This window comes from Magnolia sinica, chromosome 11, assembly GCF_029962835.1.
Source record: "Magnolia sinica isolate HGM2019 chromosome 11, MsV1, whole genome shotgun sequence".
Taxonomy (NCBI): Eukaryota; Viridiplantae; Streptophyta; class Magnoliopsida; order Magnoliales; family Magnoliaceae; genus Magnolia; species Magnolia sinica.
The window spans coordinates 8,085,857-8,157,945 of NC_080583.1; the positions used below are offsets into that span (position 1 = coordinate 8,085,857).

Genomic DNA, 72,089 nt, shown 5'->3' on the forward strand with positions numbered 1-72,089 from the left:
CAAGACTCCTCCATTCATTCGGTACATTCCATCCGCAATAGAGCTCCATAAATTAATGGGCCGGATCTTGTACAAGTACACAACTTTTAACTATATCTAACCCTTGATAGCTACCAATTCAAGAAGTTTGCAAACCCCACATGCACGACCCACACATGCCAATATGGCATGCATTGAAGATCCGACTTCTCCATCAGGTGGGCCAGGCCGCACTGTTTAAATATATAGATAAAAAATCAGGCTGTTTTGCTCCTAAGTTGGCCCAATGTGCAAAACAAATGGCTGGGTAGTAGAAAAATAAAAATAATATATAAAAACTCGTGTGTGGCCCACCTGACAGAAAGCTCGAATAGCATGTGAGCATAGCAAACCACCTTGAGAATTTATAAGAAAATCTTCCACACAAGTAAAATTTTATTAAGAGACTAACACCTTTCAAACACACAACAATCCATAGTAGAACTGAGTCTAATAAGAGTACATGAAGCAAAGCAACACAAACCATCACAAGACCAACACTCCTGTAACTACTAAAACAACTCTCCCAAACCATAACAAGACCAAACACTCCTTAACTCCACTAAAACACTCCATCTCAAAGTAAACTACCTATAGATCCAGACATGGTCCGATGTACAAGAAGAAGGGGTGGAGAGAGAGAGAGAGAGAGAGAGAGAGAGAGAGAGAGAGAAGAACTGGGGCCCAAGATTGGTAGCTGGGATCTTCCAAATACCAATATTCTGGACAGTTTTTGGGAGATGGTCCATCCGAACATGGCCTGAAAGGCAGTACTCTAAACCAACGGTTATCAACCGAAATTCATACGATTCTTGAGATCATCATACACCTCCAGAAGGTTACCAATCTCATTGAACAAAGAAGAAGAAGAAGAAGATGATGCTGATGGCAGTAACGAGAAGACACTGAATTCCACCTACTACCGACCCCATACGCCAAGAGAAAAGCGCAGAGCAGTGGTGAGACCAGCCATATTGGTTAGGTGCTCCGGGGATTGGTGTAACAGAGGTTGTAGATGATCCTCTGAAGACTATCGAAGATGAATTGATAGCGGCTCGGTTTGCACGTCCTGATGTGGCTGCATAGATAAAAATCATACTCAAGATGAATTTGCTCAACCAATCCGACTCAAATACATGAGATTATTCCCAACCTGACCCGAATTTGATCAACACAAGCCCAACCCAATTTCAAATCGATTGGGGTTTTCCTACCCCAATCCCAACTCAAGCTGGTTTCAGGCCAGGGTATCTTCAGGTGGGGCCCACCCGATGATTAGGCCATCATGTGTTTAAAGACAGTGCTGGCCTATCCGAGATTGGAATAGGAGGCATCCTAGCAGTGGACCCCAGCTGATGATCTTGGGCCAGGGCATCCTGATGGTGGGGCCCACTAAATGATCGGATCAGGCTGGGTGTTAGGCCGGGGCATGCTCATGGTGGGAAGCACCTGATGAGCAGAAGGACTCACACATGTGCCAACTTCGGCACGTGATTTAAAGTCAACTCACCCAATCAATGGAGTCGAGCTCGAGTCAAGGCCAGATCAACCCAAATAGTCCGAGTCAAGATCATCATCATCATCATCATATATATATATTATATTATATTACAGAGTGACGAAAACAATGGTGGAAGAAATGCTCACCGATTGCGGTAGTCGTCGCAACAGGTTCCGAACTCGGTTGGCGGGCCACATAGTGGGCCCCATCTCTGCCGCCTCGTCCTGAGCCTCCACCATCGCCGCCATTCCCTCTAGGATTCGCCGAGTGGCGCGTGGCCGGATCACGGAATGATCGACCCCGGCCCGAATTCTGCACATGTGCGGCCGCCGTCGGCGCGGCTGGCTGGGGCCCACCGGTTTCTCGACGCTGGCGATTCTGGCCTGAATTCTGCCTGAAATTACGCGTCTGATGTGGGTATTCTGATTGGTGTCTGCCGCTCCCTCTAGAGCCTCTGGAAGCGTGATTCTGCGTTTGAACGAAGAAACTACTGTTCTCCGCGATGTACTGAAGCAAAAGATACTGGAAATGTATGCAAGCACCTATAAGAAAGAAAGAGATGAACTATTTAATATAGGGAAGGAGAGAATGGGAATTTACAAGAATTTTCTTTCCCGCCGAGTGGTCCGTGGCCGCGTCACGGAACGATCGATCCCGGTCCGAATTCTGCATATGGGCGGCTGCCATCTGCGCGCCGGTCTGGAGCCCACCGGCTTGCCGAAACTGGCGATTCTGGCCTGAATTCATCCGGAAATTACGATTATGGCCTGTATCCCTCCCTCTGGAAACGTAATTCTCCATTGGAAGGAAGAAACTACTATTCTCCGCGATGTACTGAACAAAAGATGCTGGAAATGAATGTAAGCACCTGTAAGAGAGATGAGAGATGAACATCTTTTTATATATATAAAGAGAAGGAGAGAGTGGGAATTTCCATGATTAAAAAAAATAAAAAAATTTCCCAGAACTGCCCTCTTGCTCTTCCAGAAGATTCTAATGGTGATCTGGGCTCTGAACTCATCCAGCGTCGTAATTCCCAAACTGGACGCGGTTTGGCTGATGCCATCAAAGCACTGTGGTCCCATCATGATGTATGTATTTGATCCGTGCTGTCCATCTATTTTGTAAGCTCATTTTAAGTGTGTGAATTAAAATAACGAGGCAGATCTAAAGTTCAAGTGGACCGCATCACACGGAACGGTAGGGATTGAAGGTATAGAGTTTTGAATAAATCTATTATTTGTATTTTCCCTTCATCACCTCATTAATAGGTTGCTACTAAAATTGAGAGAACGTATTGCTTAGATTATATCAAAAGCGCTGAGCAGGCACGGAGCCGAGTCCCAGCCTCAGCCAACACGATGCGGCATTAACCGTGGACAGTGCACCTCTGTGTTGGATCACCTTTATGTATTGTATATCTACACCTTTATGGATTTTTTGGGCACAAGCCAAAAAAAATAAAGGACCACACAATATGAAAAAAGTAGTGGTCGAATGCCCGCCATTGAAAGCTCTGTAGTGCCTGCCATAATGTTTATTTGCCAAGTTTATTTGCCATCCAACTTATTGATAAGGTTATAGGACCCTTGAACACAGTTGAAAATTTCTCTATTTTCCATCCAACTTGTTGATAAGGTAGTTGTACTCTAGTTTTTATCTCTTCTCATGAGAGTTAATGAGAGAGGGACATGTAATTTTACGAGAGCTGTGTGGTGTATTTAAAATATACGAAATTATTTGATGCAGATTTTGCTGTGATAGAAGTGGCATCTATTAAGTGATGCCACATCATTCACACAATAAGAGTGGTCGAATGGAACATGATCGAGTTGATAAGGAAGCCTGGAATAGTTATAAGATAGGCGGCAAGCTTAGAAAGAGATCTCTAGAAAATCAATACCGCTGAAATGATTATAGCAACTATCATAACATGGGAGCATCCAGATAAATAGTTAATTTAAGGCCATAAATAATAAGAAATTCAATAAAAGTAAGGGTCTAATATCAACCAAACCAAATCAAATATATCACTCTACAACCTTATGCTCTTTTGCATTATCGGTCATTTACATTCTTCATTGTAATCGGTAGTAATAATTGAGTAACTACTAACTTTTATAGTAATTTGAATCGACACTTATATGATTCAATCGAGTATTAAGCAAATTCTCCATTTAGAAAGTTGCTCTGCAGTTGTTCTCTGTAGCTGAGGTTAAGAATTTCTTTTATATTTTATTTATATTGAAAAAGTCTTTTCATAAAAAAGGCAAATGTACAACTCATCTTTAAATGATGAACCTCAGGCTATAATAATCACATAATTATCTTTAAAAATTATTGTATGAGTGGCTGAATAGACTACTAATCTTATTCAATCTCTATCACATATGTCACATATGATCAATTCCGACACATGTGCATATCTTAGCACTTGGGTTGTAGTTGTTCGGTTTGAATTGAGCCGTACATTCAACTCAATTCCAGCATACTCCCATGAATTATGTGACCAAATATGAAATAGTAAGGCAACAAAAGTCAAGGTGACCTACACGAAGAGAATGGAGGGAAGAAAACAAACAAACATGTACAAAACTTTTCTAGCCTATGATAAGTTTTTAATGGTTGATCACAACATTTTCCAATGGTTCCACCTGATATTTGGATCCTCTTCAATTTTGGGCATATTCACTAAAATGCGCTAAAAAAATAGATGGACAACATCAATATTTAACACATACATCAAAGTGGGCCCTGCGATGTTGGGTGAGGACAGGCCACACCTAATCCACACTAACTGCCGGGTAGGCTGATCGACTATTTGTTGATTTGTTGATCTTCATTTGATGGAGGTGGCATTGGGGCCCACACTCCACTTAAGGCACCAAGCTACTTGGGTGGGCCTCTCGTCTACTCACATTCCATTCTTCCTCTCTCATTGGTGCTGATCCAATTTCTATGGTGTTGATGAGTGGGACCCACATTGTAAGGCCTCTTGTCTAGCTGACTCAAATCTTAGATGGACCACGTCACTGGAAACAGCGGTGATTGAATCTCCACCATTAAAAATTTCATTGATTCCACTGGAATATTTATTTGCCTTCCAACCTATTGATAAGGTCACAAACACCTTAGATGAAGAGACCACACAAATATCATCTTAATCAAAAGCTTTGGTGGCTCATGAGAAGTTTTTAATGGTTAATTATTAATATGTCCTGTATTATAGTCCATCTGGGATTTGGAACTGCTTCATTTTTTTATTTTTTATTTGATAATATCCTAAAGTGAGCTTTCAATATAAATGGACAGCATGGATATAGTCATATACATCACAGTAGGCCCCACAGTCAGGGTCCATGGATCTGCAGTCTCACCTAATCCCTCCTGCTCAAGAAATGGTCCTAAATATGATGCAGATCCAAATCTCAGATGGAGTACACAGTATGGTGGATTGAATTGCAACCATTAAAAACTTCATCCAGGTCTGTTTAACCTTGTCAACAGGTTGGATGGCAAATAAGCATTATAGTGGGCCTTAGAAAGTTTTAATAGTGGGTATTTAATGACCACTGTTTCCTGTGGTGTGGCCCACTTAAGATTTGAATCTCCTTCATTTTTTGGACCATGTCCTAAAATTAGCTGAAAATACTGATTGATGGCATGGATATACCACAATACATTAAGGTGGGCCAGATGGTCAGGGCGAGACCCACTGACGTGGGAACCCCTACTATCCAGACACTTCACGAATCAGGATCATGCAATTCATCGGTAGATGAAATAATTGTGGCTTTAGACGCTGCCTTTTACCCAGCGTGAATTGGTGACGTCCTAAAACCTTACGTTACGAAATTGGACTTCGGGATGAAATTTCCCACGTTGTTTTTGCAAAAGTGAGTAGAAAGTTGTTTAAAGCAGGGGTTTTTCTGTATTTTTGAATTAGTCCGTACTAATAAAGTCTACTTTCGTGCTTAAGTTTTTTTTTTTACGTCCAACTAAAAAAGGTGGGTAGTACATTGAGTCAATACGACACAAAAGCCCTCGGTAGATTGGGAAGGATACATATGGTAGGGTAAATATGAGAAATCCTAACTGGTAGAGTCATCTCTCCTTGTACACATGGCAGTGTAATATGAAAATCGGTCCATCCATCAATCCAGTCCTCGCATGGATGGCTTATATTTTAAAAAATATAAAATAAAATTGAGAGCCATCGATCAGAAGGACAATAAAGCCCAATAGGTGTGGCTTTTGAAACGTAGACCATCCATGATATGGCTCAAAGGATGGATGGACACGATTGATGCATAATCCTGCTATGTGTACGTTGTGTGGATGGTTGATTCATGTTATGGTTCTCTTCCAACATGGAAAAGAAAGTTTGAGAGAGTATTTTCAGGATCAACGGATAGGATTTCTTTTGAACAGTTTGAGAGAGTATTTTCAAGATCAACGGATAGGATTGCTTTTGATATTGTATGGTTACTTTAGGAAGGAAATGAGGGAGAAGTTGATGGCGTGTGACTTAAAATGCTGTGACACTCGATTGCATTTACTAAAAGCTAGGCTTCTAACTAACGAGGGCGTTTACGTAATTCTAAGTAACACTCATTACAACCGTCCATTTTCGGTAGCGTTCTCGCTAAGTAACAAAAGGATGGTGTTGATTTTACCAGCTCACAGCATACGACACGAATCCTCTGCTACAGCACGTGTATTGGAAGCAGGTACAACGCCGGAGCTCTGTGGGGTCCACCATATTTTTATTTAAAATCCACTCCGTCCATCAGATAAATACCCTAATTTTCAGTGCACATCTGAAATCTTGGACTGATCTGAAACTCAGGTGAGCAACATTGCGAGGAATCATATCAAATTATAACCAAAGCTGAGTTTTCGATTAGTCTGATTTTTGAAATAATTGCTTTATCCAGGTGACTTTTTTTTTTTAATACCTGATGAACGGTTTAGATAGGATGGAAAACCGGAGTGAACCTCAGGAAAATTATGGTTGGCTTTGTATTTCAATTATATCCTGTGCTGTGGCCGAATTGATTCGTGTATAGGGAAGATACTTCCCCACAAGGCTTAAAATCGAGGGGCTGCCCATGAAGAACGAAGTGGATTATACGTATACTCACAAAAAGGTGGGCCACATGCAGCTGTGGTATTATACCCTCCACGATACAACACGATCCAACTAATACCACATTCATCATCAAACGAAGAGTAAAGAGAAGGTCGTGGCTTTTTTACATAAATACTTCATTTAGCTTCTGAAATCTTTTTCAAATTTCCGAGACGAAGATGTTCTTGTTAAATTTTTTATACTTGTACTATCTTTTACCACTATTCTTTGGTTAACTTTTCTTCTACCGTTATATTCCTATAATTATTCATGCTACCAGATCACTCTTAGGCATTTTTTTTTGGGTGTTTTTTGACAACTCTCTCGTAGTCTTTCATGTTTTTCAACTATTCTCTACGGTAGAAACTCCCACTTAAGAATATATATATATATATATATATATATATATATATATATATATATATATATATATATATATATATATAAAATTTTATTTTAATCCTTATGTACACAATGGTTGTTTGAGAAGAAAATAAGAAAAGATGAGATTAAAAAATATTACAAATGTTTTACTTTTCGAAGATGGTTTCTTCTTATTTTTTAAAAAGATTTTGCTTAGATAGATCTTTCTCCAAAAAGTGTATTGAATTATAAAAAAAAAAAAAAAAAACATAACCAGAACTATACTTTCCTGCAAAAATTTTATTTAAATGGTTTGCCGTGAAAGAAACTAATATAAAAAAAAAATGAGAAATATCAAAACTTTATTTTTAGAAGATGGATTCTTCTTCTTACTTAAAAAGATTAAGCTGAGTTGAATAGATCTTTTGTCAAGAGTTGAGTATTGGTATTGTTTTTAAAAGGTTAAAAAGTGTCTAAATTAGATTATTTTAATCTTATTTGAAAGGTTGTCGAATTATCCTTCTAACAAGCTTAAGATCGCATTGATCCCACCTATAAGAGAGTTATGACATTTTTTAAGATTGCGTGAAGCTAAAAATGAACATAAACATTATCATAAACTTTGGGCCCATTTTAAAAAGATCAAATAATGTCTAAATGAGGTGATTTTAATCCCATTTAAAAGCTCATCAAACTATCTTTCTAACGAGCTTAAGATTATCCTAATCTTATCTGTAATGAGGGAGTTATGACCATTTTCATGGAATCACACAATCCTGTTAGAACTGCGATCCACAGTGTTAGAACTGCGATCCACGCATGTTAGAACTGTAATTTATAGTGTTAGAACCACAATCCATATAGTATTAGAACCACCATCCATGCAATGTTAGAAACACAAAATATGTATGATGGTTGGCCAATATCAAATGTAGGGTCCGCATGATGGATAGTCTACATCAAAGGTGGGCTCCACATCATGGGTGGTGGATATTAAAGGTGGGTCATACATGATGGACAAAAATGTTGATGGTGGGCCCCACATTATAAAGAGGAGGAAGAGAGAGAGAGAGAGAGAGAGAGAGAGAGAGAGAGAGAGAGAGAGAGAGAGAAGATACAGGCATATAGGTATATCATCCTCAACTATATATATATATATATATATATATATATATGCACCATGTCTAAACCGTGTCCCATGTTGGGCCAGCTAACATGGGCTTGGCCGAATATAACTCACTTATTCAACTACTTTACAATGCCTATGCAATTGACACTCATTTCAACATCCCCTTAAGATGGATCATATATATCAAATAGGCACAACTTATTACAAAAATAAAAGTGACGCAAGGAAGGATGTGAGGTTGAGCACCGTCTTTCTCAAGAGGATAACTATTTCGAATCCACGGAACTTCTCTAGACTCCTCGTAGAGACTTCTTGAATCCACGAGGAAAGAAAGCAAGAAAATATAAATAAATTCTAATAAATTCGAAATTAATTGATGAATGATAAATAAAAAATGAGTTCATAACCCTTTAAATAGGGATACCAAGCAATGGGAGAGAAATCAGAATCAAACTACAACTAAAACTCCTAGAATTCGCGACTTACGATAAATAGTAAACTTATTATTTGTAGACGGTTGTGATGTCTACTAGTGCGCAAGGTTTTCGGCCAAAAATAGTAAGTGTCCTATTTGGCTTCACCAAACCGTTCTCCTAATTTTTCTAAGCTCCTTTGCGTTGGGCATAACTCCTAAAGCCCAACGGATGAAGAGTTATAATCAAACTAAAACTTACTATTTATAGTAAAAACAGAATTAAAATATGGAAACGACCATCGATCTGGCAGTATTTCGCAAATCCGGCTTGCGTAACCCGGCATAGTGGGTTTGGTTGGCTAAAGTAGCTCGTTCTACCCCAAAATCATATATTTTATGTCCGATAACTCATTCTAGAATTTGAGATATGCCTGATTTAAGGTCTGACGGTCCAGATCACTTCTGTCGTCGACCGGGCCTTTTTTGAACCATCTTGACCATGTAACTATCCGCGACCCTATCTACATCAAAAAGCTATAAGAAAATAACAAGGACTTAGTGAAGATGTGTAACATGCGGCCCAATCAGTTAGTGTCCTGAGGCATCCACGTGGGAACTGCTGCAGGACCGTTCGATCAAACCGCTCGTGTGAGGGATACCACCAATGAATTAACCCGAGTTATTCCATTAATGCGGTCGAGTTTGAATATGCTTTGACCGAATGCGGGCCGTAAAGCTGGTTCGCCTGATTGTACTTGGCAACTGCCTGTGCAGGCCGTGCAACGGCCAGGGAAGGGTAGGAAAATCTAAAACTTGGGGAGGCCGTGAACTTCGCTGGGCTTATGGTCCGACACGAATTACGGACCCAGAGAGCTCCCGGAAATGAAATATTCATACTATCCAGTCGGTACTTGCCAAACACGACTCACCCATGTTTAAAATTTTAAATCAATGGTCCTCTTGATTGAAACAGGGAAATGAGACATTTTAGCCATCAGATTTCTTTTAAATTTACATCGAAGGCTGAAAACATTTCTCTACACTCATGCACAAAATCTAAACCTTGATCGTGGAACAGTGACCGTTGATCGCAAATCGACCTCTTGCAATAAAACCCCGCATCCGTTTGCCTTCAAACTTTACAAATCCCTTCATCGGGCCGTGGGGCACCTATCCTTTCATGGCCGGGGGGCCATCAGGGCAACCCCAACAGCTAAAAGGGGTCCCACAAGGCCATTTGAAGGGATCAATAGACCCATTGCGATAAAACCTCACATCTGTTTGCCTTCAAACTTTGTACGACCCTTCATCGGACCATGGGACATCTATCCTACAAATTTCATGACTAGGGGGCCATTAAGGCAGCCCCAACAGTCAGAACTGGGGCCCACAGGGGCATTTGAGGGAAAATAATATAACTCAAGGCCATTTGGCCCAAATCTAGGGAATAAAACCCTCTAACTCTCTCTCTCACTCACTCCTACAACAAGCTCCAACAACAAAAGAGAGAGAAGAGAGAGAAGAGAGAGAGAAGAGAAAAAGAAAAGAGGAAGAAGAGAGAGAAGGAGAGTGTAGTAGGAGTTGGGGCCCAAGGGATTGGAACCTTGGAGAATCTCCTTCCTCTTCCCCAAAGAATCTTCCATCCACAACCACAAAAGAAAATTCCACCTTATTGGGAGGTAATCACCCATTCTCTTTACGAAATTTATTTTATTAAGATAGACCCTTGCATGTGCCCTAACATGCAGATGCATTTGACTCAGGACCTTACCAAATCGACTTGTGAGTTCGGCACCCCTAGGTCGATTCTGCAAGCTCTCAGCGATCCATAGGTGCGGACCATTATCCTTAGGTGGCCAAGTACCAATTCTATGATAAATTTAATGATAGTAAATGCTAGATTGATGTGCATGTGCAATTTAGAGGAAAACCTAATTGGAATCTTGTTTGATAAGTCTACCTAACATGCATGCGCTGATAAATTGACGTTGGATTAGTCTTCAAATTATTTGGACCTGAAAACTATGCTGTATGTTCATTCTTGCATCTTATTTCCTACATATTCTTCCTTGCTGCATGCATGATTGTATTTTCTTGCAGTATGGTTGACTTGTGATCTTCTTGTCTCTTAGGCAATCCGACACCGCATGCACACACGTCTAATTTCTGCTGTTAAGAGTAGTTTGCATTCATTTTAACATCTTGAAATTTATTCCTCGATTTATTATATGTTTATTTCCATCTGTACTTGAGGATGAATTTTATCTTCTTAGAAATGTTATTGAATATAACACATTATCTAGGTTGGTCAGGAATCTGCGGTTTGTAAGGGTGGTCCCATTGGTTGGGCCGTCCCGTGATTAGACTGACTGATTTGGGTGGACGCGAATGTATGATAGTAGTAGGACTACATGGGTTACTTGCACCCGATGTCGTGCGTTATGTGCTCGCCTGAATTTGGACGGTTTAGTCCACCGACTGACCAGTCATGTTTGTTAATTATGTTTGCTCACACCTGTTTAGAACTTGGAATACCCCACGCCCACAGACGCCCACTGACAACAGCTAGAATCGATCCACAGACTCGTGAGCCGGGCATGTGGAATGGGACAATATGTCCGATCTGTCGGCCTATGCTGAGGTGATGAGCCTCCCCGCAGTGACCTCGAGCGATCCCTATTCTTAGCACTCCTCACGTGCTTTCATCGGGGGTGAGGAACCCGATGGGATTAAGGATCGCGGGGCCCTGACTCGTAAGTCATGGACCTTGGCCTCACAAATGGATAAGGGCAATGATATCGTCGGGGTGTACCAGTTTTCCCAAATCAGTTGGATGAACGAAATTAACTAAGCACTCGGCTAACATGTCCATGATCGCATCGTACTAGTTAGATTGGCGACTCGACAGTTGAGGTTGTAATGAGGAAGTGTTGGTCATATGTGAACGTTAGACGAAGTCGCTTGAGGGAGTGTTGTTGGTGAGGTCATGCATCATACCATAATTCATGCATATGCATTAACAAAGATTAGTTAGAGATTTATGAATGTGTGTTTTTCATTAAATTCATCACAGAATTGTTATTTAATGTAACTTATGTCTAATGACACTCATTGAGTTAGCTACTCACTCCCACTCTTGGACGGTGTTTTAAAACACCAATCAGACATTTCATTAGATGCAGGTGAGGTGGAGCTCGACGAGCCGAGCAGGGTGAACATAGACGAGGAAGAGGAGATTTCCTACTTCCATCTTATGGGTGGATCCCCATAGACTGTGCGGGTTGATTATGGGCTGTTGAGCAAGGAGATCGAGCACACCATTTCTTTTAGACATTTCACATGTGTATTTTACCGGGCAACACCTTGTGCGACCGATTTGATATTTCCTGTAGACTCGTATTCTCTAGCTGCTTTTATTTAAGTAGATTAGTTGTGGTTGTGTTTATATTCCAGTCAATTCTTTTATTGCTCATTTTAATTGAATTATATGCAAAATTACTACAATTAGGATATAAGTGACACTCGGAAACTTAGAAGTTGAGTGTTACTCGACTCCCAAATTTCAGGGCGTTACAAGTTAGTATCAGAGCAATGGTTTGGAATCAATTAGGTCGTGGACCGTAAACTCACTATAACACATCCACTGACGTAGGATAGAGCGCAATAGTGATACTGAAACAATAGGACCTACCCCAGGTATTCTGAACCGTCGAGTCTTAGATGGAAGATCTAACTTTCGGAGGGTTTAGATTGAGGAGAGAGAGAGAGAGAGAGAGAGAGAGAGAGAGAGAGAGCACGATGATACTGGGATCAGACCTGGGAGCCTTACACGTTTCAGCCCATCCTTGGGTAAGGGCTCGAGAACTTAACGGCAAGACTCGATTTAACCAAATAAGTAATTCAAGTAGCCCAGTCCACCCAATCCCTAAGTCTCAACTCCTCCTTTCAACCCACCTCCTTTAAAAATCTCACCTTCCACTGTTTTATTCTTTTAATTTTTCTGGTACTTTTCATGTTGAACACAACTCTGAAGCTCAGGGGATGAAGAGCTATAATTAAACTAAAATTTACTATAAATAGTAAAAATATAAATAAAATGAATTTTCGACAATTAACTTGATGGAATCTTGTGAAATAACCAGCTTATTTGGAAAGAGTAGCTTCTCCTACCCCAAATTCATATATGGCACTTCCTGGGGGGTGTTACTCATGCCCTGGAGGCCGGAAATCACGTGGCCCATGCCCGAGGGGTGTTGCCCATGCTCGGGAGGCCAGAGGCCTGCGTGGCCCACTCCCGGGGGGTGTTGCCCACAACCGGGGGACTAGTGTCACGCGTGGGCCACGCCCGAGGCGCCCGATTGGTGGCCCCTTTTGAAGTTCAAATGCAAGTGGGGCCCATTTTCTTTGCTATTTTAAAACCCTATAACCCCTTTTCCCCTCTTTCATTACACTTCATTCCTCCCAAACCCATAAAAATCCTCTTCCTCTCCAAACCCTTGAATCCTTTCCTCAAACCCATTTCTCCTTCTTCACATCCACTCTCTCCCAAACCCCCACCTTCAATAACCCACCTCTTCTTCCTCACATCCAAACCATCCTACGACATTCAACATCAAACCCATCCTCCAACATTCAATCCCCAAAACCACCTTCCAACAATCAATCATCTCCTTTCTCCTATTTACATTGCCCCATCCCAACTACCCCTACACCACCACTCCACTCCTTATCTCTAACCTCTAAGAAACCTATCTCTAGCCGAAGAAGATGGCTCTCCTTGCAACCATTACCTCCATCTTTTCCATTCCCATGTTTCTCTCTCTCATGGAGGAGGAAGTAGGACCGAGCCATGAGAGCTGGAGTAAGAAGAAGGCCAACCCACGTGAAGGGCCAAGCCAAAAAAGGTGAAGCAAGTGCAATGCCAATCCAAGAGGAAGATCAAACCCCGAGGTCCGATCCAAGAGAAGAAATGATCCCCAAAGGGAGCTTGCAATACAAGTTGCCCAACCACCCATTGAAGATTTGGGAAACTTCCGCGTGCGCAAGGTTGCCTTCAAGGCCTCCATGTAGGAACATTTGTTCAATAAATACGACCTACTCAACCGACTTGTAGAAAAGGGATGGGGTCTCATGTTCAACGGAAGCCTACTGGCTGAAGTAGGGCAAGCTAGAACATTTTATACCTGAATTAGAAATCCCCAATACACACCTTTGGGTTTTGATATCATAGTGGGTGGACAGAACATCCACTTTGGAGTGGAAGCCTTCTCCCAAATACTTGGAGTGCCTTTGGGAGAAGTACAGATCAACGAAAGGAATGTGAAACACATCGAGGTCGTGATGAGCGTGCAAGCTTTTTGTGTGGCCATACGGCCTAGTGGAAGCAGGATGTCGGCTTGTATGCATCAGCCATGACCCCAAAATACCGTTTACTCCACTGCATTTGTACTCACAATGTGTATCCGAGGCTGGAAAACCACACTGAGTGCACCCACTATATGATAGAATTCCTCTACTAAGTGGGTCGTGGAGCAGATGTGTGCATCCCCAACATAGTTCTCCATCACATTGTTAAGGCCGCCAGGGCGACTCGAAAGGACATAGGCCTTCCTTTCGGTCACCTAGTTTGTCAGTTGGCCCACCAACATGGGATGAGCGGATCAAATGAAAACCCCGTACCAACAAAATTACTGGGCGATGAGACACTAAATCATATGGGAATGGGCCCCAAGCAACGACAGGCCCATATTGAAGAATTTGGGGATGCAGATGAAGAAGAAGAGGAAGATGATGGAAGTGATGAGGATGGAGATGAGGAGGAAGCTGAGGAAGTCGACGAAGGGCCGCTCACCGCTCCAGACATATGCGAGCGCTTGGATGCACTCGATGCTAGGATGGCTAGGATCGAAGAAAATCAAGCGAGACAGGAGAAGTGGAATAGGAAACTGTATCGTGCTATAAAGGCCATGATTTGCTACAATCAAGGGGAGGGAGCGCTCCGATCTTCGTCTGACCTGGAAGAATAGTAGCCTAGCTTTGCTGATAATTAGTTGTTTGCTTGAAATAGTTATAATTACTCCCTTGTTGTTGAATGATGTTGGAACTTTTTGTTTTGATTAGGCTGTACCTTATGTTTGGAATATCTAATGACTCATGTAATCCTTGTGTAAGTGATGTGGCTGACTATGGTAAATGGCAATTTGAATCTAATGTGAATGTATGGAGTTGCTTAGAAATTTCTCTTATTGCCTCAAGAATCCCTTTGAATGGTTGGTCATTGATATTTATGGATGAAGCTTCTAGGCATGAAATTGTGCTCGACTCTTATAATAATATTGTTCTAGTGCCTAACCCCTTAAGGGACATCCTTCTAGGAAATGAGTTCAGGAGGAGAGGGTCATTTTGTCTGCCTACCTTATGGCGGCCTAGTCGAGAGGGATCACTTCTCTCCCGATGATCAACGAGGCCACCAAGGGGCAGCCTACCGACAATGCGGGTAGTATTACCCAAGAATTGGCCCCGAAAGTCTAGCCAATTCAAGCCACGACATTCGCACCCCAGAAAGCCCCAACTACGGATACAATAGGGCAGATGTTACTTCTTATGCAGCAGCAGCAACAACTGTTAGCCACCCTAATGGGGACCATGGCCCACAACATGGTTATGAAACCACCGGAGCAGCCCGCCATTGCCACTGTTGCGGTCGCCATAAGCAATTTATTTGAGCGGTTCCAGAGATTTAGGCCACCTACCTTCGTCGGCATCCATCGCCTAGAGGAAGCCAAGTATTGGCTGAACCGAGTCACTAAGTTGCTTAGACCTCTCCATTGCTCTGAAGCCCAGAGTGTCGAGCTGATCTCATACCTCTTCCAGAAAGAGGCTGATTTATGGTGGGAGAGCGTACTTAAGACCACCCCTGCAGACTACGTATGGATGTGGAAAGCATTTGAGACCCACTTCTACTAAAAATACTTCCCACAGATGTACCGTAATGAGAGGGAGAATGAGTTCCTTCACCTCCAACAAGGAGGGATGTTTGTGGCGCAGTATGAGAACCGTTTTGCTGAATTGTCACGCTACGCTCCATTGATAGTAGCAAATGAGGAGACCAAGATGCGGTGCTTTACTGAGGGCCTTAGGAGCAGCATACGCTCCAAGATGTGTTGCGCAAATATCAGGACGTATGCCGAATTAGTAGAGATGTCCCTTCGGTCAGAACAAGATGAAGAGCGAATCTCTTGAACATGACTACAGCTGGCCCCACAGAATAGGATGGAGGGACAGTCCTCATCCTTCACCAGGAAAAGGTTGTGCTCGAGCTCTCCTCCCAGGCCTGCAGCCCGTCCGGCTCCTTTTGCACAGCCAGCGTATGCAACTACTGCAAGAGAGTAGGCCATTTTGAGCCTTTTAATTTTTCAAGGATGAGGGACCTCGGTTACATGCCCCCTCAGCACATCAATAGACCCCCGCAGCAAGCCTTGCAGATTCCTCCTTTGTAGGCGATTGGACCTGGCCAGTAGTCCCATCGCCCCTACACCTCAAGTTAGGCCGCCGCAACGGCCTATGCAGTGACCCAATCTTCCGTAACAAGCTCGAGTTCATGCATTGGCGATAGAAGGCCAGGATGTAGTCACACCCACTCCTATGGCCTTCGAGGTGACAGCCCATATACAAAGTACTCCCATATTCCTCTTTGTGGACACCAGGTCGTATACCTCTCTTATATCACATGTAACCGTCAAACGTTTAGAGCTACGCCCCACCCCCATCGTAGGACTGAAGATCATTGCTGCCACTGAGACCTTCTTAGAAGCAACAAAGATATGTTGTGACTGCCCCATAGACTTGGGAAGCAATGTGGTACTCGTGGACCTGATAACGACCAAGATTTTCCATTATGACATTATCCTAGGCATGAACTGGTTGACTATAATGAAGGCAGAAATCGACTGTGACACTCTATTGGTGAAGATATGCGAGGGCGAAGGTGCGTCCTTCACATTCCCAGTCCAGGTAAACCACGCACATAGAATTTTGTGTTATGCTTCATTGGAAGAGGGTTATGATGGACCCTCGCTAACAACCACCCCCGTGGTCCAAGATTTCGTAGATGTGTTCAAACCCATACCTGGGCTTCCTCCTCGACGGGAAATAGACTTCACAATCGATTTGACTCTTAGTACCACACCCATCTCCTTGCTGACTTACCGCATGCCCCCATGTGAGATGGAAGAGCTTAGAACTCAAATTGACAACTTGTTAGAGTCGGGCTTTATTTGACTCAGTGCCTCGCCATGGGGAGCCCTGGTCCTGTTTGTGAACAAGAAGGATGGCACCTTGCGATTGTGCATAGATTATAGGAAGCTAAACCAGGTAACGGTTTGGAACAAATACCTGTTGCCTAGGATCGACGACTTGTTCGACCAACTGAGAGGTGCTCGATACTTCTCAAAGATTAATTTACAATCGGGGTACCACCAGTTGCGAGTTAGGAAGGAGGATGTGTAGAAAACGGCCTTTAGAACCTGTTTCGGGCACTACGAGTTCCTAGTCATGTCGTTTGGACTCACTAATGCTCCAGCGGTATCATGGATCTCATGAACAAAGTCTTCAAGCCTTTCTTATACAGGTTTGTCATTATATTTATTGACGACATACTGGTATACTCGAAGAGTCGCGAAGAGCATGAGGAACACTTGCAAGCGGTCCTCAAAACGCTTAAGTAGAATCAATTGCATGCGTGGTTTCGAAAATGCGACTTCTGAAAGGAAGAGGTCAAATTTCTGGGTCATGTGGTGTTCAAATAAGGCATTTCTATGGACCTCGCCAAGGTGGCAGCCGTATAAGGTTAGAGGCAATCGGGCTCAGTTATAGAAGTAAGAAATTTTCTTGGTCTTATAGGCTACTATCGAAGGTTCATTAAGGATTTTTCAAAAATAGCCTGGTTATTATCTCAGCTTACGCGAAAGGACATTAAGTTCATCTGGAAAGAGAAGGTACAGGCGGCTTTCCAAGAGTTGAAGGATAAACTGACATCGGCATCGGTACTCATGTTACCTGAGCAAGGAGTTAAGTACACCATCTATACTGACACCTCCCGAGTGGGCTTGGGTTGCGTACTCATGCAGAAGGGCAAGGCAATTGCATACGCCTCCCAACAACTAAGGAAGCATGAGGAGAACTATCCTACCCATGACCTCGAACTAGCAGCGGTTGTCTTTGCATTGAAGATATGGAGACACTATCTCTATGGAGAGGAGTTTGAGCTCTTCTGTGACCATAAGAGCCTCAAGTACATCTTCACTCAAAAGGATTTGAACATGAGATAGCGTCGCTGGATGGAGAAGTTGAAGGACTTCAAGTTTGAGGTCTCTTATCACCCAAACAAGGCCAACTTGGTGGCGGATGCCTTGAGCCGCAAGAGAGTGCTTGAATTTGTGGCTCCATTGATGGTGAAAGTTGTAATATAGTAGAATTTGTACGGGACTTCAATATGAAGCTAACAATGGAAGAACCTTATGAGACCATAACCCACGTTCAGGTTCACCCATTGGTTGATAGTAAAATCATTGAACCCTAGGAAGGTGATGAGTTGCTAAAAAGGATGAAAGGAAGAATGGGAAACGATGCAGAATTCTAGTGGAGAGTCGGTTCTGCTGGAGGGTTGCGGTATCGAGGCTGTCTTTATGTCCCAAATCTTCATGGACTACGGGAAGAAGTCCTAAATGCCGCCCACAACTCTAAACTAGCAATCACCTGGGAAGCACCAAGATGTAGCGGGACCTAAAGCGAAACTATTGGTGAGACGACATGAAGGGGGAAATAGCGGATTATGTATCTCGATGTCTCACTTGTCAACAGGTCAAGGCCGAGCACCGCCAATCATCGGGCCTCTTGCAACCCATACCTTTGGCTGAATGGAAATGGAATTTTATATCCATGGACTTTATCTTCGGATTGCCCAAGACAAGCAAGGGACATGACTCAATATGGGTGATTGTGGACCGGTTAACGAAATCAGCCCATTTCCTTCCAATATGGGCCTCTAGCTCCACCGACAACTTGGCCAAAATGTATATCAAAGAGATAATACGACTTCATGGCGTCCCTCAAGAAATCGTGTCGGACCGAGATGCCCGATTCACGTCGATTTTCTGGACACGCATCTAGGAAGCTATGGGAGTGAAGCTAAAATTTAGTACCACCTTCTACCCGCAGAAAGATGGGCAAACAGAATGGGTAAACTAAATATTGGAAGACATGTTGCGAGCTTGCGTGCTGAATTTTCAAGAGAGCTGGGATGATTGCCTCCCTTACACTGAATTTGCCTATAATAATAGCTTCTAAGTTAGCATCGGCATGACGCCATATGAAGCTCTGTATGGGCGCCCGTGTCGAGCTCCACTGTCACGCCCCAAACTCGAAAATCGGACTCACATGAATCCCGATCATCGAATTCGGTGCCGACAACCTCCATAGTACCCCATTCTCAGCTCCTAGAGCTCATACGCCAGGTTTCGATCCTAGGGTGCTACAAGGAGGATTTTTCAACGTACATTTATCTCGTAAGAAGCATAACCATAAGTTTACCCAAATCACAAAAGCAACATCATCATTATATATCTACTAATATAAACATTTAATACAATGTTGAAAGGGAAATACATATGTCAAATAAAATCAAAGCTCCAGAAGTCCGCTGTACTCTCCAAGCTCAACGTTGATGCGACCTAACACCACCTACACACATCTATCATGCATAAGCTTATAGAAAGCTTAGAGGGTGGTGTAAGTGTGTGCACAAGATAAGTGTCAAGTATTCAATACAATGTCATAATCATACAATGTCAGAAATACTATTAAGATTATATGATTCAGAGTAAGCGGAAATATACTGGTAAGTCCATGAGTGATATCAGCCGTACCAAGGCTATGCGATGCAAAAACATAAACCAATATCACATACTAAGGAAGCAATGTAGATCAGCTATGCAATGTGGAGACATAATAAGATAAATATCAGACACCGAGGATGCAATGCAAAACGCAATCCTGGCGAGTCCACGAATGTCATCAACCTCATCTAGTCCATATAAATGAAGAAACATAGCAACCCAGAATACCATATGCCGCGGATGTAATGCAATAAGTAGTACGAATGAAATGACCAAGCTGGAGTGTGAAGTCGGGATGATAGTATGTAGTATCGCAGGCTACGGGGTCCATCACAAGGGACTTCTATCCAAACCAGTCTCATACTTAAATTTGGATAGTCAGACTCAATATGGTAAACTCCTGATCTCAGGTTAGTCGCGCGCCCTAACCGAAATCCTGGCCATTACGAAGATACACATAACAAATAGTTACGCACCACCAGCCCTAGTGTACAGTGAATGAATGAATGAATGAGTAAAATGCTGAGTATGCAACTCCTGCTCCACAAATTAGTACTGTACATCTCTAGGATCATCACCGGGGTCTAGTACACTCCAAACCAGATTGTTGCCCCATCGCGCGTAACTAGGTGAGTGGAAGAGACCTCACTATATGCCTGGCCAATAGTCAGCCAATACCAACCCGACACGTGATAGCAGACCCATTATGAGCTGATCAAACTCAGCCAAGTTTTACTTATTACAAATCGGGCGGATAAGGCCACACCCCCTCCCAAAAGACTATAACACAGTGGCAGACGCGGCCTACTGGTATTTGACACTCGGGCGCTCATGTATCTACTCGGTCTAAACGTTGGGGCGTCTTCTAGCCATAGAGGTTTATGGACTTTCACTCACGGACATCCAAAGTGCCCAGATACTCGAACCAAATATTTTCAGTGTCCCATCTAGCCATCCGCGACATGCCTGTGGAGGCTACAACCCTGATGTCGCTAGGGTGTACAATAATCATAACACACAATGCATGAGTCATACAATCCAGTCATGCATCAATCTTATGCATATCGTGCGCTCATGTGAGACAATCTCTGCCTATCAGGGAGTCTCATAATAACCTACCCAATGACATATGCAATGGTTAATCACATCTTATAATAAACATGCAGATGATGCGTATGGGCATGTACATGATGTTATGCTGTCACATACTCATAATCGGTATCGACAATCGGCACTGATAATCGACACCGATAATCAGCCTCGATAATCGACCTATACAATCGGCCTGATAATCGGCCTCGACAATCGGTCTCGGCAATCGGAATCGACCTCGATAATCAGAATTGGTCTCGATAATCAGCCACGACAATCAGAATCGGCCTAACAAAGGGCCTAAGGGAAGGTCACAATGTGGACATTTAACCATCATTGCCCATCAATGTGGACTTTTAACCATCATTGCTCCTAAGGGGTGGCCCACATAGAGCCAAACATATAGTGGGCCCATGGCCCCACACAATACACATCACTATGAGCCTCACTCATGGGCCGCATATACATCACAATGGGCCTCAGCATATGGGCCATAAATACATCATATCAAGCCTTGCCCATGGGCCTCGAATACATCATAATGGGCCACAACCCATGGGCTTTAATACACAATGGGTGGGCCCTACACATGGGCCTAATATACATCACAGGTGGGCCTTACACATGGGCCTCATATACATCAAGTGGGCTGCATCAATGGGCCGCGCTAATGGGCCTCATACACATTAAGTGGACCGCATTAATGGGCCTCATCTTATGGGCTACAAAAATATCACATTGGGCTTGATATACAACTCAATGGGCCACGCCAAAAAGGAGCCATAAATACACAACAGGTGGGCTCCATCACATGGGCCTCAAATATGTCACACGGGCTACGTCATATGGGCCGAAAATACATCTCAATGGGCCTCAAATACATCACAATGGGCCTCATTACACGGGCCACACATACATCATATGGGTCGCATCAATGGGCCGCACCAATGGGCCTCATTACATGGACAGCTCGGATTAAACACGTACATCACCTGGGGGCCACATGAATGGATGATGTGAATATACAACATATATATCACGGTGGGTCCCACTATGATGTGGGTGAGAGCTTGGATTACATCTAAAATCATTTCAATAGTGGTAGGTGCAATATGTGTATCACTATACACTATCATTCTATTGGGCACAAGGCGCACCAGTGATGATTAGCACCGCCCAAACATTGCCCCTGTAAATCAGCCTCTTATTCATTGTCCAGCACCATCCAAACACTTTGGACGGTGTGAATATGAAACATACATGGAGGTGGGATCCGCAGTATTGCCGAAATACTGTCCAGCACCGTCCAAGCATTTTGGATGGTGTGGATATGATGTCACGCCTTAGACTCGAAAATCGAGCTCACAAAATTTTTGATCACCGAATCAGGTGCCAACAGCCTCTGTAGTACCCCATTCTCGGCTTCCAGCGCACATACGCTAGATTCCAATCCTGGGATCCTACAAGGAGGATTTTGCAATGTACATTTATCTCATAAGAAGCATAACCATAAGTTTACCCAAATCACAACGGCAACATCATCATCACATATCCACTAATATAAATATTTGAATACAATGCTGAAAGGAAAATACATATATCGAAAATCAAAGCTCCAGAGGTCCGCTGCATGCTCCAAACTCAACACTGCTGCAACGCCACCTGCATGCATCTATCGTGCATAAGCTTATAGAAAGCTTAGAGGATGGTGAAAGTGTGTGCACAAGATAAGTGTCAAGTATCCAATACAATGCCATAATCATACAGTATCAGAAATACTGATAAGATCATGAATCATACTATATCAGAGTAAGCGAAAATACTGACAGATTCATGAGTCAATCAATATCAGATTACGTAATACAGATCAGCTATGCAAATGAGGAGTCATAAAGAGCCAAATATTAGATGTCGAGGGTATAATACAATATGTAAATCCTGTTGAGTCCGTCTAGGCCATATAAGTGTAGAAACATAACAAATCCCAAAATATTAAATGTTGCGGATGTAATGCAATATGCGATGCGAATAAAATGACCAGGCTAGAGTGTGAAGTCGGGATGATAGTACGTAGTATCGCAGGCTACGGGGTCCATCACAAGGGACTTCTATCCAAACTAGTCTCATACCTAAATTTGGATAGTCAGACTCAATGTGGTAAACTCCTGATCTCAGGTTAGTTATACGCCTCAACCGAAATCCTGGCCATTGCGAAGGCACACGTAACAAATGGTTGCACACCATTAGCCCGAGTGGATAGTGAATGAATAAATGAGTATGCAACTCCTGCCCAATAAGTCCACATATTAGTACTGTTCATCTTTGGGATAATCACCGGAGTCTAGTACACTCTACATGCAAATCGTCGCCCACTGACATTGTAAGTGGAAGAGACCTCATTATCCGCCTAACCAATAGTCAGCCAATATCTACTCGGCACGTCAATAGCGGACCATTCATGAGCTGGTCAAACTCAGCCTAGCTATGCACCCTACGCTCGGGTAGGTGAGATTACACTCCCTCCCAACCGACCACGACACAGTGGGAGACGCGGCCTCTTGGTATTCGACACTAGGGCGCTCATGTATCTACTCGGTCTCGACGTTGGGGCGTCTCCTGGCCTCGGAGGTTTAGGGACTTTCACCCATGGACATCCAAAGTACCCAGATGCTCGAAGTAAACATTTTTGGTATCCCATCTGGTCATCCACGGCATGCCTGTGGAGGTCACGGCCCTTATGTCGCTAGGGCGTACAATAATCACAATCACACAATACAAGATGCATGAGTCATGTAGTCCAATCATGCATAAATCCTGCGCATATCGTACGCTCATGTCGGATAACTCCACCTATCAGGGAGTCTCATAAACCATCTGTACTATGGCATATGCAAGGGTCAATTACATCTCACAATAAACTTGTAGATGATGCGTATGGGCATGTATCATGATGCTATGCTGTCACATACTCATAATCGGTATCAATAACCGACATCAACAATTGGCCTTGACAATGTGGACATTTAACCAACATTTCCCCAAGGAATGGTACACATAAAGCCAAACATACAATGGGCCCACGACCTCACACAAAGGCTTAATATACAACATAATGGGCCTTACTCAAGGGCCATATATACACAACAGGTGGGCCCTGTTCATGGGCCTAATACATATCACAATGGGCCTTGCCCATAGGCCACTAATACATCACAATGGGCTTTGCCCATGGGCCTCAAATACATGACATGTGGCCCCTACACATGGGTCTTGAATATATCAAATGGGTCATGCATCATGGGCCTAATACATATCACAATGGGCCTCAACTACGGGTCGCATGTACATCGACAATCGGTCTTGGCAATCAAAATTAGCCTTGACAATCGAAGTCAGCCTCAAAAATTAGAATCGACACTTGGAATCGGCCTTGATACTCGGCCTCGACAATCGGAATCGACATATACAATCGGCCTCGACAAATCGAAATCGGCTTATACAATTGGCCTTGACAAATCAGAATCGGCCTTAATATTCAGCCTCGACAATCGGAATCGGCCTCAACAAATTAGAATCGGCCTATACAATCGGCTTCGATAATTCAGAATCGGCCTCGACAATCAGAATCGGCCTCGACAAATCGGAATCGACCTCGATACTTAGCCTCGACAATCGAAATCGGCCTCGACAAATTGGACTCGGCCTATACAATTGGCCTTGACAAATCAAAATCGGCCTTAATACTCGGCCTCGACAATCGAAATCGACCTATACAATCAACCTCGACAAATCAGAATCGACCTCGACAAATTGGAATCGGCCTATACAATCAGCCTCGACAAATCGGAATCGGCCTATACAATCGGCCTCGACAAATCGGAATCGGCCACTATACTCGGCCTCGACAATCAGAATCAACCTCAACATATCAGAATTGGCCTATACAATCAGCCTCGACAAATCGGAATCAGCCTTGATACTCGTCCTCGACAATTAGAATCAGCCTATATAATCGGCCTCAACAAATTGGAATCGGCCTATTTAGCCTATCAAAGGGCCCTGGGGAAAGTTACAATGCGGACATTTAACCAACATTATTCTTATAATGTGGATGTCAAACCATCATTGCTCCCAAGGCATAGCCTGCCATAAACATCATTACATAAAATGGTAGAATTACACATTACAATGGACCTTATATACATCCCATTGGGCCTCGACCCATGGACCTTATATATATCAAATGGGCCGCATCCCATGGGCCTCATACATATCAAGGTGTCCTCAACAACGGGCCTCATACATCACATCCAGGTGCGCCTTAACAACGGGCCTCATATATCACATCGGGCCTAATCAAATGGGCTGAAACAATGGGCCGAATCAACTAGGCCAAGTCAAATGGGCCAAGTTGAATGGGCCAATTTAGATGGGCTGAACATAATCTTATTTTAGAAATCAATATATATATATATATATATATATATATATATATATGTATAAAAATGAATCATATCGAAAGATTAACTGGACCATACCATATCTAACCGTAGTGATAATGTTTTCTACGGTTAAATTCCAGTGGGCCCCATCATAGGGTTTATTTCTCATCCAGTCTATTCATAAGGTCACAAAGACCTAGATTTAGGGGAAAAACAATTATCATAATGGTCCAAGCTTTGAAGCCCAAGGGTTTAATGGTGGACGTTCAAACCCACTGCTTTCTATAATGTGGTCCACCTAAGCCTAGATCTGTCTTATTTTTATTCTGAAGTTGTAGGACGAGCTTGCCAAATGGTTGGACGGTATGGATACAACACATGCACCATGGTGGGCCCCATCGTCCAAACAGTGGACGGTGTGGATAAAACAATTACATCAAGTGGGTGGGTCCCACCTGCCAGTGGTGTAGATGGTGTGGATAAACACACACATCATGGTGAGTTCCACCGTCTAGTGGTGTGGACAGTGTGGATAAAACACATACACCATGGTGACTGGACGGTGTGGATAAAACACATACACCATGGTGACTGGATGGTGTAGAATACAATACATACATCAGTGGGTCCCACGTGGGGCCCGCCATAATGTTTATCTACCATCCAATTTGTTGGTAAGGTCATATAGACCCGAATTGAAGAGGGAAAATAAATTTCATAATGATCTAAAACTTCTGTTACCCAAACAAAAAGGTTTCAATGGCAATCACATTGTTCCCTGTGATGTGGGCCACTTGAGCACCACATACGGCTGATTTTGGGGTTGCCCACGGTCTCAGAAGGAGGCCTACCAAATGCATAGTGTTGATGTCAACACACATCACGGTGGGGCCCATGGCAGGGACCCACATCCCTGCCCATTCACGTATGCGGCAGCAGCAGGACGTCAACAGCAATGCCTGCTGCATAATAGTTATTTTTTTTTTTATTTTTTGGGTTTGTGTGTGGTTTTTCCTGGGCGGAGCCCGCATCAGGTGAATCCAACCCAACCACTGGATTCTAGGACTCAAGACGGACCAAACAAACCCAATATGAGATGTGTTTTGGTGGGTAGAAACATCAAGGTGGATTTCAATGGTAAGAACCACTATTTTCGACGCTATAGCCTGCTAGAAAATCGGATTGGCTTCATTTTTTGGCTCAACACCTAAAATGACTTGGGAAATAGGATGGACGGCGTGGATTAAAGCCATGCATCAAGGTGGGGCCTACACGAATAGCCCACCATAATGTTTAGAATAAAACTGATATTTTTATTTTCACTGGACGTTGGATGGTTTGGGCGTAACACATATATAAGATGGGCCTTGCTCAGGTGGGCCACCAAATGGACGAATGGTGTGGATAAGACATACATCAAGTGGGGTACATCCGGGTGGGCCACACGGCCACATCATCACATAAGAAAAAAATGAAAAAGAGAGGGAGAGAGAGAGAGAGAGAAAGAGGCACGCGTGTGATGGAGGGACCCGGCCACTATGGGCCCTCCCTTCCATACATCACAACATAAATCAAGTGGGTCCCATTACATGTAGGCCCACCGATCAAAAATCAACGATGGAGATTACCTCTCCTCCAAAATGAAAGGTCTAGATAACCTCGCTAAATCTATAAAGTAAACATCATAATGGGGTCTATGGAGATTGGCCCCATCATGGAATGATCATGAGAATCGTAGTGGACCATCGGCCACATCTAGGGTCTAAAGTGAGATCCATACCATTAATCGGTAGGCCCCACTTGGCCCATCATAAAAATATGAAATCTATGCCTATGAAACTCCCACTTTTGATATCTTCTTCCTTCTTCCACCAATGCATGTTAAAGCTCCAATGGAACACGTTTTAAGGGTTGAGATGAAACTTGGATGATGGAGATGGGAGGTAGGAAGGTGGACCACACTAGCTCTCCCATGGGAAGCTTACTTGGACGTTGGAGTTGCTTGGAGAATGAGAGAGAGAATGAGAGAGGGAGATATGATGGGAGAGAAGTGATGGGAGAGAGGGATGGTGAGTGATGAGGTGAGTGATGTGTGTACTTAAAAAGGGATGGGTAGAGAGAGAGAGGGAGTTGACTTTGGGTTACTTTTGGGTGATGAGACATGTACTTGATTGATTTGGCAAGTTATAGAGATTCTCTTGGAATTTTACAAATGTGCGACGCTTTCTTGAACTGAACACTGGCCCATATCTCTTGGCCCGAGTATCTCATCGGCGCGTAATACGCGGCGTTAGAACCGCGGCAACTGCACGGTCACAAGGGTACAAGTTTCAAGTCGAGTAGACTCTGATATACGGGATGTAACTAAGGATCACGCGCAAATGCTAATAATAGATCGCGGGTTACCAGAATTCGACCGGGAGGACCCGTAAGCCTACGGAATGGTATGAGCTAGGATACGGGTCTTACGTATGAAACATACATCACACGTGGGACCCACAGGACTTGATGACGACAAGTCACAGCAAGGTGGGGTCCCTAGATATACATCTTGATATGTATCTATATATATATATTAATTATTATAATAATTATTATTTGATATAAACTATGGTGGTCCCACGTAGGTGGACAGCATGGATAAAACACTTACATCTCGGTGGGTCCAACAGTTTAGACAGTCTGGACACAACGCATACATCAGGTGCATCCCACCATCTAGACGGTTTGAATATAACAGATACATCACGAGGGTCCAGCCGTCCCAGTCATTGGATGGTTGGAGGTAACAGATACATCATGGTTGGGCACCACCGTCCAGATAATGGACGGTGTGATGAAACACATACCTCAAGGTGAAGCCACGAGGGTGGCTCACCAGTTGGGAGACCCAATTGCTGCTGCAGCTGGTATATCATGTGAGTCCCAGAACTAGTTGACGTCACATACAACAGTACATAACTAGTGTGCGGTATACTAGCCAATCCAATCCCCTTCATAAGTGGGTCCCACGTGGGGCCCAGCATAATGTTTATTTCCCATCCTATCTGTTGATAAGGTCACATGGACCTAAATGAAGAGGAAAATAAATTTCATATTTATCCAAAACTTCTGGGACCCAAAGAAGTCTCAATGGTAGATGTTCAATCCTCGGCTGCTTCTTGTAGTGTGGACCACCTGAGTTCCTTATACGGCTAATTTTTTGGGCGACCCATTCTGTAAGTGTTATAGTTTATAGTCATGTTTGTTGTCAAATTTGTGGTGCTAAAGACACTGTTATGAACCTTGCATATATAAAGAACAAAGCTCTACTCTAGATCAACTTAGTTTGACAAGTACTGTTCACAAGTCAAGAATCTCATGAAGCTTTCAAGTTCAATCTCAACATCTCAAGAAGCTTTCAAGTTCAACCTCAAGATCTCAAGAAGCTTTCAAGTTCAATCTCAACATCTCAAGAAGCTTTCAAGTTCAACCTCAAGATCTCAAGAAGCTTTCAAGTTTAATCTTAAGATCTCAAAAAGCTCTTAAGTTTAAACGACATCAAGACTTCAAGCTCCATTACTTTCAAAGGTCGCTCGTCTCTAAAGTTTCAATGTTCTTACTTCACTATTGAGGTATGATTGACCTTAGGTTGACCTTTAGAGTAGGCCATTTCGGATACATAATTCATAAATTTTATATAAGTGAGTTTGGTCTGTTCTAAGACTAGTCCTGGACTTTATTCGACTAGTCCTAGCACTGCTTCGACCTGTCTAAATATTTCTTGGATCGGTCGTAAGTTTGTTACAAAAATTGAAAATTTTCTGTTAGGCTTCGACTAGTCTTGGGGACTGTTCGACCAGTCGTAGGAATAGTGTCGACTGCATCTTCGACCAGTCGTAGACCTACGACTCAAAGAACAGCGTTGAAATTCGGCCACCTATGACCAGTCGAAGGGATCTTACGACCAGTCGAAGGAGACCTATGACCAGTCAAAGGAAACCTACGACCAGTTGTGAAACTGCCAAATCTTATCGCGCCCGAATTTTTAAATATCTGTTGGTTTTACGACCAGTCTTAGAGGTCCTTAGACCAGTCGAAGGCGTGATTTGGTCACCTATAAATAGAGCACGAATCTCAGAATAAAACATGCAATTCAAGTCAATTTAATTCGGTCTTCTGAGAGATAAGTCGGTGCTCCATATAAGCTAAGTGTGCATATTTAATATTCTCTTTCTTTAGCTTTCTTAATTGATTTTGTTTCTTGTATTCTAATCTAATCTGAAAAGAGAAATTATTGTTTTCCTTTTTCTGGAATCAAAATCAATTAGAGCTAGCCCTTTTGTTTTAATTTAAAATCTATTAGAACCTAGAACCATTATAAAGTGAGTATTAGACATTGAACTTTGACATTCAAATCTCTACTCCGACTTGGTTCTTCTGGGCTGCTACAATGAAGGAGAAAATCAGGTATTTTACAATTTGTGTAATTTACATTGTTTGGTTTTATTTGAGGTTACGCCAGAAAAATCTCAAAATTGTTGGTTATCTGAGGAGAGCCAGAAAACTTAAAAGTGAGGGTTTTTGAATTGTGTAAGCCCTTTGAAAAAGACACAATTGTGAAGGTTTTGGGTGAACCTGTGAAAACCTATTTGATAGTGAATGCTAATATCCCATGTGTGAGGATATTAGGAGTGGAGTAGCATTCTGTGTGGCTGTTGTTTAACAGTTGGTGAACACACAGGCGAACTACTATAATTCTTTGTGTTGTAGATATGTGATTTATATTTCCTATCTTTTATCATTAAGAATTGTGGAATGTGTGTGTGAATGTGAATGTTGTAAATTTTACATTTCAAGCACAGTGGGGAATGTTGTAATAATTTAGATTTACATTTCAGCATTATATTTTTGCTATCTCTTTATCACGTTAAGCTTCGGTTTTTTTATTTGTTTTAGAAATAAGGTTGTCCTATCATAAACTTTGGTTTTTGGTGTAAGATTGTCCTTAGAACAATTTTTGTTTTTATTTCTCTATTTTAGGTTGCTTTCCATTCCTATACTGTGATTGGTGTATAGTGCTATCTATTCTTTGTTTCATATTCCGCTGTATGTAAATTTAATTTGGCATAGTCCTATTCATCCCCCCTCTAGGACATATAGCTTGGCCATTTCACATTCTTTAAAGGGACCCATTAAATGCATGATGTAAATGTTCAAAATACATCAAGGTGGGACCTGTGGTGGGGCCCACCGTCCCTGCCTGTTGGGGCGCTGGGACGCTGCTTGCTGCAGCGTCTAGAGACACTGGCAGCAACAGCGTAACCCCCCCTTGCTTCTTTTTTTTTTTTTGTTTTCTTATGGTATTTTGTAGGTGAGGCCCACATTAGAACAATCCGCACCATCTATTGGTCTCTTCGGCTCGTAATAGGTTTAACGAGTCCAATATACAATATTTTTCGGCATATGGAAACATTACAGCGGGCCCTAACAGTACATATCACTAATACCACCATCTTCTACAATATGGCCCGCCAGAGATTTGGATTAGCTTCATTTTTTGGCTCAACGCCTAAAATGAGCTGGGAAATAGGATGGACGATGTGGATCAGATACATACATCAAGGTGGGGTCCATATGAGTGGCCCACCAAAATTTTGGACCAAGCTAATATTTCCCTTTTTCCCTCCAACAGCGCATGCTGCTGGGCGGTGAATATACAACACATATATTAAGTGGGCTCCACCGTCCTTTACTGGACGATGGATAACATGGATGAAACACACATATCAGGTGGGGTTCACGTCAGTGTGGCTCACCCGTTTTCGATCAAGGCTGATATTAATGTTTTCCCTCTATTCATGCCTGTCCCAAATGGACAGAAAGGTGGGCTCCACTAGCTAGATAGACAACTTAGATAAAATGCATCACAGTGGGCCTGCTGGCCCTGGACGGTCTGGCTGTGCTATGCACATCAGGTGGGCCACACATCATAAAAAATAAAGAGAGAGGGAGAGAAAGAGAGAAAACGGTTGTGGGAGGGGCCTCGCCACTACGGGCCCCTCATGCATTACATCTCATGTATGCCATCAAGGTGGGCCATTGGCTATACCTAGGGACCAAGATGGGATCTTCACCATTGATTGATGGGTCCCACTTACCCTATGCAAGAAATGAAAGGATTTACCTAAAGAACACCCACCTTGATCTCCTCTTCCTTCTTCCACTAACGCATCCTAGAGCTCCAAGGGATGTGATTCAACGGTCGAGATGATCTTTGAAGGGTGGGATTAGGTGGTAGGAAGGTGGGCCACACAAGCTCTTTCCATGGAGCTTGGAGCTTAGATGTGGGTTGCTTGTTTGAAAAATGGAGAGAGAGGTGATGGGAGAGAAGTGATGGGAGAGAGGGATGGTGAGTGATGGATGGGTGTACTTGGTTGTAAGAGAGAGAGTTAACTTTAGGGGAGGGGTAGTTGTACTTGGGGATGGGATAGAGTACTTGATATTAAATGTGATTGATGGGACATTCTCTTGAGATTTGCAATGCGCGGTGTTTTCCTCGAACTGAACACGGGCCCACATCTCCTGGTCCAGGTATCGCATCGGCATGCGAGAGGTGGAGTTGGAACCGCGGTGACGGCACGGTCGCAAGGGTATAAGTCTCGGGTCGAGCCAACTGTGGAATATGGGATACGACTCAGGGTCGCGCACAACTGCCGATAAAAGATCGCGGGTGGCCGAAATTCGACTGGGAGGACCGCAGAAGCCTATGGAATGGCACGGGCTAGGATACGAGTCTTACATCCACATTGTTGGGTAGAAATTGGCAAGAAAAGCTTGCTAGGGCCGAACTTAGTACAAATGACTACCGAGAAGATTGAGATCATCCGACGTCGTGTAACACCCCATATTTTTCGATACTCGGGTGTTACTATTTAAGTTAAATTTAACATGAACACGTGTGGGAACACATGTAGCCTATATTACACATCATCATTCAACAACTCACGATCTATCCACCTTAACCATTTGATGTGGACCGTGGCGATAATGGGCCTGTAAGAGCTTAGTTCAACCCGCCCTAGACCCTAATGGCTTTTAACCTTTTGGATTCGAGCTAGGACAATCCACGACGCGTCTGCAGGGTCTAAAGTCAATCCACCTTGGATTGACCCTTGATCGGTTAAGGTAAGGTTACGACTCCAACCCATGATCTAAATTGGCAGTTGAGACTTGCAGTATTCGTCTTATCATCAAATTTTGTCTTAAGCTAAGGTGTATAACCTAATCCAATTGTCAAACATGAATCTCGAGACTTAAATTGAGAAATCTATTCTTCGAGACTCCATCAAGTGATACATCACTTAACGATTACAATTAGTCCTAATAACCCACAGGGTGGGACCAAACTCATAAATCCACCGACCAATTAATCCATAATTAGTACCAAGCATTGGATTGATGTGGATCAACGATTGGAAACCACTCAGACCATGGGATTTCAAGGCTTATAGTTAACTACCAGGGGTTATAACTAAATCATTTGTGGCCCACACAAATTAATTAGAGGAAAGTAGAAGAAATATTACAAAATAATAATAACAATAATAGAAATAATAAGGTTATTATAAATATAGTAATAATGATATTTAATACTATAAATGCGTATGGAGTCATATGACCACAAATCTAACCATTGATTCTAGCTTAAATGGTCCCTTGGACCCTTTTAACCGTTGACGTTCAAATTCAAGATAATTCGACTAGCGGATCAATAAGGATCCGTACTTAAGCCCAAGAATCACTTGGTATGGCTCACCTAGGCTTTGGATCCACCTCATCCTTAGCCAAGTGTCCTAATATGACCCGTAGAATTGTTTGAACGGAGTAGATTTGGAAAATACATCCTGATGGGCCCCACATTAGTGCGCGTGTGCACATGGAAGGCGTGCACCCGCTGAGCACCCAACATCCAATGCGGTCAGACGAGCGCTGACCCGCGCTCATCCGAAAATGGGAATTTTTCCCGCTGCAGCCGTTTGAAACGTTTGTGTTTTCCTCCCTTCTTAAATCGAGACGTGGCCCACCATCTGGTCCCATACTCACAATCCGGACCGTCCATCTTAGAGAACGGGAGATCCAGATCGAAACCACCTTTCACCCATTGGCATGCACGTACAGATGCACAAGCACAGGCGTAAGCGGGCTGAGTGCAACCATCCTCTTTCTAAAAACAGAAAGTTTGGTTTTCTTGCCTTTACACGCTGGCAATCCGCGTGCCCTTGCATCCCTTCCATCCCAGCCGCCCGCCCTGGAGAGATCCTAGCCGTCCTAGCTAGGTCTTTAGAAAAGGAAAGAGGATGAGAGAGAGTGAGAACAACCGTTTCTCCACAAGCTCTCCCCACCACTCGAACCTCCTCCAAGCATTGTTAGAGCTCGTTGGTAAGCTCTCTGGGGTCCTCACGGACGGCCTGATGGAGTCGGATTCGAAGAGGAGGTGGTGGTGGTGAAGACGCCATTAATGGCTGCCACCTTCGATGTCGTTCCAAGCTGAGTCAGACTCAATTCAGGATGCCATTTTTAGTCCCTCACCAGCGGGTGATGGTGTTGGAAGAGAGAGAATAAGAAAGAAAGTGAAAGTTAAAGAAAACAGAAGGAGAATAAGAAGAAAGAGAGAAAACGAGGGAAACAATGGGACGTGCTGGCGGGTTGCTGAGTCTCTGGGTCAGCTCGGCTCGCTCCAGGATTTTTAGGGGCGTGTGGGTGCTGCTTCCCTGCGTTCCAGCAACATGACTCCTCGCCCCTACGCTCATCAGAATGCTGCACTCACTATAGCTATCCTCCGATTCGAAGGCAGAGTGGTGCGGTGCCACTTGATGCTGCATCCACCCAGTCAGTCAAAACGGGCTGTCACGTTACCGCTGGGACTGTTACCAAATCATCCACACGAGCCCTCTTGATTAAGTCAGGGCCGGCTGACGTTAGATCCCCTCAGTCCATTGAAGGTAAGCTTCGATTTGGAAGGAATGTTCTGGTGTTTGATTTGTATAAAAGCCAGCTATTGTTTGGGTCGAGTTAGCTCGTTCCCAACAACTGTAGGAAGGGTCCGAGTAATCTACAACTCCCTATTGAATGGGAGTATTGAGTTGAGCTTGGGAATGACCAGGGGTTGTTGACCCAAGCTCTATCTGCTGGTTATGGCCGTTTTGCCAAGCAGTGGTCTCAACCGAGTTGCATTAGCTGACTTGACTCAAGTATGGCCTGACTTAGTAAAACCTTTGCGTTCAGGTTTAATGTCGCTAAGATCGACTATAGGATTGCTAAGTTCGGACCGGATCTAGTCAAGTTTACGTTCATTCCGGTTTGGCGGAGTTGAGTCAGATCTATCACAACAAGATCAAGTACATTAGTTGGGTCTACTCGCTCAGATCAGGCTCTGGTTAGGTAAGCCATCTTATTCAATCATATTTGCTATTGTGGATATATTTTAATGTCATTAGCCAATTTTAGATTATTATTTCAAATTAGTAATATCATTAATATTGTTATTACATTGACTAGAAATTACATCCAAGAATCTAAATTTAGACCTAACTCCTGGATGAACCCCTAAAACCTAGGTAATCTAAATCTTGGGTTAAGACCTTAACCTTAAATAGTGTGTTAGGATTGAATCTAATGGTAGAATTTCATAATTCATGGCAACTCCTAGTATCTATTATCATGACTTGATTTACTATTGATAGCCATGACTATTAGCATTAGAAAATATTTATCATTTTCCTTATGGGATTAGTATGATACTCGTTAATATAATTGTTAGTATTAGTCCCTATTATATTAGCATTAGTAAATATTTTATTATTATTACTTGTATTATTTAAGAGATAATAGTAGTTATGACTATATTAGATTATATCGGTACGTTTAAATTTAAACTTATGAACTATCGTTACTAATATTGATGGATTAATACTCCTACTATGAATATTATTTGACCCATTGTACAATAATAATATATAAGAATGATAATAATAATAATAATAATTTAGAACTCAAATCCTAAAATCTAAGTATGAGACTAGACTCTAGGATACAACCCTAATTCAACATCAAAACCCTAAGTAGTCTAAACCCTAAGACGAAACCCTAAATCTAAGTTATCCGAACCCTAGGTTATGATCTTAACCATAGGGAACGTATAAAACTTGTATCTGACCATACGATTTTACAATTCATGATGGGATTGATTCTAAGGGCACACGTGCTTTCTAGCAACATTAGTAGCGATCTATAAGGTGATGATTCTTCCCTTTGAGCTTTTCATTTTCTCATTAGCCTAAGTAATAGTTTTACTTTAATTTAAATTGATAATTGATATCTCCATCTTATAATCACATGTGTAATTATTGGAATCAAATTTCTAGATTTCATGTTTACTATTTATCCTGCATTTTATCTCATGCTTGTGGATTATTTGTGGATTGCTTATGGAACTTAAACTGGTACATCAGTGAGAAACCCCCACCTATAAATGTACACTCATACTTGGGATGTAACCCGACTAGTTGTGATTGTAATGGACCTTCGGCTTAGTGGTTATTGAGTGGTGGTTTAAATTGATCAATGATGTAGACCTACAATCCAAGGTTGTTGTGTCCAACGGTTTTAAGGATGGTTTCTTACCACATGGTTTCAATATTGGCCTTACGTGGCTTAGTTTTACTAGTTGCCCTATGTGGCTTAGTTTTGATATTCGCCCTACGTGGTTTTATTTTAATACTTACCCTAGATGGGTTCGATGTGTTATTTTATGCGACCATGCGATGGTAAGCCCCATATACTGTAATATGATTGGCCACTAGTCGACGGATTTTCATTAAACATCCTAAGATGGTAGTCTCATGAGCCGAGCTGTTGGCCTACGCTAGTGACGAGCCCCCGTAGTAACCTTCAGCTTATTTAAATTGACTGATTGTAACCGGACTAATAATGGTTTGACTAATCATGCATACATGGCATAGACCAGCATCTATTGTTATCGTACGTGATGTACGTATTTGTCCGATTGGTTGAGCATTCCTAGGTCGATGATTGCATGGGTGATAAGCCCAACTTCTGCACGGATGTGCATCCCCGGGGTGATGATTGCATTCATGCATCCATGCATCTAATAAGACTTGCATCATGTATTATTTTGTATGCTTTGTTTTATCACTATGCTTACCTAATACGGTGGTGTGTAATCTTGAGAGGAACTCACACTGAGTTGGCCACTCATCCATCAATTATATAACCATACAGGTAGCACAGGTGACCCATATGATGTATAAGTTCAGACTTGATAAGGAACAGTGCATAGGTGCCATGGATGCACGACTGTATTACCAGGAGGAGTTGTGCGATCTTGCGGCTTAGATTTTATGTGCATTTGGTTATCTCACTTGTATAAATTATGAAATTCATGTATTTGTTATTTCGTAGACATTTGTTTATATAAGTCAATATGGACAATCTCTTGTACATTCTAAATAAAATACAAATTCTCTTGTATACTGATTTGTCCATTCTACGCTAAACTGCTTACTCTGAATGAAATAAATAAATAATAATAAATGTGAAATTTTAGCAAGAAAGGGAAGCTCATGCCACGATACATTGGGCCTTTTCAAATCTTAGACTGTGTCGGCCCAGTTGCTTATCGCCTGGCCCTACCCACATTGCTTGTTGGAGTCCACAACGTTTTTCATGTTTCAATGTTAAAGAAGTATGTCCCCGACCCTACGCATGTCATCAAGTGGGAACATGTGGAACTCAAGGAAAATGCCATATATATCCTCCGACCCATTCGAATACTAGACATGAAGGAACAAGTGTTCCACAATAAAGTCATTTCATTAGTAAAGGTGTTATGGACGCACCACGATGAAGATGAGGCCACTTGGGAGATAGAAGTAGAAGTTCACAAGCATTACTCAAGCCTACTTCAGCAATACGAACAGGTACAAATTTTGAGGACGAAATGTATTTATAAGGGGGTAGATTGTAACACTCGGCCCAACCAGAACACCGTCCTGAGGCGTCCACGTGGGAACTGCCACAAGACCGTTCGATCAAACCGCTTGTTTGAGGGATACCACCAACAAATTAACCCAAGTTATCGCATTAATGCAGTCGAGTTTGAATATGCTTGGACCGAGTGCGGTTCGTAAAGTTGATTCGCCTTATTGTACTTGGCAACTGCCTGTGTGGGCCGTACAACGGCCAAGGAAAGGCAAGAAAATCTAAAACTTGGGGAGGCCATGAACCTCGTTGGGTTTGTGGTCCGACACGAATTACGAACCCAGAGAGCACTCGAAAATGAAATATCCGTACTATCCAGTCGGCACTTGCCAAACGTGACTCACCCCAGCCTTGGCCCAAGTTTAAAATTTTAAATTAATGGTCTTCTTGATTGAAACAGGGAAATAAGGCATTTCAGCCGTCAGATCTCTTCTAAATTTACATCAAAGGACAAAAATATTTCTCTGCACCCATCATTAATGATATCCAAATTGGATAGAAATGGAGGAGTATTGATCAGTATCACTTCCTTTTATTTTTTGAAAAAATTTAGCAATCCATGATCGATGTTATCTTGGATAACATTCTTGAAAACAACACAATTGTTAGTGGAATGCGACCGAGTTTCATGCCATTTACAATAATTAATTTTCTTCAATTCCTCAGTTGTCAGTATCTTATGGCTAACATAAGCTTTGATAAAAATTTCTTTTAGCATAATATCAAAGATTTTTTTAGTCCGAGTAATATCAAAGGTGTACATTCGTTGAACTTTCTAACTGGATGGTGCAATTGTCTATTTTTAATTAAAGTTGAGCAAACAAATGGCTATTTAGCCACAACTTTGGCCACTGTAACATCATAATTAGGATAATAAAAATATCTCTTATGATGCATTCTTTTAACGCATTAACTCCCGAAGCAAAACCTCATATCGAGATACCTTTTTAGTCAGATCATAGAGATCTGTAAATGTTGTCATGATAAACTTCTTTCTAAGCTTTAAACTCCGTACCATCCTGGGCCAATTAGACAAATTCCGTCTTGGTCATAACTATCTTACATCAGCTTTTTGCAATCTTAAATTGAGTAATATAATTTTAAATCGATTCTCCTGATAATTGCCAAAAACGAGTAAGATCAATCATAGAAATTTCTGTCATTATAAAAGAACTGAACATGAAACTTTTCTTCCATCTCCTACCAAGTTTGTATGGAATTTGGCAATATATTATAATACAAAGTAAAGGCTACCTTAGTTAGAGAATGATCGAAATATTGCAATTTATAGTCATCATTGTTGGCCAATTTCTCACATTGTATGGTAAAACGACCTATGTGTTATATGGTCAATTAACTGGTATCACATGAAAATTGGGTAAAGTCGGTATGGTTAGGATATAACTTATGGAAAATTAGAGTAGTAATTCAGTCAGGAACTTGGTCTGCTACTTCCTAGACTAGTTATACAATTTGATTACGATCCCAATATTATTGTGTAGCTGGTTTAGGACCAACCTGATATTTCTCCTCATTATGAGGTTGATTCCTGAGCAATGGTTGTCCCCCAGGTATGCCTTGATTCTTGATCTTAGGGATTATCATGCTCAAATTGCTTGAAATCTAGCGGGTGCTACTTCAAGGATGGTAAGGATCTGTCGAACATTCCTTGTTGTTGGGTCTTCATAAGCCGAAGAAAGCTGAAGGAATGGAAACCTCGTTTCCTTGGTAACTATTGTCGACGTTTCTTGATTAGACGGCCAAGATCATTCTAACGAATAGTCCAAATCGGTAGTTGAAACCACTCGTAGATTGTGGTTGGATGGGTTTGTGGAATGAATTCAAGAAGAACTCTATTTATGCATGGGGGCTGGGTTGAGAGGAAACCATTGTTTTCATTTTTCTAATATGTGGGAACCACAACAATGATCCACTCCCGTCATCAATTTTTCCATATAATGGTGGGCCATGGGCCCCAATATGAAGCATATCTAACTCTTATGTAGTCCATGAATAAAAAAAAGTAGACAGATGATACGCACCATTGAAACCTCCAGAAGCATTCTCTTTACAACCTCAAATTATTACAATTTTGCCCTTTATATTGGTGATACTTTCACCACATGTTGATTCTAAATGCACCATCCGTTTGAGGTGAATCTTGACCATGACCCGTCATTTTTCATACTCTTTCTATGGATTAAATTTGGACCTTGATCTCTTTATAATGGTTAAGATGTATTTTAATGGACTATGACACTCATTGAGCCAAAATAATGCTTGCACACATCTAATATAAAAGGTAGTTGGTGGTCTAGACATATACCCCATGATCTTCGAAATGATTAGTTTATTTCGATATTTGAATGGCACGTTTAGCGAATACGAATATGATGAATGATCGATAATAGATTAAAAGTAAAGTAATTGGATGGTTGGGAATTTAATCATATATACGGATTATGTATGGTCGGTTTCATAAACAGGTAAGCACAAAGTGGGGTTTAGAGTGATCCATAGGTAGGACATGTACACCGTTAAATTCAAGTGAGTTCTTCATGTGAGCAAGTTTCTTGGATCATAATTTTGACAATAGGTTAAGCATATTTATACGTGAAGAATAAGATGAATGGATCAGAATCTTAATTCGATACATATATGAGCGGATATGCAAGTGTTGTAATTAGTATACTATGATTGGGTGTCCAAAATCAAAGTGGGCAATCAGATATCTTTCTCTACTAGGGACATGTTATTTCAACAGTTGATTGGCTTCAAAATTATAGAGTGAACATATCATAAGGTTTCTAAGAATGTCTGACGTAAATGTATTGGTGGTTTCATGAATCAACAGTTACATGTTGTGCTTATTGAGCGAGGGCATGCATTATAAGTTGTATACTTAAATTAAAATATCTAACAAGCTTTACTATTCAAAGGATTCTTTACAAATCATTCCTACACACATATGGTAAATTTAAACTTTCACAAACTGCATATCTTATGACTCTGTATCTGCTTTTGCATTGGATCTTGCTATTACAATATGTTTTTTACTCTTCCATGTGACCAAGTTTCCACCAACAAACATATATTATCCAAATGTAGATTTTCTGTTAACCACTAAACTAGCTCAATCAACATATGTATATGATTCCAATTTGAGATGATTATATGACTTATATACCATGCCCAATTCGAGAGCTTTCTTCACATTGTGAAGGATGCGTGAGACAACATCCTAATGCAGAACTTGTAGCTTCTGCATAAATCTACTCACAACACATATCGCAAAGAAGACATTTAGACATGTGACTATTAAATAAACGAACTTTCTTACTAGTCTTATGTAACTTTCAGGATCTTTGTAAAGGTCACCTGTAACGCCCTGGTTTTTGGAACCCGAGTATATGACTCGTTCTCCAAAAACCTGAGTGTTGACCTATAAAATTTAATATAAATTTGAACTGCTTATCATTAATCAGAGTTAACAGCAATGAAGTTAGAATAAACAATGCATTGCATGAAACATTCCAACCATAACGAAAATTCAAATGTATCGCCCATACAGGGCTTATACAATCCCAAATAACCAAGTTCATATAAGTAAAAATGGAAATCTATCAACTAGTGGTGGAGCTCAATATGGGCCGTAGGGATCTCGTCTACCTTCTTAGCTACCCAATCTACTCTAGTAACCCAGTGAACAACATCAGCTCGCTCTATACCTGCATCAACTGTTACGGTTTGATAGGGTCAATGACTATCGCAGTGAGGAACCCCTTCTAAGATTGCACACTCATTATTCATAATCCAATATAAATCGCAAGTCATGAAAATGGATATATTAACAGGGCATTTCATAATCATACTTATATACTCAAAATTTAAGTCAATTAATAGAATCTCATCAAAAGAAAAATATAATGGCAGTCGCAATATAAGAGAATACATCCAGATAATCAAATAATCAATCATACGACTTTCTATTGCACCTAAAATCACATTATATGTGAACTCCGCAAGATGGCTAGAAAATCGATAAGCAAACTTCAGCACCATCCGAAAATCATGGTACGATTGAACACCGCAAGATGGCTAGAAAATCGACATACAAACATTTACTTCACCCAGAAATCATATCGTACGTGAACTCCGCAAGATGGCTAGAAAATCAATAAGCGAACTTTAGTTCCACCCGAAAATTATGGTACGACTGAACTCCGCAAGATGAAGAGAGAACCAATCATGGGAACTCCGACGTCATTCAAAAATCGTATGAACTCCGCAAGATGGCTAGAAAATTGACAAGCGAACTTCAGCTCCACCTGAAAATCATAACGAACTCCGCATAATGATCCGAAAATCAACAAGATATGCAGATGTAACCAATAAGCCACAAAAGGGCACCAATAACCCATCAAAGCCACGAGGGCAAATATGCGGTCCAAGCCGTGTAAGGCAAATGTGCGATCCAAGTCGCGTAAGTCAAATATGAACTGCAAGATGGTGAGTTCATGACATGTTTTATTCATTACATCACTCAATCACAAACGACAAACATACAGTTAATTAACAATGTACGACTAAAAATAGCATATTATCATCAATCATTTATGTTTGTTATAATTTAAGAGATGTATTCATTATTTAACACAGGAATCAGGTGCGCAACATATTAACATATTCACATAATATGTTAAGCAGCTCAATCAAGTAACTTAGGAGATATTAAGTGGAAGGGATTAAAGCAACATCTATGATTAGATCAATGAATTTAAATGAGAAGTTCAAAGGGTGAGTCATCACCTTATGTTTGAACCGCCTGCACCATCGCTAAGAAATGCATGCTTCCTTGGAATCAATTCCTACCATCAATTGCAAAGTCGTACAATTAAACCCAAGCTTACACACTATTTAGGTTTAGGGTCTTAACCTAGAGTTAGGATTACTTAGGGTTAGGATTTCGAACCCTAGTTGGTGTACCATTAATTATGATGTAAATTTAATAATTACGAAGTAACTATTAGCATTATTGTTATTAGTCATATTGCCTAACGTAGTAATAACAATCGTTATGATGATAACTAATATTATGACCTACTATTAATAATAACATTTGAGAGTGGCAAAACAAGGCACTAGGATTTAATAATGACATTATTATTATTATTATTATATGTCCATAATAACTATTATTAGTATAGATAATTGCTAATGGCTATGCATTTTATTGTGAATGCTTGAGATTGCCAGGGCCCATATACATGAAAATCGGGCCCGCTAGATGACGGGTGATTGCAACCCAATACGGTCAAATCCGATCGATAGGCATTTGGCCACGACTTAATCAAAACATTAAGGAAGACTGTTAATAATTAGCATTCTATGGATAGTAGACTCATCAAAACTCACTAAGTTAATTCAACAACGAATAGATGAGATGGGTTTCGATTTACCTTGGTTGGTAGCTCAACTTAACGACTCGATGCAAACCTATCACCCAGCAGCTATAAGGCTTAGAGTAGGTCAGACCCAGAGTCAGCCCAACTCCATCGAGTCGACTCGGCAACCACCAAAAACCCCAAACTCTCTCTCTCTCCTCTTCCTTACTCTTTCTCTCTCCCTCTTCTCTTGTTGGAAACCCAACTGGACCAGGCCCGCGCCTGATTCAACTTAGTCATACTCGGTTTAAACCGAGTCGACTCGGCTCCAGCTGAACAGCAGCCCCAACCTCCTCTCTCTCACTTTTCTTCCCCACATTTTTTTTTTTTTTTTTTTTTGCTTTCTTCCTCCCTCTCTCCTTCTCGTTTTCTCTCTTAGTCACTCTCCCCTCTTCTTCTAACCTCCCCTTTTTTTTTTTTCGTTCTGCACTGTCCAACAAACCTGGACCGAGCTAGCGCCTGAGTCGAGCTCAACTCGACTGGGTCGGGTTGGTGCGATAGCCACCCACCCAACTCTTCCTTTCTCCTACTCTCTTCCTTCCCTTCTTCTTCTTTACATGCTGGGACGTCCAGCAAGGACATCCAACTCGGCCTGACTCGAGCTGGGTTCAGCTGACTTGACAGTGAGTCAGGTTTGAACCCACTCTCTTTCTCTGTCTCTCTCCTTCTTTTCTTTTCTTTTTCTTTTTCTTTCCTCTCTCTATTCTTTCTTTATTTCCTTCCCTCTTTCCACTGCTAGAAACGTCCAGCAGTGGGTTTCAAGCTCGGACAAACGGCGCGGTTCGAACGGGGAAGAAACTCGTGCTTCAATGGTAGATTCACCATCCCTTCATACCCTCCAATCCGACTCTTGCAGGAGGTTTGTGACGACCCTTGGAAGCTTGTAGACAAGCTCCACTGAAGCTTGGAGGAGGATGCGTCGGTGGGTTCGAATGGAGAAGGGAAACGGCTGGTTCTCCCTCATTCTCTTTCATCTCTAAAAACCTAGCTAGGACGGCTGAGATTGGAAAGGGTAGAGGGTACGCGGATTGCCATGTTGGCAGCAGCAAGAAGGTTTCCATTTTAGGAAACTTTGTGTTTTCGGGCTCACTTGCGGCGAGGATCGTGTGCATGAACACGTGTGGAATAGCATGAAATTATGGGATTTTGGTTGCACGTATGTCCTACGTCAGATGGACGGTTTGGATTATCCGTATGAACCGTACAGGTGGGCCACTGATCAAAACTCCGAACGCTCGTCCGCCCGCTGCCACAAACGAAGAGAGAGGGAGAAATCCTCCTTTTTCTGGGCAGAAACGAGTCAGCTCGTGCTAACCGGCCTGGCACATCTGGTGCACAGCGGACGTGCACCAGCTGTGTACACACACTCCATTATATGCACCGTGATGTTTGCGACAGATCCACTCCATATATTCCCCTTGGTACCAAAGATGGGGTAGATCCAAGGTCCAGGTGGGCCAAACGAGCTGATTCTTAGCTCAAACAGTGGCTTCCCATTGATCTTAGGGTCGGATCACCACAAGATTGAATTTCAACGGTTAAAAAATCCTAATGGCCCATTTTTAAGGCTTTCATCATATATTACTGACCAATTAATATAAAGTTTATTACTATTGCATATTTCTTATAATTACATTGATTAAAACAATTTACACTTATATACATATAATTTTAATATTAACATACTATGATATACATGCTATTGGCCACACATTTACTAGTGTATAATTCATAATATACAATTTCGCACTATACATATATACGAATTGGAAATTGTACAACACCATATTTAAAATTGCATTATTAAATAATATACAACTTTATTAAAATATCTAATAATTTTGTATATGTCTTTATAAAAGATATTTAATACTACACTAATATTTATAATTCAATTATATGTTGTAAAATTATTATTCGTTATGTTTATTTAATATAATATTATTTTCATAATATTTTATATACATTAATTAAGTACATTCATATCACTCTGTTACAATACATTTTCATACATTATTTAATTGGTAAATAGATAATCAAATACATCCACAATTGTTTTGATTTGTGATTGTGTAAAATTTAATAAATAAAATAAATATACTTATTAAATATTATATGACTACTGGATGGTTTGATTCATCTAACGAGGTGATCGAAATCCTAACAATGGGTTGAACTAATGACGTGATGGTTCGTCTCGAAGATTAACGGATGGATAACTTGATACATAGGTGCGGACTGCTTTCAACGGTCAGATTTAAACTAGGATGAACGTAAATGTTTACTTAAGCCTAGCTTGTATTTATGCTAAGTTTGGTTAAACGGTAACACTCGAGTACTGGAAAGTACGGGGTGTTACATTACCCCTCTCATCCATCATTTTTCTATTCATGTCCATTAAAGTGTTGCATGATTTACATCCAATTAACCTTGTTTCTTTCAAAATATCTAATGCATATTTTCTCTGGGACAAGTTACTGCCAGTGGAAGACCAAACGATATTTATTCCAAGAAAATACTACAACTATCTGAGGTCTTTTGTCTGAAACTGTTCTCGTGCATGAGTATGTTGAAATGATGTGTTTATGTGATTTTTGGGTGGGTCATCTAGCTGATATGATGTAAAATCCAATGGATAGTAACTCTTGTAATTTTGCTGCCAAAATTAAAAATGTACAATTCAATTGGATTGAATACAATTGAACCGACCGTGTTTGAAATTTTATCACGATTGGATTCCTAGAAATCAATTTTTTTTAAAAAAAATAATTTATTTTTAAGTTTCAGTATTAGGTGTAAATATGTGCACTTTGGAAAGCTGTACATAAGATGGTTAATGGCACGTATGTAACTATTATGATTTGATTTTAACCGTATAAAATACTCATAATTAGTGTATTAGAATCATGATGTATTCGCTGATGATCGGTATAAATGGCTTAAATCGTTTCCATTATTTATTTAATAAATGATTTAAGGATTCAAATTGAAATCAAATAGTTAGATAACTTTATCTATCCATAGAGAGTTCCGTTAACGAATGGATTGATTGATATAAGTCAAGTGGATTATGAATTATAAGCCCAAGATGTGTGAAGAATAGCCCAAATTTATGTACATGGAAGGAAGATTCATAAATTGTGATCTCAATAGTAGGTTAAATTTATACAATGGTGAATAGTAAGATAATCAGATTTAATTCTTGATTAGATATGTATATAAGTGGGTATGAAGATCTCATAATTGAGATATTATGATCAGGTGATAAAAAATCAAAGTGGATGATCAAATATCTTAATCATATGGTGAATAGAAAATTCAATAATTGATTTTATGAGTGATAGTGTGTACCAGGATATATAAAGGTTCAAAGTTCTTAATAATGAATATAAGAGTTTAAAAGTGTGTACACGTGTATTCATTTATACATCTTTTTAGTAAATTACATATGTGCATGAGCACGTATGTACCTACTCATGATTATTTTTTTTTTACACACCAAGTCCCATCACCTGTTAGGGCTGTTTGATTTTTCATTTTCCTAGTAAATACAGGGAAATAAGTTATTATTACTTACTACCACCTGTTTGATTACTCAGTACCACCTGTTTGAAATTCGATTACTCAGTACCACCTGTTTGAAATTCACGAGGAATTACATTTCGAAAAGTGGTCTACAATACTTGTTATTTCTGAATTAAATATGTAGGCCCCACCATGATATATGTGAGTTATCCACACCATCCATCCTTTTAAAAATACATTTTAAAGCATGAAACCAAAAAAAAGGTAGATCGAAAGCTCAAGCGGACGACACCTTAGGAAACAATGATCATTAAGACATTAACGATTGAAAGCGATTTTCTCCCTAGGGCCCACATTGATGTTTATTTGCCATCCAACCTGTTCATAAGGTCACATAGTCATAGACAAAGGGGAAACAAAAGACTCCAAAACTTTTGGAGTCCTCAGGAAGCTTTCAATGGTAGGAGTTCAATTCCCATATTCCCATTTTTTCAGGTGGTGTGATCCGCTTGATCTTTGGATCTGCGTCATTTTTTTGCTCATGCCCTAAAATGAGTTGACTAAAGGGATGGATGGTGTGGATAAGACACACACATCATTATGGGCCCCACAATTTAACAATTTTCTCCTCGGGCGATGTGAGGAGTGCTACAAATGAAAGGTGGTGGTCAACGTCACCCTGGAAATCTAACCGGAAATACTCAGGTAAATAATTATTACCCATTTACCTGCAATTACCTGTGTAATTAGAAAATCAATCAGAAACCCACTTGATGGGCCACATCCGTGGACTTAGAGAAAGAATGGTTTCTCCTGTCTAAGTGAAAAATATTATTAATAAATTCTTAATGTATGGCAGGAAAATTCACAAGTTCACACCATTAACGTATGACAGGAAAACAGGGACTGACAGATATGCATTTCTCAATATTCTCCATCTAAGTTATAAGTGTTTAATCTCCACCATTCATCTATTGCTAAATCTCCCTCATTCATCGATTATCTATTATACCTTGCAACAACTATGCCACGCACCACAGACCACATGACTTTTTGACCCCCGAATATCCACCGCTGCATGGACCAACCGGCCATTTACAATCCTAAAAGTTCTCTAATCATTCATTGGGTACATTACATCTACAGTACAAGTTCCATAAATTAACGGTCCGGATCTTGTACAAGTGCACTGCTTTTAATGATATCAACCCTTGATAACCACCAACTCGAGTAGCTTTCAAAGCTCACATGCATGACCCACACATGAGCACACTTGCCAATATGTTACACGCCCAAGATCTGACGTCTCCATTAGGTGGGCCACACTGTTTAAATATCTAGCTAAACAATCAGGCTATTTTGCTCCCGATTTGGCCCCATGTACAAAACAAATGGATGGATAGGAAAAAAAAAAAAAAAAAAAACTTCCCCATATGTTTTTTGAGAGGAGTCATGCCAAAAGATATGTGTGGCCCACCTGATGGAAAGCTCAAATAACATGTAGCCATAGAAAACTTGATAATTTACAAGAAAAATCTTCCACACAAGTAAAATTTATTAGGAGACAACACATCTTTCAAATACAAACGACAAAGCATTGTAGACATGAGTCTAATGATATGAGTACATGAAACGAAGCAACACACAAACCATAAGAAAACCAACACTATTGTAACTGCTAAAACAACTCTCCTTGAACCCACTCCAATAAGCAAGCTAGCTATGTCTACAAAGCAACGCACAAACCATAAGAAAACCAGCACTATTGTAACTGCTAAAACAACTCTCCTTAAACACACTCCAATAAGCAAACTAGCTGAGAGAGAGAGAGAGAGAGGCCCAAGATTGGAAGGCCCAATATTGGTAGCTGGGATCTTCCACTCTGGACACCATACAGTTCTTCCAACCAAGACTGTTGGGTTTGGGCATGGTCTCATAAGTTAGACTGAACCAACGCTTATCAACCGAAAATCATATTGTTCTTCCAAACAGGATAGTTTCAAAGACATAAGATTCTTCCACAGTTTTGGGCATCCCAGTTTTGGGGCATCCCAGTTTTGGGGCATGTTCCATCCGGACATGATTTGATAACATAGAATATAGTATACATAACCAACGGTTATCAACCGAAAATCATCTGATTCTTGAGATCAGCATTCACAACCGAAAATCATGCGATTCTTGAGATCAGCATTCACCGTCGGAGGGTTACCAATCTCACTGAAGCGATCAATGAAGACCAAGAAGAAGATGATGCCGACGACAGTGGCGAGAACATATTGGAGTCTGCATACTGCTGGCCCCATGCGCCACGAGAAAAGCGCAGAGCAGTGGTGGGACCAGCCATAGTGGTTTGGTGCAACAGTTGTTGTGGATGATCCTCTGAGGATGATAGAGCAGGAATTGTTCGTGGGCCGGCTTGCTCGTCCCGATGCTCCCATTGTGGCTGCATAGATAAAAATCATATGTAAGATGAATGATTGTGATGTGGACAACTGTTCCTGGAGCAATGTTCTTGCTGGCCTCCCTTGGGTTCTTAAGGAAGAACTGGGTCTAGTGCCAATTTGGGCCACCAGGAGCCTGATGGTCAGATCCGACGGATCCAACTTATTTCCCAACCTGACCCGAATGTGCTCAACACAAACCCAACCCAATTTCAAATCGGTTGGGGTTTTCAGACCCCCAACCCCAACTCAACCTGTTTTCAGGTTAGGGTATCCCCGGTCACACCTGTTGATTAGGCCATCATGTATCTGGAGACAGGGCAGGCAAGCTAGGGTTTCAGGCCTGAGGGCGGATTAACCTGGGTAATTGTGTGGGGCCATCTTGAAGTATTTGTTGTATATCCATGCCATCCATCTGTTTTTTCATCTCATTTTACGACAGTGATCTTAAACCTTAAGAAGGTCCAAATATTAGGTGGGCCATACCACTAGAAATTGTGATAAATGACCATTAAAAAAATTTTATGGGCCACAAAAGTTTTGGATCAAGCTGACCCATTATCAAGTTATTGACATTATCAATGGGTTGGATTGCAGATAAACATTATGATGGGCCCTTTAGAATTTTTAATGGTGAGGCACTCAAATCATCATTATTTTATGTGGTATGGTCCACCTGAGATTTGGATCTGCATAATTTTTGGGACTCGCCCTAAAATGGACCAGAGAAACGGATGGACGCTGTGGATATACAGCACATCATCAAGGTAGGCCCCACAGTAAGGTAACACCCACTAAGGTGTTTCTCGAATAACACGTAATCCACTGCCATAGGCCTAGGGCATCCCGAAAGACTAAGGTAAGGGCCCGTTTGGGAGCATGGATTTGGAACCCCCTATTGCGCTTGGCACCCTGAATTGAGAATCTACTTTAATCCAAAAGTAGCTATGCATGGTCTATTTAAAGGGGTTTGAATTTAATTACTAAATCAATTTTAATATCTCTAATTAGTGGCGTATGTAAATTTTGACACAATGGTTGTAATAAGCCCGCTGAAATATATGCTTTGCCCGAAAATGATGAAATTCCGAATCTTGGGTGGGCCACAAGCACAAGCTCATGTCCGAGTGACTAACCAATGATTTTTAACCGTTGATTTACATGGACAATGTTTGGATGGTGTTGATCATCATATTAAACTAATTATAGTGATGCAATTGATAATCTATTTGTTTTTTGATATCATTAGTGGGTCATGTGCCCAATAGAATAATAGTACGGTGACACATATTACACATGCAATTATTGAAAGGATTTTACATATCCAAGCTCTCACCCTGGATTTTAAACCCCCTCTTTGAGGGGATTTGAAGGCCCTAGATTTAAAGCCTCTAGTTACTTTATGCCGCCAAACAACCACATGATTTGAAATCCCCTCAAATCCATGGTGCCAAACGATCCTTCACATGCAATTTGGCACCATTGATTTGGAGGGATTTGACGGGATTTCAAGTCCCCTTTATGTTTGGCAACATAAAGTAAATGGGGGTTTCAAATCTAGAGGGAGTTCAAATCCCCTCAAAGAGCTTGGATTTGGTAAGAGCTTAGATTACACCTAAAATTCTTTCAATTTAATTACTAAATATATGTTTTGCCCGAAAATGATGAAATCCAAGACTAAGGTAAGTGCCTGTTTGGGAGCGTGGATTTGGAACCCAATATTATTGAAATCTAGGGGTTCCGAATCCAGGCTCCCAAACAGGCCCTAACCCCACCGAATTCGGATTCGGCAGTGGCTGCTCCGGTATGTTCGTAATAGTAGCAGCTGGAAAAGCCAGTGAGCCCTGCCAAGATGTTTGTGTTTTTATCCATGCCGTGGATCCATTTTAAATCATTATTTTAGAGAACGAGCCCAAAAGGCATATCTAAATCTGAAGTGGACTACACCACAGCAAAACAGTCATATGATTGAACACCCACCATTAAAAAGTTCCTAAGCCCACCATAAGGTTTCTTTGCCATAGAACCTGTTGATCAAGTAACACTGGATGAAGGGAAAACACAAATCCGAGCTTGATCCAGGACTTTTGTGGCCCTTGGAACTGATTCCTGGGGTGTGATCCACCTGAGATTTGGATCAGCCTCAGTTTTTGGATAATGCTCTAAAATGCGTGCACGGCATGGATAAAACACATACATCATCGTGGAGCCCACAGCACAGCACCGAGTACTGGAGGGGTCACTACCGATTCCGAGTCCAAACCTATCTGATGATCAGGCCAGCTCCGGTTTTGGGCAAGGGCATCCTGATGGTGGGGCCCACTTCATCATCGGGCACGTGATCTGCAGTCGACTCAGTCAAATTAACCAACCCAAATAGTCCGAATCAAAGCCATCGGAATATATATATATATATATATATATATATATATATATAACGAAGATAATAATGGAAGAAATGCTCACCGAGTGGGCCAGTCGTCGCAGCAGGCTCCGAACTGGATTGGCGGGCCGCATAGTGGGCCCCACCTCTCCCGACTCGTCCCACGCCACCAGAGCCAGTCCAGCCATCGCCGCCATTTGCTCTAGGCGCCGCCGAGTGAGGGATGGCCGTATCACGGAAGGATCGACCCCTGCCCGAATTCTGCACATGGGCCGCCGCCGTTGGCGCGGCCGACTGGGGCCCACCGGCTTCTCGACGCTGGCGATTCTGGCCTGAATTCTGCCGGAAATTACGATATTGGTGTGGGTTATCAGATTGGTATCTCCCGCTCCCTCTAGAGCCTCTGGAAGCGCGATTCTCCACTTGAAAGAAGAAACTAGTGTTCTCCATGATGTATTGAAGCAAGAGAGACTGCAAATGTATGCAAGCACCAGTGAGAAAGAAAGAGATGAATTTTTATATATAGCGAAGGAGAGAATGGGAATTTACAAGAATGTTATTTCCATCCAAGTGGCGCGAGGCTGCGTCTTGGAACGAACGATCCCGGTCCGAATTCTGGATATGGGCCGTCACCCTCAGCTCGCCGGTCTGGAAGCCACCGGCTTCCCGAAACTGGCGATTCTGGCCTGAATTCTGCCGGAAATTACGATTCTGACCAATATCCCTGCCTCTAGAAATGGGAATCTCCATTGAAACGAAGAAGCTACTGTTGTCCGCGATGTACTGAAAAAAAGAAGAAGCTTGAAGTGAATGCAAGCACCTGCGAGAAATGTTAGGGCGATGGGACTTCTTTATATATACAAAGGGAAGGAGAGAGTGGGAATTTCCATGATTTTTTTTTTACAGAACTGCCCTCTTGCTCATCTAGATGATTCTAACAGGTGACGTGGGCCCTGAAGTTATCAAGCGTCCTGATTACAGCCTGGATTGTGTACTACCCCACCAGGACCGACCTAAAGATGGACGGTCCTGATACGGGCTCTGTGGGCCCACCGTGATGCATGCGTTTTATCCACTATATACATCCTTTTTAACAGATCATTTTAGCGCAAGATCTCAAAAAGGGAGAGGATTGAAAGATCAAGTGGACCACACTACAGGAAGCAACGGTGGCAACGAGACCCACCGTTGAAACCTTCTTACAGCTGAAGTGCATCCAAATCTCAAATCCGGACCCTCCATCAATTTTTCCAGCTCATTTTAAAGAATGGTTTCAAAAATGGAGCACATCCAAATCTTAAATGTATGGATTGAATTACCATCATTAAAATCTGTTCAAATGCATGGATTGTATTGCCATCGTTAAAAATTTCTAACGGCCCACAAAAGTTTTGGATCAAGATGAATTTTATAGTTCCCCTTTATGTAGTATGTTTGGCCTTGTTAATAGGTTGAATGACAAATAAATATTATAGTGGAGTAATAGCAAGCATTCTCCCAATATGGGAGCCATCTGTCCATCTAACCCTTTCCGTTTATACCGTAACACTGAGAGCCATCTGTCAAAAGGATGGTAACGTCCAATAGGTGTGGCTATTGAAATATAAACCATCCATGCTATGGCCCAAAAGATGGATGGACACGATTGATGCATAATCATGTTATGTGTACGTTGTTTAGATAGTTGTATCATGTTACGGTACTCCTCCCAATATGGGAAAGAAACTCTGAGAGAAGGTATTTTCAGAATCAACGGATAGGATTGCTTTTGATACTGTGTGGTTACTTTAAGAAGGAAATGACAGAGCAGGTGATGTGGCGTGACTAAATATCCTGCGACACTCGATTGCATTGACTGTAGGTTCCAAACTAACAAGGAGGGTGTTCCTGTAATTCTAACTTACACTCGTTACAGCCGTCCATTTTCGGTGGCGTTCTCGCCAAGAAACAAAAGGATGGTGTTGATTTTACCAGCTCACCTCAGGCACGAATCCTCCGCAACAGCACGTGTTTTTGGAAGCGGGTACAACGCCGGAGCTCCGTGGAGCCCACTATATCTTTTCTTTAAAATCCACTCCGTCCATCAGATGAATACCCTCATTTTCACTGTGCACCTCAAATATCGGACTGATCTGAAACTTCTAAACTCACGTGTAGGGCTTGGCTGAGTTTTGGATTAGTCTGATTTTTGAAATAATTGTTTCATCCAGGTGATTTGTTTTTTTAATCTGATGAACGGTTTAGATGGGATGGAAAACCATAGTGAACACCAAGAAAACCAATGGTTGGCGTTGTATTTCAATTTTTTCCTGTGGTGTGGCCGATTTGATTTGTGGATGGGAAGATATTTCTCCACTGGGCCTAAAATCGAGCGGCTGCCCCGGGAATGAAGTGCATGTTACGTATACTGACAGAGAGGTGGACCACACGTAGCAGTGGTTCGTACCCACCACAGTACAACACCATCCAACCCGATACACGGTTTAAGGGCTTTCTTTCCCTCTCCCGTAGACCTCAATCCCTTGGCTTTCCAAAATTTTGGAATGAAAGACGCCCCTAATTAAGTTATTCAATTTTCTCTTCCTATATATTTTCTTTTATTATCGTTACTCTTCTTTTACTATTTACTCCGGTAATTTTTATGCTTTTATATTACTCTCTTAGGCAAAAACACCCACTTAAGAAAATTTGATTCTTCTTTTTCATTTTACCTGTTATGTTGAAATAGAATTGTTGGGAAGAAAATGAGAGAAAATAAAATATTATAAATATTTCACTTTTAAAAGATAATTTCTCTTTTCTTTAAGAGATCATGTTTAGATGGGTCTTTTGTAATTTTATTTTATTTTTAAAGAAAAAAAAAAAGACGAAGAAAAAAGATAACCAGAAGTTCATTTTTAGAAGATGAGTTCTTTTTCTTTGTATAAATATTCTACTTAAATATGTTTCCGGGAGAAGAAATTGATATAAGATGATGAGAGATATCAAAAATTTCACTCTTAAAAGACATGCTTCTCCTTTTCAAAAGATTAGGTTTACACAAGTCTTTTGTTGAGAGATGAAGTTTGGGATACTTTTAAAATGGTAGGCAGTATCTAAATAAGATAATTTCAATCTTATTTGAAAGGTTGTTAAATTATCTTTCTAATAAGTTTTAAATAATCTTGATTTAATCTATAATGTGGGAGCTACGATTATTTTTGTAAGATGGCATGATACTAGCTATAAATGAACATAAATTTCATCAAGTACTTTATGCCCACTTTAAAAAGGTCGAATGATGTCTAAATGAGATGATTCTAAACCTATTTAAAAGCTCGTCGAATTATCTTTCAAATGTACCTACGATCACCATGATATGACCTATGATGAAAGAGTTATAATGGTCTTCGTAGGATTGTACTATGTTGTTAAAACTGTGATCCATGCAGTGTTAGAATTGCAATCTTTACCGTGTTAAAACCATGATCTACGCATGATGGATAATGAATATCAAAGGTGGGGTCCACATGATGGGTAATCCACATTAAAGGCGGGCTTCACATGATGGGTGGTGGATATTGAAGGTCGGTATAGACAACCCACCTAGGCTAACAACTTAATGAGGCATGAATGATCCTTAAGAGCTCATTACCTAAAACTCAAACCTTAACTATTACTTAAAACCCCCAAGCCCTAGCCACTACCTAAGCGAGTATGTAACGCCCTGAAAATCAGGGGTCGAGCATAGACTCAACTCCCGAGTTCCAACACATCACTTATGCAACATAGATAATAATGATTAAATGTTGTTCGTATTAGTGCTTTAAACATGAATGAGATTATACCAAAACAGCATATCATATTCCAGAGGCAATTAAAGTATGCTAGCGGAAGACTATGATATGTATATAAACTGTGCAAAAGTAATAGCAAGCCCTCCGAGTATGAATGTCACTAAATTAAATAATTACAAGTTTAATTCAAAATATACAAAATCAGAATGTGTAATGTTCTCTATCCAAAATCCTGTAGCCCTGTCAGCGCAACTTCAAGTCTACATAGACCCGCCAGAGAGTTGCACATAAGAGAACTCCTCATCGTCATCGAAATAATCCAGCTCTGCCTCATAAGCATCGCCATCACCTGCAGCTAAGACAGAGTCTGGTTGATATTTAAAACACCGTCCCAGAACGTGGGAGTGAGTGATCAACACAGTGGAGCTATAAGGCAAAGGTTAAAATGTTATCAATTCAATCAAGCAGTAATGATAAAGCAATACAATCAAACATCTCTAAGTACTCTGGTTAATGCAAACATGATATGTATTAATGATGCATATCCTCGCCTGCACTTCCTCTGCGATCTTCCTCTTACGGTCGCGGCATCACCCCTTCCTCTGTGCACTTCCTCGCCAAAGCACCGTGCAATGCGATACATGATTGTGTTAGCCAAGTTCTTAATTAGACATATTCATACAGCAGGATTGGGAAGCTAAGGCACCTCCCTTTACATCATAACCTAAACATTGATCCATCTAGGGTCATCAATCCTAGTAGTCACATACGATAGATGGTTTCCAGGTCGCTATGGAGAGGCTCGTTACCGTCAGCGTAGGCCTGGTTTATACTCTTGTTTACTATGGAAAGGCTTGTCACCTCAACATAGTTTCTAGTGTATGTTCGAGGTCACTACGGGCTCGTCACCTGATCGTAGGTCGACAGCTCGAATACAGTGTCCCATACACCACCATATTCGGCTCATGAGTTTGGGTTGCTCACTGGTCACTATAGGGAGGCTCGTCACCCCAGCGTAGGCCGACAACTCGACTACGATGTCTCATATACCACCATGTCCGCTCATGAGTCTTAGCAAATTGAGGTACTAAGGTTAAACAGGTTTGACACTAGTAAGTTGGTACCTTAGATTCAAACAGTAATATCCATACATGGTGAACATACATCGGGCCAATCGGGTTACTTGCAAGCTCGACTAATATGAGCATACGTCGACTTAATCAACATGGAATGCATAAGCATTCCGCGTGGTCTAACCACTGCCGTCAAACGACATGCGACTCGGATTCATCGAACGTATCCATCGTAGCTAAATCAATTCAACCACCGATCGTAAACCGTTACCGATTACCTGAGCTACATTGTAGCCCCAATCACACTTCAAACATTAACATTCACATATAACAACCAAAGCCAGCATGTGACAACCAAATCTGAATATAAATCTTATCTGAGCATTTCAACATAACACATACTACACATGTTACAATACATAGGCAGTTCATCCATCAATCACATAGTAGTAAGGTAGGTTACATAAAGAAATTATAACCATAGATAAGGGGATTGAGAATCCTATCTCAACACCCTCATTACATACATTTAAACCAGCATTTTCTCATTCAAGCATTTTATCAAACACTTAGTCTACACATATTACATACATGTAATAAATCAGTTAAAACACATGTTATAGCAAATCCTCCTACATAAGAGTTTCCACACGCACAACGATCATGTATTAGCAATCAATAATCATAGCAAGTACAAAACATAATTCCATATTCATTCAAACATTTTAACAAACACTTAGAATGCATTCAAAATAGCCTAACCTACATATATATATAATATGTTGAAACATCCTAACTACGCATATGTGATAGCACTCAAGTCAGTCATAAATCATTAACTGACATTGAAAGCCTTGAAAACCATAACCTAAACGTTTATAGTCCGCACCTTTCACCGATAAACGAGTATTGAACTCAGTTTGAACACTAAGTCCTCGCCTACAGCACAACGGTAACCTATATCATGGAATAGGTTAGCTACTTCAGCATTCCCTCTACTTGTATCCCTAAAATAGATTAGGTTTAGGATTTCTTACCTACGAACAAAGTCGAAATCACAAGAATAACGATACAGACGAGGTGGTAAAGTACGTGGAGCGGCAAGGAAAGATCCCAGGAACAAACGCCAACACTCTCTCTCTTCTCCTCACTTTCTTCTTCTCTTTTCTCTCTCTTCTCTCTCCTAGGGTTAGGAATTCGTATGGAATGAGAGAGAGGTGGGTTTAGGCCCTTATATAGGCCCAGAACTGATGAGAATGGCCCCAAGCCCATGGTATACTTAGGTTATAGCCAAAGACTGGTCGTTTCGGTCCAACGGAGCTGTTCTGGAGGCCCCTTTTCCACATGCGGTCGGACTTAAGTTTCCTGACATTGGATCTAGGTCAGGCTAAGATCTTGGCCTGATCGGATCTGTGGATCGACCGCGGGGGACCAATTTCAGTTCAACGGTCATCGGTACTCGATTAGGGTCACAAGTGCACTAACATGTGTCGAAAATTTTTCCTGATTCGAGGGTGTATTTGGGTCAGAATCTGATGGTCTGAATCATTAGATTCAGCCTGCAAGCGAACGACTCAATTCACTTAAGTTTCAGTTCATTTCCTAAAGATATTCACGTTTCTCACACTTCGCTCCAGGCTCAAGTTATGCGTTTCTGGATACCTTTATGACTTGATTTCTGAGATGGTTGTCAAGTCCAGCAAGGCGGTCATAACCGTATAGATTTGGGGAAATCAGACTTTCGACGCGCGGTCCAGGTCCAATACGGAGTTTCGATGCGCTCCCAAGAGCAACTGGGTTTTGAGATGGATTCTAAGTTTTTAGGCAATGTAGCGTTAGCGATCCTGCAGATTTTAGGTTATACAAATCGTATTTAAAGTGATTAGTGCTAATTTCACAAATAACCTAGTTTAGCACTAGTTAGTTCTAGCTTAATTTCTAAAGGATTTGTTCCTTAGTGATTTCTGCCTGAGGTGGTGCTCGGATCTTTGTACGGATTTTTCCGAGACGTTACAGAGTAGCTACGCCTTAACCATACTCAAGCATTAGCCAAGCCTTAACAATCACGCAAGCCTCAGCCATCTTTCTAAGCCAAACTTAGCTTAAGCTAAAACCACCCCAAAATTTGTTTGAATTCAAGGCAAATTCAAACCAAATGTGAAAAACAATAAAAAAAAAATCCAAAGAATAGAAGTAAAATCCCAACACCACCAAAAGATACTTTACATTCAAACTGTAGATCTTTCAGGGACTGGAAGACATGCCGCACCAACTGAACAAATTGCAGGGCAAAACAAGGGGTTGAAGTTCCACCCCAACCTGTAACAAGATTAGACCAGCTGGTTGTTTCTTCTCTAAATGAGATAGCTACGTTGGGACATCTGTGACACCCCATCCCGAGCCAACAAGTTGATCGAATTGGACTCAACCAAACCTTGTGAAATCTAGTCAAAACCTAGTTAACTCAATCAATTCACCCAGAACTCAACAAATTCAACCTAGATAAAACCTAGTTAAACTCAATCTAGTTAATTCAGTCCAACCCAATTAAGCTAGTCAAACTTGGTCAAGTCAGTCATACCCATTCAATCAAGTCAACCCCAATCAACATAAAACCAAGCTCGACTTTAAGCTCGAATCGAAACCGTAATCCAAACCCTAAACCCTGACTCTAAAAGCCCTAGAAGCCTAAACCCTAGAAGCCCCTAAATCCAAGTCAACTCATATGTCAACTCACTGAGGCATATTGAGTCAACTCGTTGGGTCAAACCCAGTCAACCCACTGAGTCAAAACCAACTCTAAGACAACTCAAAACCAAGTCCAAGCCCAAACCCATGGGCCCACCAGAGGTCAAAAGTGAATCCAACAAATAAACCTCGAACCAATTGGTGCTCCCACATGCTTGTGAGAGACCACTTACCAAAACAAGAGGTGAGCTGTGGCTTGGGCACTGGCCTAGCCGTCACCTACCATGTGGTAAATCCCCTGCTTCGGCAGGGGGGCTCCAATGCATGTGAAATTTTCTTTTGCGAAGGGCAATCATGTAGAAATTTTGAAAAGACCTCTAGCCCCTCCCTTTGACCCTAAATTACAATCTTCCTAGCCAATCCAACCGACCAGATCATGCCACGTGGCGATATAGAATCTCAGTTATTTAAACTCTAAACTTTCCTGGAATTTATTTATTTATTTTTAAAAAAAATCGAGTTTGGGAGCATAAATAGCCCTCTCCCTTTCTCATTTCCATCATCTAGTAGAGTCGGAAATCCCTCGAGCATCTAAAACCCCCAGGTCCCTCAATCCTCTCTCTTTAGTCATCTCCATCCCTCCACTAAGGAGAGGTGAGAGCAATAGGAAGGAGTCTAGCCCAGGTCAACCTAGTCCAGCCTATTCCCTAGCCTCCTGAGCCATCAAGACCCTAATCCTAGCCACTAAACCCAATCCTTATGACACAACCGTCCATTCAATTGTCCAAATTTCAATCAGCTTTACCTATTCCCATATTAGCATTGTGCAACACCTATTCCATTCTCAACCTCCGTACTTATCTCATTACATTGGATCGCATAGTATTGCACATCTAATCGACTTGGGCGTATGCTTTATGGCTTGTCGATATAATCAGATCCCACTCGTCAGAAACTCTGGTTGATTAGATCATGCTCCAATAAGTGGAGAAGTCAAGGCAGATTTATCCAGCCCAAACAAAAACTTGTCATAGGCATTACATTTAACACTGCATCGCACACAAAACATATTCACCGCATCACATACATATCACTCAACACCCAACCAATACAAATGTATGCTCTATAGCTTGCTCACATAGTAAGATCCTACACATCCGAAATTAGTGTGGATTTATCCAACTTGGACTAAAGCTTCTTATAGGCATTGCATTTAATATGGCATTACATACATTGTTGCATCATCAATGTGCAAGAGCTAATCCTGACTTTTGAGAATTCATTTAATCATGTGTAGTAGAGATCATACATTTGTACAGGCAGAGTGGATTCCTAACATATTCTCTCTCTGTACCGTGGTCCCTTAACATGAATCTTCAGTTGCAAATCAAGGAGTTTCTTTAAGACCGAGAATCTTCGGATCTTCTCTCCTAATGTTTCTACAAGGTTTAGCCGACTGTGGAGACAAAGTAATTGGCTAATGGCAACTCTATTTAAATATAACACCCTTCTATATACAACGCAGAGCCCTTGAGAAAGGCAACCCATGGAAAAGCATGATTCACTCCTGGATTCAACGTCCATAATATCCAAAACTCCAAAATTTCCCCTATTTACCTTTTTACCAACCATTCTAATCAATATGAGAGTGTCATGTGGCATCTCTTTCCCTTTCTACTGATCACCACCCTCCACATAACCATTTGTCCCTCAAAGTCCCAATAATTGCAAGAATGCTATCTAAGGGTGCTATAAATTCCCGACTCCTCTCCTCATTTCAACACACCCCAACAAACCAAAAAGCTCCTTCCCTCTAGAAAAGGGAGAGAGAGAGAGAGAGAGAGAGAGAGAGAGAGAGCTTGCAAGCCCCCATCCATTCCAACCTCATATAACCCTCTCCTAGCCTCATAGCCTTTTATAGCGAATCTTTTTTAGCTTAGGCTCACCCGGGCTACAAGTTTCAAACCATAGTGCGCACACTACATCCTAGCCGCTTTAAGTTCCAAGCTAAGGATCAAGCCACCATCATTTGTATTCATACTTCATTAATCGCATTATCGCTTCCCTTCTTAACCTCCCTGCTCTTCCTGGCTCCCATTGAGCATATGCTTTGTGACTTGCTGGAATTCGGGATCCTGTCACATAATAAACTCATGGTAGTCATTCTAACATCATCACATCTCACCTTAACCCCCTTTGTTTCTCTAAGTACTCTTTAGACGTATGCTATGTAGCTTACCAGAATCTCAGATCTTTCTAGATCAGAAATCCAAGTTTACCTAGTCTTATTTCTAGTATTTTTTAACATCTTAGTATAAAATCATCAGATCCCCTAAAATTAGCTAACCACACGAAGTAGAAACAAAAAGGGTCTAATACCTTCCCTCTCTATAACTGATGTTCATTACTTGGAATCTCAGGTCGCAGATCATGAGTCATTTCAAAGTAAAAGTCTTTAGATTCTCTAGCTTCCATATATTCCGCAAGGTTTAACCGACTGTAGGATTTTAAGCTAACCAGCTAGTGGTGACTTCAAGTCAATCAAATCATCTATACAGGTCAGCCCACACAGATAAGATAAAAACACATAAGTGTTATTTCCAACATTCACAATTCGTCGTACATGATGGACAATAACATTAAGAGTGGGCCCTACGTGATGGATGACTCACATCAAGGTGGTCCCCACATAATGGATGGTCCACATTAAAGGTCGGCCCTAATGATTAATGGCCCACATCCAAGGTGGGCTTCACATTATGGATGGCCCACATCAAAGTTGGGATTCACATGATGGGCGGTACATATTGAAGGTGGGTCCTACATGATAGATTACCAATATTGAGGTGAACCCCACATGAGGCTAGTTCACATTGAAGGTCAGCCCTTCATGATGAATGACCCACATCCAAGGTGGGCCTCACTTAATAGATGTTCCATTTCAAAGTTGGCCCTATATAATGGATCTGGGTTCTAGCACTGCATGAATCGTGGTTATAAATACTGCATGGATTATGGTCGTAACACTGCATGGATCGTGGTTGTAACACTACATGAATCGCAATCCTAAGAGCATCGCACAATCTTATGAAAATAGTCATAACTCATTATAAGTTGGATCAGGGCTGCTCGTTAGAAAGTTAATTTGACCATCTTTCAAATAGGATTACAATAGTCTCATTTAGACATCATTTGACTTTTCAAAAGTATGCCTAAAGTCCAACTCTTAGTAAAAGACCCATCTAAGAGCCTAATCTTTTGAAGAGAAACTAAAAGTCGAGTTCTTACGATTATTATTATTATTATTATTATTTTCCGTCTATCAATTTCTTGACAAAAACAAATCTAAACAGAATCTTTTAATGAATTTTTTAAAAAAAAAAAAAATTCCATCTTTTAAAAGTGAAATATTTGTAATATTTTTTCCCCTCATTTTCTTCTCAAACAAGCCCATGTCAACATGATAGATAAAAATAAGAAGAAAAATTCATTTTTCTTAGGTAGGGGTTTATGCTAGAGAGAGAACCAAAAAACACAAAAGATTGCTCGAAAGAAGTTGGAAAGAACGAAAAACCATCGAAGTTCAATGATAGAAGAAAAGTAGTGATAAAAAAAGATACATGTATAGAAAATTGAAAATGATACTTAGGACATTTTCTTCCTAAAAATTTGAAAAATGTATGGGGCTTAAAAAATGGTATTTAAAAAGTAGAGCTATTTCGGTGCTCCCACGAAATTTTGGGCATATGTAGGTAAAAAGCACATAGTTGTATGAGTGAGGGCATTTTTCTAGGATATGGACCATTGAAATGATGGGCATCATAATCGATTCTAAAAAAGCCCCATAATTGGATGATTAAATATCTGACACAGGGATGAACGTGATGAGGTCGATCACCGTCTTCCTCAAGAGGATAACTACTTCGTATCCACAGAGCTTCTCTGGACTCCTCACAGAGACTTCTCGAATCCACGTGGAAAGAAAGTAGAAAATAGAAATAAATTCTAATAAATTCGAACTTGATTTAATGAATAAAATAAACTAGTTCACAACCCTTTAAATAGGGATACCAAGCAATGGGAGAGAAATCAAAAGCAAACTACAACTAAAACTCCCAGAATTCGCAACTTATTATTTATAGACGGTCGTGATGTCTACTAGTGCGCAAGGTTTTCTACCAAAAATAGTAAGCGTCCTATTTGGCTTCACCAAACTGTTCTCCTAATTATTCTAAGCTCTTTTCACATTGGGCGCAACTCCTAAAGCTTGACGGATGAAGAGTTATAATCAAACTATAACTTACTATTTATAGTAAAAATGAAATTAAAATAGGAAAACGACCGTCGATCCAGGGGTATTTCACAAATCCGGCTTGCGTAACTCTGCATAGCCGGGTTGGTTGGCTAAAGTAGCTCGTTCTACCTCAAAATTATATATTTTACGCCCAATAACCCATTTCGGATTGTGAAATACGCCCGATCTAAGTTCCGATGGTCCGGATCATTTCTGTCGTCGACCAGGCCTTTTCTGATCCATCTTGTCTATGAAACTGTCCGCAACCCACTCAACATCAATATCTCAAATTTTACTTAAGCCCTTGATTTGTTTTTGAACCACATGGCTAACCTAATAAAACCATTGACTTGATTTTTAGAGGAGCATCTGCATGGCCGACCCAAGACTATGCGAATTAACTGATGTGACAATCTCACAATCTCTACCGTCTATCATAATCACAAATAATTTATTGGTACTCCCGATTTAGTTAAGCTATGTACCACTTTGAAATAGACTAGAGTAAAAACTTTCAAATATGCTTCGCATGACTTCATTTACAACCACCACAAGTGAGCTTATCAAACCCAACCTCACCGGGTCAAGTGACATGACACATCACATGTGATTCAAGCAATCTGTGTCCTGTCACATCAGCCTTTCCGTGGTCCCACTTAAACCGCGTTGTGGAATATATTTGTACCCGATCTGTTACCCGTCTCTATCTCCATTCCGCGTTACCAGACTCCTCAGTGGGAGTGGCTTTTCGATGCATGGTGAGTAAGAGTGGATACATTCATTGCAAATGTGAGACCAATTAAATCTAACCACTGAAATATTGGGACCCACTATATTATTAGACAACTCAAAAAATGATACTCCACCAAGAGCTGTGGAACATCTCTGCCCATCCAATTAATTTTAGAAGTGGGGATGCCTGGGAGATTTCATGGGATAAAAAATGGAATTTAAAACTATTAGTGTATTTATGAAAATTTAAAAATCTACACACTTACAAACCAACGGCTTTAATCTATCCAAGTAAACATGTCACTTAGATTTTACTAGATTCTCCCTTCTCTCCTTCTCTTTTCCTCTGGTTTATTTAATCACTCTGACCATATTCAATCCAGACCTTTGGATATTAGATGCCGTTGGATATACCATTTAGGACATTGATTTTGTGTATTTCTTTCAATAAATGACCCATCAGGAGTAGGTCCCACAAGATAGACGGATCCTTTTGAGGAACATGCATGTTACACGTACACATCTATAGCGCAAGTGTATAAACCATGTTACATGCACCTTTCTGGTCTTTTCTCTGGTCAAAATATCCATCACTTAACGCCTAAGTCTTGTGACTAGAGGACAAGCAACTTTTCTCTGGTCACTGACCAGTCCGACCGGGTGGACCCGTGATGTTATTTCATACGAGCGAGCTGTACGAGCCCATGAGCCTTTGAAACCGTCCATTTGATGCGCCTCGAGACCAAAAATAATCATAATCCAATACTAAGATGGGCCACATAATGGGGTATGCTTTAAATTGTTTCTTATCCTGTGGCCCACCTAAATTTTATGATGCACCCTGAACATAGGGAAAAGCACACGACTCACGGTTCTGATTCTGCGTGGTAGAGCTGGAAACAAAATAAGGTATAGTCATCTGTCCACACGTGTCATGTTGGTGTATCAACGGGACCATTCATCCAATCACAACGGCTGTGTAGAGTAGGGCTGAAAGACGGGTGGGTTCAACCGATCGATTCGTGACCGATCCAACATTGGGTTTGGATCGGGCAGTGTTGTATTTAATGTCTTAACTTTAGTTAGGCCCGTCGATGCCATTGATAGACTGTTCAACATCACTTTCGTTGAAATCGAACAATACTTAATGCCATTGAGATTTTTTAGTTTTTTTTTTTTTTTCAGCTGGTCATTGGACTATCAGGGCATTCTTTTGATGCTATCGGAGGGTGTTCGATGGAACCTTTGATGCAATCGAGAATTTTTGAAAAATTATGGTTTATCTTTGAAAAGTTAATGTGTTATTTCGATATCATCAAAAGATTAGTTTCGATGGCATCGAAGACTGTTCGATGCCATCAACAACATCCGCGTGAATTTTCACAGAGTTACGATTTTGCGGGATTTGTTTTCAATTTTGTTTGGGATTCTTCCATAACTTATAAATATGGTTGTAAACGGGATTGGGAGATAGTTCTATGGTTTCTAATTTGTCCAAAGGTTTCAAAGGGTGTAGCAAGATTGAGATTTGAGGTTGTTCGAATTGGGTAAGTTCTTTTTCTTTATAATTTCTGTTTTTATAGTGATCATCTGTCACTTTGTGCTGTGGTTTTTTTCCGCAAGGGTTTTTCCACGCTAAATCGTTGTGTTATTTTTGTGTTTGCTTGGTGCGATTAGATTACTCTACTAGATTCATCTCTATGTGCTTCCGCAGTCCCCCAACAGGCAGGATGCATCGGGTTCGGTATCAGGCTTGGGTTATACAAACACTAGCCATAAAATTTGGGCCAAGCTCAGGTTAGGTTGCCCAACCCAACCCAACCCGAACCCGATTGCAATTGAGATATAAGTTACTTATATATTATAATTTAGTGTGGATCACCCGTGTTGAAGGCACAGGAAATTCCAGTGTCGTCAACTCATATTGGTCCACATCATTTCTGATGACTCAAGCTAACAAGATAAGCTAATTGTCCTATATTTTAACTTGTTTCTTTTGAAAAAATGAAGTTTTTTGCTATAAATAACTACGTATATAAATAATAAAATCATATGTACAAAAAAAATATAATACACCAATGTAATAACAAAATAGTAGAATGTATCCACCCGAACCAGCCTGCTCGGGTTTCGCTTAGGTTGAGAATTCCCAACCTGAGGCCGGGTTGCGTTAGGTTAGAGTTGAGGTATAGGAACCTTGGGTTGGGCTAGGATTGAGCACCACCCCACCCCCCAGTGTAAAGATCCATCCAATGCCAAACATCAAGTCACATTTTGGGCACAATTTAATTTCCAAAGTTATTATATTTGTAAGTAGATAATGCATTCAATTTCAAGTGTAACATAGGCTGTTTGATTGTCTTACTTGAGATTTTAGCTCAAAGCATAGTTAACAAATATACATATAGCACACATCTTATCTGCATATTCATTGTTTTGTTTTAAAAAGAAATCCCACTTAGGCGTGTTGTTTTCAAAAGTAATTTGTGTGTGTTTTTTTTTTTTTTTTGTTTTTGTTTTGTTTTTTTTAAATCTGGATGTATGGAATGCATATAAAAGACAATTTTATGTGGTCCACATATAATATGGTGCTTTAAGAAATGGGGAAGCCGGCCACATATAATACGGAGCTTTAAGAAATGGAAAAATAAAAAATAAAAAAAAATGAAGGTAAATCAGGCTTATGCCCAAAACCCTAATCTTCTTGTTCTTTTGAAAGTGGCAGTGGCAGTGGCGTTCTGAACAAGCTGAAGGAGAAGTATCTATTTGATACACTGGCAGTATCACTCTTGATACACAGGCACTCAAAAGCTATGCACATGGCGTTTATTAACTAATATTTAACTGAGTAAATTGTGAAACCCACCTTTGATGGACCGCACTCTTCTAATCAGATTGGTTGAGCAATCCTGACCACTAATTCATGGACACGTGTTTGTGTAAACAAGACTATTGGTTGTTCTTTTTATACCGTCCACTAAATATCCCTAAATCCAATTATGGATGATGAAATAAGCATAACTTTGGATAGGTCATCATCTAAACCTTATCCCAATTTAACTTTTGATACATAATACACCTTATCTGGTATCCATAATTTAAAGGGTTTATTTGACTGAGTGACATGTTAAGCTAGAAATTTCTATGTGCCCAAGTATCAAGCAACGTACATTCCAGAGTATTAGTTAATATGATACTCTGGAGGCTTGATTCATGCGGCATTAAATTATCTCACTTCTAAGCCTATAAAATTGTGGAACCCACTGCCGCTAAGTAACACTCCTAAGATTAGATTGGCTGAGAAATCCGGATCCATGAAAACTTGTTTGTTGAAATAGGACCATTGCAATTTTCACGTTCACCGTCCAATAAATTTCCATTAATTGAATGGTTATATAATCAAATAAACATAATTTTTTGTAATGATACAACTAGATTAGTATCTATAAGTTGGAGATTTTTATTTGGTTATTTATATAACAAGTATGCAATTTTTTATGTGCATGAGTACCACTCATGGCATTGGTAGCCGATTTCCGGTGACTGAATCTCCCGTCCATGGTGACCTGACGTGATGGTATTTGATTGGCCGTGTGCTGTTGTTATGGATCAGGCCCGCTTCCTTATCTACTCCCGAATAACTTACAAACATGCTTTGCGAGGCTGATCCTAAACAGTGACACGATGGTCCAATCAAATCATCAGATGCAGGGTCATCATGGATATGCATGGAATTTTGGTCCCAAGGCAATCTGCTTCGGATGGGACTTTACTGGGTATTTATCAAAGTTACCTAAGTGATACTTTGGCAGGGTATAAGGCTCAATGTGCCAAACTCTCTCTGCTTCTGGGGTGGGTTTCACTACAAGTCCTCATTGAATAGGCTTATTTTACTGTGTTATTCACCACAAGGTACAATGTTAATCAACGGAGTGTAAAAGCTAGTCACCTACCTATGCATAGTTGCCTGTTTGAGACCACATTGCTATGTCTGGGTCAGCTCATCCATGCAATATGCTTGGTGTGCCCAAAAATAAGGTCTATATATGGCTGAATTCTAGGTCCCAAAGTTTTCAAGTGAGACCCACTGACACCCAAATATATTTATCTATAACATTCTAGTATTTTCATATCTTACGGTTGAATTTTTCATTGTATCATAAGATGATCATTGAATTGAGCGCATTGTAAGATGGCTTTGGCCTAAAAGTGAGGCAATTTTAAGCTTTTAGTGGCCTATAAAAGTAGGTCTACTAATTTTATATATGAAATTAATTCTATATTTCTTTTTGGATGATTCTTTTTTTTTTTTTTCTTTTCTTTCTTTTCTTTTTCTACAATGTGGTCTACATAATGATTGCATAGGTTTCATTTTTGTAGCATCCCATCCATGAACGCCTCCTACACGAGTGTGGATTGCGCTCACATCCTCGGCTTTCTTCTCTATTCTCTTTTCTTGGTTTAGTGTAGTTGGAATAGGGTATTGATTAAGGTGCGAAAATGCATTTAGTTTGGTCTGGAGTTGTCACTAGCCAAATGAAGATTACAATTTATGATCGACTAAAAATTGTAAAATCACGTAAAGTTCCCCCAACTTAAGTGACTCCTGTGGTTGGTTTGCAATCGTAAATTTTGAGTAAGGGCATCGATTGCAGAAGTGGAAGGTGTTGAGCATCATTGTTCGTCCGCACAATGTACGGTCTCTACTTTGCGAGATTTAACGGTTTTGGAGGATTTAACATAATTTTAGCATTACCACATCTAGTCATACTTCGCAGAATTTAAAACCCTAGGTAGATAAATAAAAATAAATGACACCTACTCTTATTTTGCAAGGTTTAAGACCCTTAGTAAAGGTAGAAAAAATAAAGTAAAAGAATATGGACAAGAGTGAGTATTGTAGAATAAAAGAGAAAAGAAAGTGAATGTGTGCTCCTGATGTATTTAAAATGTGTGGACTAAAATGCAGGTTAATTTGAGATGTGAAAAGTAAAAGAGGAGATCCAACATCCTTACACACACACACACACACACACACACACACACACACACACACCTCGATTCCAACCTTACTCTTCAATTTCAATAGCTTATTCAGCTTAAAGTATTTATACTATTTGTTGGATAGAGTAATAATGCAATTAGGTTCTTTCTGAGTCGACAGGGGATCAGAGCAAAATTTGGTGTATGTAACTTCGAATTGGTGTTAATACGCCAATTTCAGCTTGACTCGACGGACACCCAAGCCAATCCGTGATGCTCTTAGCAGCTCCCTCCCTCTCTCAACTCTCAACCTTTTTTTGGCATAACAACTAACATGAAAGGTGGTCTCAAGGCTTATGGGAGCTATGGTGCACAAATTGATTCTAATGCTCACTTATTCAAGTGTTACACAATCGAATCTAGTGGTGATTTTCGGGAGATGCCGATGATCTTTTTGGCTAGGTTTTCATGATTTTTTTTGCACCGCTAGAGTCTAAGAAATGTGTTCTTGATTGGTTTGTGACTCCCGAATACCTTGGGCAAGTGCTTGATCGGGTTAAATGAGTGTTCTTGATTGGTTTGTGACTCCCGAGTACCTTAGGCAAGTGCTTGAGATCAGGTTAAATGAGTCATGAGCCCGTCAATTCACTTTATTGATCATCTTTGGGTCGCATCGAGGGTCTTTTCTAATCAGTCTATTTGGGCTTTTAAGGCCTAGAAGTAACCTTATTGAAATAATGTACGTTTTGAGTTCTTACAAGACTAGCCATTTCAGACAAAACTAGGTTGGTGGGCCATTCGATCTGTCAATTTAGCATGTTGGTTGCTTTTGAGATTGCCTGAGCCATACTCTATCCAACTTATATGATCATAATTTAGCATGGTTGCTTCTGAGATTGCTTCTGAGTGGAAGATACCTCGTTTCAACACTGAGGTCTTGGTATCGATCCCTAGTGGGGGTGGCTAATGGTGAGTGTGAATTGACAGTGGGGTGTACTAACCAGCTAACCAAAAAAAAAACCTTATATGATCATAAGACGAGTGTCGAGCCATATAGATACTTTTGATTGAAGCTTGATCGAAGTTGAAGAATAGTTTTTGTTATGGGCAGATCCGGGCCTCTACAATTCCGAGGACCAGCATCCCCTTAATTTGATTGGACACACAAGAGTCAATCTGAAATCTGAAATGATAAGTATTATTGAAGGGAAGGAAGATTCCCGGCTCGGTCACAGTTGAGCTCCCGCTCCGAGGCTGGCAGTTGGTTTAGAGTGATCTAAGACCGGAACAGTCAGCGTGAAGCTCAGACTAAAGGCTTCAGACCGTCCCACTATCGTTCGACCAGAAACAAGTAACTCGGCCATTTACATCAGTGTCACTCATTGCGGGAATACTCGACTCGACATGACAGGTATGCCATCCGCCTCAGAACTCGGAGGATGGACCTCCTGAATATTCAACAGATAAGGAAAGCCAAGTCATAAGTCCAGGACGGGGCTCGGCTCAGACTCGGGACGCGCCCCCCTTTCAACAACTCAATGACGAAGGCTCATGTGCGTGTTGATCTAAGTTCGAGGCTCGGAGTCAGGGCTTCTTTAGCCTAGGATCCTGAGCCGAAGCCGAGGCAGGATGAGGACGCTCCATGTGCTAAACCAGGTAACTTCCTTAGGCGGACACAACCGATCATTTCGGCTGCAGATACGCACGATACGCTACATGATCCCCGGATTACGGACCATATCTCCACGATCCCAGTATCCCACTGATTGAGTGAATCATGCCGAGATTAACGGACTTGAACCATCTGAAAGTCAGGTATAAATACAATGAGGCTCCATTACTATAGGTATGCAACATCTTACACTCTCCCTCTACTCTTCAACTCAGACCCAGATTCCCTTGACCTGACTTAGGCATTGGAGGGTCCCCTGCTTAGACCAGAGTCTCCCTTGCTCATTGCAAGTGTGCAGGTTCAAGAGGCTAAGGCGATTCGGAGTTCGCGAGTCGGAGTGGAGGGTCGTCTAAATTTAGTCAACAACAGTTTTAATCTTATTTTTGGATGGGGTGTCTTCAAGACCCAGTGAACTACTTTTGGGGAGTACCCATGTGTGTGTAATAGACATGTATGCACCATCAATTGTAGACAGTTGGGTAAGCGCCCGTGTATGTGCAATAGATGAGCTATCATATTTGGTGGAGGCTTTGTTGATCGAGGCCAATTGGGTGAGTGCCTAGGTGTGTACAACATACCAGTTATGATGGCCCGATGTAGATTTATTATGCTTGACTATGCTGAGTTAGTCCCTTATCGAGAGCCAAGTGGATTTGCTTGCAGGAGGTTGGATTCCATTAGAGACTGATGCAGTAAATGATAGTATTGGCCAACTAAATTAAATTGGCCCTAGAGATTCTAATGATAACCGTACTAGCATGGTTTATAATATTCTTTTGGATTTAAATACTCGATTACTTGTATTTCTATAGAAATATTTTTACACGATTTTGAAACTTTGATTACATGTGAATTATGCGAGGCTATCTCACCAGGCTTTATAAGCTCACTTGTTATTATAGATATTAAATTTCAGGTTGCAGAGTCTAGTACGGAAACGCACCGGAGCAGAGATCAAGAAGTCTACCTACCTTTAGATTTATCCTTTTAAGGGGAACGGATTGGCTACTCCCCCTGATACCTGCCATTGGCTGGTGGTCGGTGCTCTGTGGGGCCCACAATGATGTATGTGTGTCATCCATGCCGTCCATCTATTTTTATATATCATTTTATGATATGTTAGAGAAAATGAAGTATATCTCACTATCAAGTAGACCACGTTATAGGAAACAGTGTTGAATGAATTTTGACCATTAAAAACATTTTGGGGCCATAAAAGTTTTGAATCAAGCTTATATTTATTGTTTGGACGGGCAGATCCGGGAGTATTACGAGGGATTACACGGGATTGGATTGTCAAATCCAGCGCCGTCCGTATGACAGCCTATTTGGCCGGCGAAGGATTTATTTGGATCCGGTAGGTCGTTGGATTCGAGAGGATAGATGATGGATTCCCAAATCCCGCATTCGGTCAAAATGCTAATTCAAACCTCTCTTTCTACTCTGTTTTCAGTCGCTCCACATGGAATCCAACCCGCCATTTCAAAATGCCTACAAGACCCTCTTCCAGACCTCCCAACCAAACGAAGAAGAGGAACGACAACAGCAAAAGGTTCGTTGTAGGGGACGGGTCTGACCTTCCACTAATCAATCTCAGCCGTCTAAGCCTGTCGGAAGGAGAGAAGGAAGCGGGTAAGTAGCAGATAGTAGACGCTTCAACCGAGTGGGGCATCTTCCAACTGAAGAACCACGGTATTTCGCGAGAGATTCTGGAGAAGATCCGACGCGAGCAGAATAATTTTTTCCTACAGCCCTTCAAGAAGAAGGCGACGGAGAAGGTGCTAGATTTCTCGGCGGACTGTTACCAGTGGGGGACACCACCGACGACGAGTCGGAGGCAGTTCTCGTGGTCGGAGGCTTTCCACATACCTTTGGTGAGAATGACAGATGCGATGGATTCCTTGGCATCCCTGGATACGGCATGCTTCCCAAACATGCCACATTTTTCGCCATGGGATCTCAGAATACCATGGGATTGGAACCAATCCACTGACGCTACCATCATTACCTTAAAACATGTGCTATCCACCCTAATTCCATTCAATAC

General features: G+C 41.1%; 1 protein-coding gene and 1 long non-coding RNA gene across 3 annotated transcripts; one reads left to right on the forward strand and one right to left on the reverse strand.

The window, feature by feature from the left end:
• Positions 1-676: 676 nt before the first annotated feature.
• LOC131218728 (uncharacterized) lies at positions 677-51,653 on the reverse strand. Of its 2 annotated transcripts, XM_058213481.1 has the most exons (4): positions 51,374-51,653; positions 50,960-51,295; positions 1,666-1,705; positions 677-1,096 (listed from the first exon to the last, which is right to left on the reverse strand). In XM_058213481.1, exons 1-4 carry the CDS (start codon positions 51,572-51,574, stop codon positions 867-869), a joined length of 807 nt encoding a protein of 268 aa, XP_058069464.1. In that variant the 5' UTR covers positions 51,575-51,653; the 3' UTR covers positions 677-866. The 2 variants fall into 2 exon arrangements, with proteins under 2 accessions (XP_058069464.1, XP_058069463.1); XM_058213480.1 differs by lacking the exons at positions 50,960-51,295; positions 51,374-51,653 and adding an exon at positions 2,120-2,483 and having other exon boundaries at positions 1,666-2,041.
• Positions 51,654-54,306: 2,653 nt separating this feature from the next.
• LOC131218252 (uncharacterized) lies at positions 54,307-57,872 on the forward strand. Its single transcript, XR_009157582.1, has 2 exons — positions 54,307-54,522; positions 57,695-57,872. It is a non-coding gene; the product is annotated as an uncharacterized LOC131218252 (long non-coding RNA).
• The last annotated feature ends 14,217 nt before the right edge of the window (positions 57,873-72,089 follow it).

Coding starts and splice junctions, on each gene's coding strand:
- LOC131218728 (XM_058213480.1), bottom strand. CDS start 2,413: ATGTTCATCTCTCATCTCTCTTACAGGTGCTTACATTCATTTCCAGCA. Junction 2,042..2,119: donor CGGCGGGAAAGAAAATTCTT/GTAAATTCCCAT, acceptor ATACATTTCCAG/TATCTTTTGCTTCAGTACAT. Junction 1,097..1,665: donor TGCGACGACTACCGCAATCG/GTGAGCATTTCT, acceptor TTATCTATGCAG/CCACATCAGGACGTGCAAAC.